The sequence below is a fragment of the Hydractinia symbiolongicarpus genome, chromosome 3 (assembly GCF_029227915.1).
Source record: "Hydractinia symbiolongicarpus strain clone_291-10 chromosome 3, HSymV2.1, whole genome shotgun sequence".
NCBI classification, from domain to species: domain Eukaryota; kingdom Metazoa; phylum Cnidaria; class Hydrozoa; order Anthoathecata; family Hydractiniidae; genus Hydractinia; species Hydractinia symbiolongicarpus.
This window is the reverse complement of record NC_079877.1, coordinates 18,390,722-18,462,810: the sequence shown is the minus strand read 5'-3', so window position 1 is coordinate 18,462,810 and position 72,089 is coordinate 18,390,722. Positions and strand designations below refer to the sequence as shown.

Sequence of the window (72,089 nt, the reverse complement as noted above, 5' to 3'; positions counted from 1 at the left end):
ATATCTTTTTGGTATGATACACACTGAGTATTTATATATTTATTTATATATTATATATTTATTCGTCTTCCTGTCAAATTCCAAGGTTCCATGCCTACCAGATTCTTAACATATAGATAAAAGGAACTGTTTGACACAAATTTCTTTGTGTCAACATTAATTGATATTTGGTGTACATGCAACAACATAAATCAGTGTTGCATATTTGTTTATTTATTGAAAGCTACATGGTGACATGATATCAGCTAATTAAACGAAAAAATTATATATTTGTAGCATAGAAATATAGGTCTACATATCTCAAAGGCAGTGGATTTTAGTGGATTTGAAACTTAATCACATAAAATTGCTCTTTTATATTGCGCAAGGGAAGTGAGTGAGGTAATTTTAAACACGTGTGATAAAAAGGATCAAGAAACCTCACACACCGTTGTAATTAATTTAATGTCATAATAAAGTTAAAAATTGTTTTCTACGATGGACCCGAGGGGTCACGATTTTCACCAATCTTTTTTTTTTTTTTTTATGATTTTTTGTACTTTTGCTTTTTTTTTTCAACTTTTCTGGATTTTTTTAAAAACTGGTGGATTTTTTTATTACTCTTCCATTTTTATTTTTTGCAACTCTTCTGAATTTTTTGAAATGTTTTTTTTTTTGAAGTTTTTTTAATATACTAGTCATGGAAAATCCACGGGTTCGGCCGTCCTTTTTATACCGCATTGCGTGCTTCTTGCTATTGCGCAGCTAAGCTACCATTTTGCGTGACAGACAGACAGACGTATACGGGCATTATAATCTAGACTAGCCGTTAACCCGTGGAAAAATCCACGGGGTCGCCTGTCCTTTATATATCGCATTTCGTGTTTCCGTAACAGGGCGCGGCTTTCGCGGACAGACAGACAAAATACGGCTATTATTAAAGAGACTAGTCGTTACCCGTGAAAAAATCCACGGGGTCGTTCGTCTTTATATTACACGCTGTTTTTGTGTGCCTGTTACACTACACTTTTCTTGCGGACAGACAGACAAAATACGGCTATTATTAAAGAGATAGCCGTTAACCCGTGGAAAAATCCACGGGGTCGCCCGTCCCTTATATATCGCATTTCGTGTTTCTGTAACGGGACGCGGTTTTCGCGGACAGACAGACAAAATACGGCTATTATTAAAGAGACTAGCCGTTAACCCGTGGAAAAATCCACGGGGTCGCCTGTCCTTTATATATCGCATTTCGTGATTCCGTTACGGGACGCGGCTCTCGCGGACAGACAGACAAAATACGGCTATTATTAATTAAAGAGAAAAGAGATAGCCGTTAACCCGTGGAAAAATCCACGGGGTCGCCCGTCCCTTATATATCGCATTTCGTGTTTCTGTAACGGGACGCGGTTTTCGCGGACAGACAGACAAAATACGGCTATTAATAAAGAGATTTTTTTTTAACTCGGCTATTTTATTTTCTCTTGACAATATAGCGAGAGGACATTAGAAATCAAGCAACATGGAGGAGCATATATTTAAGTATTTTAACTATGGATTCACTTATTTGGAGATCTTAGAGTTGCTAAAGCATCGCCATGGCTATCAATTAAGTTTGTCAACAATAAAAAGAAGGTTACGTCAAAAAGGCTGTAAAAGACGAGCTGATCACCAAGAAACGAAGTATTCAAAGCTATCCGAAAAGAACTTTAAGGCAGCGGTTCCTTAATGAGTTATCGTCGTGTACATCACGCTTTATTATCTAAAGGGATTCGACGTGACAGACGTGAAGATGTCAGAAATATGATGAAAGAAATTGACCCGGAAGGAGTTGATCTAAGAAGACGCCGTAGATTATGGAGATGCAAATATGTTACAACGGGGCCAAACTTTGTTTGGCACATTGACGGCAATGACAAACTTAAACCGTATGGTTTTTGTATTCATGGTTGTATCAATGGGTTTTCAAGAAAGCTTCTTTGGTTGGAAGTAGGACCTTCAAACAAAATGCCGGAGATTATTGCGAAGTATTATTTACAAACGGTACATAAAAAAGGAGGCGTCCCTTCTCATATCAAAGCCGATGATGGAACTGAGCACTCGCTTATAGAGCCAATACACATTTATCTAACAAGTTTTGACGGAAATCGGTCATTACTGATTCATTCCGTATTGTAACGTCCAAAGAATCGAAGCCTTTTGGTCAATCCTACAACGAGATAGAATTGGATGGTGGCGACGATTTTTTATGGAATTAACTGATTTGGATTTATTTGCGAATGACCCAATTATACTGGATTGTTTCAGGTTTTGCTTTTAGGAAATAATAAAGAAAGATCTCACTTCCATTCTCAACGACTGGAACAGTCATATAATCTCAAGCAGTCGTTACGGTGGCCCTAGAGGAAGACCTGGCATGTATTATTTGCCACATTTGTTTGATGCAGAAAACTATCTGATTTAAAGTAGAAGATGATGAAATAGAGGAATTTCTTCCGTGCGTGAGAAACGAAAATGTAGACTGTTCTGCAGAATTTAGGGAGTTTGCCGAGACAATTTTGCGAAACGATAATATTGAAATGCCTGTTGATCCTATGGCTGCTCTAAATTTGTATATACATTTGCTGTAAAAAATATCCATTTATACCTGAAATTTAATACTTATTATTATGCACACATATAAGAATTTTACGCACACAAACACTGTTATAACATTGTTCTTGCTTAATAGCATCTTTTATTTGAAAATAGTATATATATATACAAAAGATATAAAGTAGAGTATAGTACAACAAATAAAAAAATGCATAAATAAAATAGTCTTCAAAACCTTGCTTGTTGATAATAATGTAGAAGACTTATATTACTTGGTCATAGAACACAGTAAAAACAGAACTAATACTTTTGGCCGTTTAGGAAGCAAATGTAAATTGCAGTGATTTAGTAAGCTGCAGTATAATAAACATGTAGGCTCCAAAATTTTGCTAAATATTAGTCAATCTTTTAAAACAAAAATAACACAACAAAAAATGAAGTTCCAGCCTCCAACAAAACAATAAACATGTGTTAGGGAAAAATATATAAATATATATCAAGTTACTTGTTCTAAGCAATGTCCATTTGCCAGTTATTTTGTGTCAAGACGGAAACGAATTCCTCTCGCAGCTCACAAAAGTTTGCATAACAAGAAGGTACCTGTAGTATTGGTACGCAAGTATGGGCGATAGGCCGTCGTGCATAACTGCTATCAAATTTTTTAAATTTAACTTGAATCGAACTCACCAGAATTATATCAGAACCTGTAACAAATTTTAGGATTTTTTTTGAAATTTTGCTATTGAGCACTCTGACATATCGTTTTAGACATCCAAAACATTCTCTCTCAGGATCATCCTTTGGCTCAGCATTAAAAAGCTCAATAATATTTTTGGCTGTTGGTCTGGATGCCTCATATAAGTCATGAACGGTTGAAGCAGTAGAAAATGCTAACTTCTTTTTAAGGAAAAGGAAGTGCCCCTTCCAATAAATTGCCATTATATGGGGCTTCTGTAAAAGTTCCTGCCTGGCCAATCTCATAAATGACCTCTTCTGCATTTTCCTTTGTAACTTTCGATCGACATTTAAATCGATCAAGGAAATCAAGAAAATCGTCACTTGAAAAAAATTCTTCTTTAACACTTGGCTGTAACACTTTTTTTACTAACTCTCTTTCATTAAACGATAGATACAATAAAAAACAGGATACCATTGCAGGTTTTTCTACTGATCCAAATAAACAGTAAAGTAGAAATGCTTGAGATATTATGATAGGGAAAAATCCTGTTTCACTATAACCTTTTACAATGATTTTCCCAATGTTTTTCCATTCTTTTTCAAACATGTCATGTCGTACAAATGGGACACGTTGATCTTTACTGATGAAATAGGAGTCTGCCAGCTCTTGCCAAAACGTTGTATAAATGTCCTGGTCCACACCAGAACCTTGTCCAATTTCTTCTTCTCCTCTTGAATCAACATACACAAAGCGTATTTCTTGATTCAATGCCACCTATAAAAAATATTCAACAATCATCACACTGAAGGAAAAGTTTTCTTGATGCATATAAACAGGTTCATTGAGCTCAGCTACAGTAACACTATAGTGTACAATAATCATAGTTTCCATAATTTCCATAACTTATAATTTTATATAATTTGTTTCACATCTGATGCGTTGAAGAACTATTCATTATACATTGTACAAGTGTTGGCATGTCGTAAAAACAACCTGAAAAAGTCTCACCTTTTTCATTTCTTTGAGCAAATCTTCCTTCACTTTTGTTCGGTGAATTTTAATGACCTTTGGATCAGGTATAACATCCTGACTTATATAATTGTTTGGAACCTCCTCTCCATCTGTTGTTTCTACAGTACCTATATATATTCTCAAACTCGGCAAATGAGGATATAAATTCATCATCATTGAATCCTGTATAATTATTATTGTTGTGCAATACACTTTCTTTCTGATCAGGCTCCCGAATACAGATAATGCAATGTTCACCAATGAATGTAGAATTACACATCTGGCATAATCTACGTTTTATGCTTGCAAAAGCTGGTGGTAACTCTTCTTCCTCACTGACATTGTTGTCGTCTTCAAAATCACAGGATTGGGATTGAAGGATGGCAGTTGTTTTTGAAATCAATTCTCCTTTTCTTTTCAAATAGTCCCAAATATTTTTCATTTCATCAAGCTCAAGACCAGAAAAATCACATAATTTTGTAACACATTCTGTACGATCTTCCAAAAAATGATTACAACCATTCAAATCAAAATAAATAGTTTCAGCCTTTTCTTTAAGAATACCAAATTCAGTCACCAAATCACATTCAACATCAATATAACGAACACCTCCTCTTTCTTTTGGTTTTACAAGTTTAAACTCTTTGGCTAGTGGATCGTATCTTTGATATTTAACTTGTAACTTTTTAACTTTCTTCTTCGCTCCATGTTTCTGACTGTTTTCACTCCTTGATCTGATACGTTACAACAGATTACTTAAGCGCCCCTCAGTTTTCTTGTTTTTTCTAGTAGTTGAAGACGATGTTGTTGTTGATAAGCTAGCTAGCTACAAATGCATTTCTAAATTTGTCCCATTCTCATCCCTAAATAATGAAAAACTCAAACTTGTTTTTCAAGGTAAAAATAATGAGGTTGATGCTATTCTTGACAACTCTGACAATAATCTTCATCAGGACTTTCTTAAAGCAATGAATAGTTTAACAGCGGAGGGAGATGTTAGTGCATTATCTTCCTGTGACTATGTTACTCCCAGCGACCTTAACAATCTTAACCTGAGCAAATCCAACTTATCTGTTGCCCATCTCAATATTTCTTCACTTGGCTATCATTTTGATGAACTTCGTACACTTTTGGACACTTTTACTTTTGAACTGGATGTTATGAGAATATCGAAAAGTCGGCTGAGATCCAATGATAAACCACTTAATAATATTTCCCTGGAAGGATACAATATTCTTGAATGCTCCTCTGATTCTAATAAAGGAAGCACTCTTTTATATATATATCTAATAAACTAAATATGCAAGAACGTAGTGATCTAAAAATGTTCAAGTCTAAATAACTTGAGTCAGTTTTTGTCCAGCTTGAAAACCCCTCTGGTAAAAATTTCATCATTGGTTGCATTTACAAACACCCAAAAATGTACATAAACGAATTCACTGAAAACTTCCTAAGCCTTTTTCTAGAAAAACTTGAAAAAGAAAGGAAAAACATTATTCTTCTGGGTGATTTTAACATTAATCTACTGAATTATGAGTCATGCCAGGACACTAACACATTTTTGAACACAATGTGTGAAAACACTATTTCACCAGTTATCACTAAGCCAACCAGAATAACAACACATTCTAAAACACTAATTGACAACATTCTCACAAACGTGCTTGAACATTTATCTTTCTCTGGAAACCTAGCTTATTTTATCTCTGATCACCTCATGCAAATATCTTCTTTTCAAACTAATCAGCCATCAAATTCAAAAAAGTCTACTCCAAAATTCAACATCAATAAACTAAACAAGGAAGCTATTGTCAGTGAAGCAATAAGCATTGACTGGAAGGTTACACTTGAACTAGACAATCAGAATGTTAATAAATCCATGCATCTGTTAATCCACCAACTGCAAGATCTCACATATAAACATGTCCCTGTAAACAAAAATTCTAAACCCCATTCCAAGAGCTTTAGTAGTAAAAATTGGATGACTAATGAGATATTAACGTCTATCAGAAATCGAGATAATCTGCACAAAAATATCTTAAGTGCAAAAATCTCATGGAAAAAGTAAATCTATATCAGCAAATCTATATCGACTTATATATATAATTCCTATAGGAATTTAATTGTAACACTTTGCAAAAGAAGGAAGTCTTCATTTTATAAAGAACTTTCAAGAAAACAAAGCAAACTTTAAAAAGGTATGGATGGGCATTAAATTTATCATCAATTGCAAAAGTAGCAAACCGGAATCCCTAGTACTATGCACATCAACAATAAAGACACCAAAGACAGTACTGTTATCTCCAATGCCTTCAATACCTATTTTGGAAATATTGCTGAAAAAACAAAAGCCAAAATAGCAAACACAAGGAATCATTTTCGTGATTATCTTACCAATCCTTCTGAAAATTCTATCTTTCTTTCTCCCACTAACTCTGAAGAAGTTCTTCTACAAATTATAAGCTTGAAAACAAATAAGGCATACGGACCTGGTAGTGTGAATTCAACTGTTTTAAAACTATTGCACCAGTAGTCAGTGGTTATTTAGGCAGTCTCTTTAACATTTCATTAGCTACTAGTATCTTCCCGAATTGTCTGAAAGAAGCAAGAACTATCCCAGTTTATAAAAAAGGAGCATTACACTGTATTAAAAATTATCACCCTATATCATTATTGTCCAACTAGTCGATAAGGCCCGTGGAAAAATCCACTTAGGCAGGATAACAAAGAAAAACAACCGTCATTTAAGTTTTGATGACGTCAGCAGAGACTTGTCAGAACTCAAATTTTTTTTTCAGAAATGTGTATGCCTGTTGCCTTCATCGTATAGATCTTGAAACGCTGGTCAAGAAAATGTATAGGATCGTGTACTTATGACAAACGGATGCAGACATATTAGGGTTTAAAGGTTTCTTATGACGTCATTAACCTGTCCATTCCAAAACGGATTCGGTGACACAGGTTTGGAAAACTTACCCAAATTGGTCCCAGGTAGTCCCTAGTTACCCACGCACGAGATGACGTCAGTTATTTCCAACCGTTTCCAAGTTATTTAGCCTTAAATTTAAAAGTGCAATGCAATGGCTTCACTAATCAACCTCGTGCCCAGGGTAATTTTTCGCTTTTTTGATATCCGAGACGGCGCGAAGAAATGACCCTGGGCCAGGCTAGTTAAAATCAGCACGATTCATGCTGATTTTTCATTTATGCAAGATTTGGTCATTTTGTTAAGAATTGCATGTGGACCGCCGAGAACACCGTATTGCTATAAAACAATCTTGGATCGAAATCAAGGATAGAATTTTATTTTTAATCAGAAACAAGTTAGCTAAACTGTTTTGAGTTTTTGCTTCAAGAAAACATGATTGCAGTGTTGCCTTCGCTTTTTTTGGCTACAAACAAATTTTAAATATATATTTATTTTAAAGTTTTCAGCCATCTATGCTAGCTAGCTAGCAAAGGTCCAAGACGTACTTTTGTAGCTACAAAGGTTGTGCAAACCACAGTAGCTAGCTATACACTTTTTTAATTATGATTTTTAGCTATCTTTATTTCATATTATTGTTAAAAGTGAAAGTACTTTTAGCTAGCTACCAAGCCACAGAATTCTCAGAGGGTTTTGTGATTAGAATTACTGAAATTATTGAAATTATTAACCCAGGATAGCCTCTTTAGTTCCTGTTGGTATTGCTATCAACTAGGGTACTGCGAAGGAAATCCTAGCAAATTTAAAGCCATTTAAGATACGAAAGTTGTGATAGCACAGCAATCACTTAACTAGACAACTGCGTAAGATATCAATCCTATTCTCATGCTGAACGCTAAGAAGAAAGGATAGATTCACACTATTATAGTCTCTGACATGACTCGGTGGGGTTTAAAACCAAGACCTTCCGCACTGAAAGCGCACGCTCAACCACAAGGCTAGCTAGTTAAGCTTTTAGTATTTTTTTAGACACATGCAGTGTTTCTAATTCCATTTTTGTCTTGCGGGCGACTTATTGCTGACGTGAACCTCTATAAACATAAGTTGATGCTTTATCACGTCAGCATTATAGTGGCATGGTGTAGCTATATATTATACTAGTATTGAGTCATCAACGCAACCATGTGTCAGTCAGATACAGGTCAGATATATACGTTTTGACCTATATAATAACTGGCTCCTTTTGTCTGTTATTGTCGTAACGTGCATATACACCTAATAAACTCGTATTGTCTAAAAATTTTTACAATTGTTAGGTCAAAATTTATAATTGTCTTTAAAAAAAATCTTATCGCTCTGCTTTAAATGCCTAAATTCGAAAAGTATAGCTATTACAGAATCATTTTTTATGCTAATCCCATCAGACCAGCCTAAAAGCATCTCCAAACAAGTTTTAACTCAATATCTTTCTTTTTCATCCTTCTTTTTTATCATATTGCAGTTTCGGTTTTCACAAAACGGTTCCCTGGAAACTCATTTACAACTAAATGGCCACTATGGTCAAACCAATTGACTTTTTTCAATAAATTTATGTTTGTTGCTTTACTAAGAGATAAAAGTCATAAAACATAGGATGTGTCATTTCATGCAGTCAGAGAAAATTGTTATTTAATCTGTAAAATCGATTGTTATTTAATCCGTAACCGATTTAATTAAGCGTATAACTATTTAGTTAATTAAATGGTATGAACTTCTTAATCTAGTTTTTTAATCTTTTTCAACTAAATCAACAGCATATGATTTTATTTTTTTGTTTATGTGTTCTGCACCGAAAGAATATTAGCTAGAGTGTAAAAGAAGGTCTGTTCGGGAGAAATAGGATTAGTTATGTATAGCTGCATATACCTTGTGTTGTATTTAAGCTAGCTAGATAGCTGCTAAACATGTCTTCAAGAAAACCTTCATTGTGTTTTTTACTACACCCTGTGCACAAAAGCGAGCATAGCTAGCTTTAGAGTCTAGTAGCTACCTCCTCAACTGCACTGCAAAAAAAACACAAGCTTACGTTAACAGCCTCTGGGTACAACTAAATGGTATTTATTTTTAATTGCACGTTAAGCTATACTAACAATGCCAAGTATTTTATTTTTCACAAAAATAAATTCAGTTCAGCAGAACATTAACATTCCACCGTCCCGTTCGCATATAAACTTAGCCGCCATTATTGTTTTTCTGTTACTATTCAATTTTTTGCGCATAAATTAATTTATCTTCATAATTAACGGAAACTTGAGAACCCAATCAGATAGCAGAACTGACCAGTGTGACCCAGGGTAAATTCTTCCCGCCGTCCGAGATTGTCAGAAAGATAAAAATGTGCCTGGGGACAAGGTTGCTTCACTAATCCTAATATACTTTCCTTTGACGTCAATATTGCTAATTTACAGAAGAAATTTATAGACGATGAGTCACAGACAGAACTGGCGCATTATTATATAGACTAGTCAATAAAGCCCGTGGAAAAATCCATTTAGGCAGAAGAATAATATAAAAATAGGTTGTTCAAGATTTTTTGCTGACGTCAGCAGTGCAATTAAAAAAAAAGTTCGCGAAATTTGTTTATCCGTTTCCTGTACTGTGCTGAGCTTGAAACGCTGATTAGAATAATGTATAGTATCATGTGCTATTGACCAACGGTTAAGAAGATATAAAAGTTTAAAAGTTATGCTGACGTCAGCAATGGTCCGTAAAAACCTAAAAACTCTTTTTTAGAAATTTGTATACCTGTTGCCTTCATCGTATAGATCTTGAAACGCTGATCAAGAAAATGTATAGGATCATGTAATTTTAATAAACGGTTGCATTGCAGAGATATTAGGATTTGAAGGTTTTTGATGACGTCATTAACCCGTCCATTCCGAGACGCATTCGGGGACCCAGTTTTGGAAAAATTACCCAAATTGGTCCTAGGTGGTCCCTAGTTACCCACGCGGTGAAAAGTCATTGACGTCACCACCTCGTTTCCAAGTAATTTGCCCTCAAAGTTTTAGGTGCACTGTAATGGCTTCATTAATTTAAAATAGGATATTGACGTTAAAGTAGTGTTATTGACTTGGCGCCATAACGTCAGAAAATTTAACGTACGTATTAACGGCGTATTATTATATAGACTAGTCGTTGCGTACGTATTAACGGCGTATTATTATATAGACTAGTCGTTGCCCGTGGAAAAATCCACGGGTTCGCCCGTCCTTTGAATTTACCCGTGGCAACAAAGTGGATAAGAATATATCGCATTTGATATTCGTGTTTCCGTAACATAATTTTCTAACTTAGCGGGGGTCCGCGCAGAGACAAACAGACGACGGCTATTATTATAGAGACTAGTCGAAAAAGCCCTTTAATTACCTTGAAATGGAGCAAACCAACTAGTCTTTCCACTATCAAGAGGACCTACCAGCAACAATTTCTTTTCCTTGATGGAATACTGACCGGCGAGCAAAATTTGGTACCATTTTTGATAAAAACGCAACCGCACATTTCTATCTGGGAAGCTATTTTCGACACCTACAAATGTAGTTCAGTGCACCTTTTTTAGAACTACGTTACAACAAGTTACAATACGTTACAACACGTTACAACTACCACCTTGATATGTTACAACGCGTTGAAAGAAAAAGAGCCAACATTTTTTTTCACTGACAATGCGTTACAACAAGTTACAATACGTTACAACACGTTACAACTACCACCTTGATATGTTACAACGCGTTAAAAGAAACAAAAACACATTTTCTTCACTGACAATTCGTTACAACAAGTTACAATACGTTACAACACGTTACAACTACCACCTCCATATGTTACAACTCGTTAAATGATAAAAAAACACACATTTTCTTCACTGACAATGCGTTACAACAAGTTACAATACGTTACATCACGTTACAACTACCACCTTGATATGTTACAACGCGTTGAAAGAAAAAGAGCCAACATTTTTTTTCACTGACAATGCGTTACAACAAGTTACAATACGTTACAACACGTTACAACTACCACCTCGATATGTTACAACGCGTTAAAAGAAAAGTAAAAACAATTACCTTCTATAAATGGCTTTGGTTCAGGATTTTTTCCCGCACAATGAACGTACGGTACGAATGCTCGGGGAGATCCCTTAAAATTTGGCTTGACATCGAAACATTTTTTGGTGATGTTATAACAAACTCCATTTGGCAAGCATTCAATGTAATTGTAATCCAGAGTTATTTGATCAATTATTTGACACTCGCCGTCCGACAGCAAAAATACCAATTCTCGTAAATTTGGCGTAATTTCGTTGGCGATTGCTTTGTTTTTCAACGAGCGATAGAGATAGCTTTTCACCGAACAACAGTAAACGTATGTGTATCTGCTTTCTCCTATTTTTTTATATACACCTCCATTTCACAGTCCAAAGCTATTCCTCTCCATCATCCTTCGAACTATATCCACGAATTGACAAAGTTTGTTAGTTGACTTAACGGGAATAGTAACTTCTGTGCCTATGCGTGTAACAATGTAAAAACATGTTTTAACTTCTACAAAAAACTTAGTCTTATTATTGGAGAAAGTAAGTAAATTTGTTCGTGGCAACTTGCCTTCCGATTTATCAATTACTTTTAAATCAAGCGATGTAAATCTGATTTCGGATAAACCACGAATTACATCTTGATATACCTCTTTATCAATATTTTTTTTTAGAATTAGCTGACAGGGTTTCATCGAGTACTGTTCACTTTCCATAACAGCAACGTGGTCAAATTGAACACCTTCATCTCTAGCTGCACTCATAATCATTGTGCGATGGGATATCTCAACTATCCGTTTTGCTTCTTCCCTATTGTGGTCTTTCAAGAATTGGTATAACGATCCTGAGAATGCTTGCAATGCACTGGTTTTGCCTACAAATATCAAATGTGGCGTAAAATATTCGAAGAACATTGACAGTATTTCAAGTACTAAAAGGTTCAAGTATTTACCTCTTGTCTGTATAGCATTGCACGTTGTTAAATTCAATCCGGCTTGCATAAAAGACTTCGACAAATTTGTTTCAAATTGACTTAAGGTACAGTTTGGCAAGTCGCACGCGATCCAGAAAGAAATGCCAGGAAATGTTTCAGGCGCATTTGCGCCGTTTCTGTTATCACCTTCACTGCTAGAGTCGGCTCCTAGTTCTTCCTCCCCTTCATTCCTCATCGACTTTCTCTTACGAGGTCTGGCCATATAGGTAATACAAGAAAAAAAACAGGATACTTGTTCGTTGCTAAGCAATATGTTCTCCATCTGCATTCTCTTGCCCCAAATGACCTCGCGGGCATCAACATCACTTCCCCACATCGCACGGACGGCTACTACCTGATATTTTCTTATTACCGGTTGGACGATGCATGCCTTCAGGGCGCGTTTCAAAACTTCACTTCGCAGTTGCCTGTTAGCCATGTTCTGCTAAGTAATACAAACGAATGCTGCAGCGGAACAAAAATAATCTCCTATGGTTATTATTATTATTATTATTATTATTATTATTATTATTATTATTATTATTATTATTATTATTATTATTATTATTATTATTATTATTATTATTATTATTATTATTATTATTATTATTATTATTATTATTATTATTATTATTATTATTATTATTATTATTATTATTATTATTACTATTATTATTATTATTATTATTATTATTATTATTATTATTTTATTATTATTATTATTACTTTATTATTATTATTATTATTATTATTATTATTATTATTATTATTATTATTATTATTATTATTATTATTATTATTATTATTATTATTATTATTATTATTATTATTATTATTATTATTATTTGGCTAGGCTGGTATCATATTGAACCTAAACAAGTTTCATAGGCTGTTCAGGTCAAATTTTTCTATGCGCCGCTCGACCTTCTAGCCGTATGCAACGTTTTCTACATTTCTATACGGTTTCAACGAGGGGTCGCGCAACTCCTAACTCCAAGCCATTCTCTAGTTATTGTTATTTTTATGATAGATAGTATAGCCCTTTTTTGTTGCGTTTTTCGGCCAATTTCGCAACAAAACACGGCACAAAGACGGGGGTCATGTATAGGTTTTTTTTCACAATTTCTATCTTTAAAAATCAATAACTCCAGATTGAGACATGGTAAGAACTTAAAATTTTTACAGTAGATAGTATATTTGTAAAAGAAAAAATATATTAATTTTTGATGGTTTATTTTTAGAAATGACGTAATGATGACGTCATAGCTCAAATATTACTACAAATTGCTCTAAAAGCGCAAGAAAGTATACAACAACCAGTAAACAATTTTATAAACTGTAATCTTAACGTTAAACAAAGTTCATTAGAGTGTACGAAATTTCGGACAAGGGTGTAAATTTGCAGACCAGATAGAAAAAATGACGTCATAGTTGAAAAAATCTTTCCAAATTGATGAAAATGCAAAAAAGTTCACAGGAACATAATAAAACACCACAAATTAGTAACTATTCAAAAATTATACAAACACTCTTAAGGAGTACAAATATCTGACAAGAGTGTAATTTGCAGACCAGATAGAAAAAATGACGTCATAGTTGAAAAAATCTTTCCAAATTGATGAAAATGCGAAAAAAATTCACAGGAACATAATAAAACACCACAAATTAGTAACTATTCAAAAATTTTACAAACACTCTTGAAGAGTACAAAATATTTGACAAGAGTGTAATTTGCAGACCAGATAGTAAAAATGATGCTGTAGCTCAAAAATAACATAAAATCAATGTATAAAAGCAAAACAATTATACAATAACCGGCAAAAATGTTTATAAACTGTAATCTTAACATTGAGAGACTTCATAGAAATGTACGAAATTTATATTTTTGCAGACCAGCCAGAGAAAATAACGTAATAGCTGAAAAGATATTTCAAATTTAAGGAAATGTAAAAAGAAAGTCCACAGGAACCACTGTAAAACACTAAGTTGGTAACTATAAAACTTTGACAAACACTCTTAAAGCTTGCAAAATATTTGACAGAGTATAAATATGCAGACCAGATGAAAATGGAACAACTGCACCTTTTAGCACCTAAATAAAAAAAAGAACGCAAAATATTAAGCTACCATAAGTGCTAAATGTTTTAATAGAACAATATATACCACATGTCACAAGTTGACAAAACAATGATCCTCAAAGGAAGAAGTTTTTGCCATAAAAAAGTTCCACGGTTTGAACGAAATACATTACCACAAAAATTTCTTCCCTCAAATATATAACTATACTATAACTAACTATATTCTAAGATAACATAATAACGTCTCCCTTCTCAAAATCTAAAATTATTGGAAAACTCCAAACTGTCTCAGGTTCTGACTCATATACTACATTAAACAACGTGCGTTTAGGATTGGAATGTCGTTTTGCTACACTTAGAATTTCCCCTTTACACCAATATGCATCCTCTTCATCTTCTTCCTTTAAATGATGCCGTATGTGTAAACCAACTAAACAATCAGGGTCTTTGATGAAGGAAGGGAGTTTGTTGCTTTTTTGTTGTTCAGACAGTTTTTTCATCCTTTCTTTCTTGATCTTTTCCATCAGTTCCTTTTTTTGGGTTGCAACTACTTCATCTCTATCTTCCTTCGACTTCAGGTTATCCTTTGTTACCTTTTCTGCAGATGATGAAAATGTTACATGCATGATTTTAACAAAGTTTTCAAGAAGCTCTTCCCAAGACAAATCAACTCTTTTGTTTCCACTCTGTTTTGTTTTGTTAAACAATTTGGAATTGCATTTGAAAGGCATAACATGCCTGTAAAAATTCATTTGCGCTAGCAAAACTTCTGCACGTTTTTGTGATGATATATCCATGATGTTTTTTTTCAGTTCATCAACAGATATCCAAGCCTGGACATTTAGCTCAAGCAATTTGTTAAAAGCTTCCACTTTCTTCAATGCTATTTTCTCTTCAGCTTTCTTTTTCATATCTTGTTTAGCAAGCAATTTCCTTTTCCTCTCCTCCAACAGTTCTTTTCTCCTTGATTTATACTTCGCCTTCATTTTTTCCACATTATGTCTGGCTGATTCCATCATACTTTTTTTCTCATCATAAGACTTCTGTTCAAACCAATCAAGTGTTTTGTTACGCGACCACATGGTTAAAGCCTGCAATGTTTCAACATTGGCACTTGGCTTCGTTTTCACTAACAAATCCAAAATTGCAAAGTCACTTTCAGAAGCCTTATTGGTTACTGGTACAATTGATGACGTCTCCTTTATTATCTGACTGGGGCTCCAGTACTTTCCTCCAGGCAGTTGATCCTTACATTGACGCTCTAAGATGATGAGAATTGCATGGCAAATAATTTCAAGGGCTTGCTGTGTTAGAATATCCAATTCATCATCACCTGTATCCTCAAATAGCTTGATAAATAATTCATCTTTGTTGTGTACAATAATACCATCCTCTTGGAAAATATGACTGCCAGATAGAAGTGATGAACAATTGTTGCAGAGTGCAGATAGTTTGACTTTAAGTTGTAACAGGTATGGATTTATTTCGAGGATACTTTCACAAGACTCTATTAATCGCCACAATGGACCAGTCAATAATTTATCAATAATGCCAAGTGCTCTGACTTCACTAAGAAACAACTTATTTGATACGTCTTCATTTACAGCTTTCAGTAAATTATTAGGATCAGGCCATGATGAAAGAAAAGATACGACTGCATCACGATGGTAATATAATGCAGCAGCGTTATAAAACAATATGTTAAAACGATTTCCAATAAATGGTACAAAGTAAGATTTCTGATTGCGACCAGCTAAAAACGAGTTAAAATACGATGCTACTCCACATTCGTCACTTCCACGCACATGAAAAGCTTTACAAGCTGTACGCACTAATCTAGAAGCAGAAGATTCTTTTGCACTATTGAAGGCAAATACTGTTTCATAGTCATCACAGAGGACCATTCTCTCAAATGAATGCAGAACTTTATCTGCCTCTGAGGCAAAATTTGCCAGAAGATGTAATTTGCAAAAGAAATTTCCCATATCGGTCATGTCCGTTTTTTGTGTTTCGCTTAAATAATTCCAGTTTTCTACAACATTTGGTAATAATTTTTCCCTTAAAGATTTCAGTTGTGAGTTAAATAAAGGATTAATAGGGCCAAGATCCGACATTGTAGATTTGATTGATGTGACAAGCCGGGAAAAATTTGCATCCTTGTCACATTCTTTCAGAATGTCACACATGTCATCAATTGTGTCAGTAAAATTTTTCATTACTATTGCCGCATCGCCACCTGCAACTTCTGATAATCCAAATGTTAAAGTTTTTCCTTTCGATGTTGTAATCTGAAAATTTTGATAATGTTTATGGTATTTTGATGTACCATCTCCATGTAAACAATTACCAAACGCCTCCTTGTCATTATCAATCATTGCTTCTGCAACCTGTAATTGTGCTAAAATTAATGCTTCTTGCATTAAATGACTTTTTAAACCTTGTGAAGGCAACCTGTCAACCCTTTTTTTTGCAAGTTTTTCAAGTACAACCTTGATCACATCATTTACCTTTCCCATGCTGACATTCAAGGAAAGTAATTCCATAACAACTTCTCTTATTTCGTCTGAATAACGACCACCTTCAAATGTTACAATTTCATTGTCGTTTAATAACGAAACGAGCATTTGCAAATCACGATTTTCTTCAGTAAGTTGCTTCATGTTTGTACAGAGTTTGTCATAATCACTTTTTAAACACTTCATATCATTCACTTCTTTGTGGTCAATCAATTTTTTCTGGTTTTCAATTTTTAACAACAAACTGTGCGTCTTTCTTTTCAGTTTTGCTTTCTCATTCCGCAGATCATCAACTATAGTTTCACTGTTTTCTAATTTATCATTGAGTCTGTTCAAGTTTACTTTCATGTCATCCAACTCATCACTTTTATTCTCAGTACCAGATATCAATTCAGCTATTTCTGATTCCATTTTATTAATTTTATCATCTCTGTTTTTAATTTTCTTTGATAAATTTCTCAATTTATCTGCCCTCGCTTTGCTATTATCTTTAAATTTCAATTCCACATTTCTAAGTTTTTCCTCTACTTCAAGATAATTGTTCTTTATACGACGATATTCTGCTGTCAACTTATTTTCATCCTTCATTGCTACAAATAACTCGTTACTAAGTTTCTTAACCTCTTTGACTTGTGTGTTGTATTGAATTTCTAATTCTTGAAAATTTTCGCACTTTCTTTTTAAACTTTTGTTTTCCTCCTTTAATTGTTTCATTTTCTCTTTAAACAAAACTTCATTTCTAGAACTAGCCGCATCAATAGATCGCTGATGTGGGGTAATTTGCACTGGAACACTAAACTCAGCTTCCAACAAAGTTTCTATAGCAGAATTAGCTTTCCTTTTTTTCAGACCATTTACTTTCTCTACTAGTCTTTTAACTTTTGTATATAACGCTTTTTCTGGACATGTTATTTCAACACCAAGTAAAACAAATCCATCACTTACTTCTTTAATGCTTTTTTCATTCAATGAAGAAAAAAGATCATAAACTTGTTTATTTTTAATACTCATTTTTAAAGCTGAAAATATATCAAGCGAAACTGCACTAATAATTTTATTGTCTAACATAAGCTGCAAAACTTTTAACCAATGCATATTATTTTTAAAATACCATTCCTACCTAGACTGTGTATTATCTGCCTTTCTAGTTTACGTCAGCAATTATGATATAGCTATACATACTAAACAATGGAATATTTACAAAAATAACATTATATAATCATTATCTCTTCAATTATTATCTAAATCTTGCTTTTTAAAACAGTATAAGCTAGCTATAAAGTAACCTACTCTGACTCTTAGCTAACTTTAGGCCTGGAAAGTTGGAAGAGAGGCGTTTTTGTAAAAAAGAATAATGGTAAACAGTAAACAGTTTGCAAGAACTGAGTGGGTAACAAATTGGTATCTGGAATCAACAAATTTCCAAGCCTAATACTTTAAGTGTTTAAAAACCAAATCACACTAGTAGTAAGCAAAATATACCTTTATCTATTAACCACACAGTGGTATGGAATAATTAAACACAACATCACACACTCCATCTTCTGGTCCACTACTTCGGCTAATATATATATAGCTAGGTAGCTAGCTAGCTTTGGTGCTTTAGTTTAGTAGCTGTGTCTAATGTTAACTGGAATATCTAGCACATAGCCATGATTAATAGCCATCATTCCAAGACTATAAATTATATAATAAAATAAAATAAATAAAAAGTCGAAATTCGTTGTTGCACTGCAGCAAGTCACATAGAACTTTAAGACGGGGGTTCGATATAAACAAAAAATGCTTTTTCTCCAGATTTGTCATGCAGGAAAGTTAGGAATAAGAATAGAAATTGAAAGTATATTTTTAATATAAACTAATTTCAAGTGAGACTACCTGATACGTCATGCACTTTCCTCTGTTTGCGCCAAGTTTACATTTCCCTCGTCGAAATCTGAATACACTGTTGGTCGTTTAAACAAGTCTCATTCAAAAAAACAAATTTAAGGTACTTAACAATCACTATCTGCCCATACACCATCTGTCTTAAGCGAAATAGGTGCCGAATTCGACGATTTAAAATAAGTGCCATCACGCGCAATAACAAAATACGCGTTGCCGTGTGCGAGCTTGTTTTAAGCTGAATTTCCGAACACGGCAAAAAGTCACGTGACTGAACAGCCTAGTTTCAGTTCTCCGAACGAGTTTTCGAATTTGCAGGCTTTCGAATATCTGATACCAATATTGAGCCCTTACCTAAATACACGGATGCGATTCGTAACTTCCCAACATCAACATTCATCACAGACATACGCAGCTGGTTCGGCCTCGTCAACAAGTTTCTAACTATGATTAACTGCGAGACTTGATGGCACCGTTCAAGCTATTCCTTAATCCGAAATACTCTTCTCAATGGACCCTAGAACTTGATGAGAAATTTCGCTTGTCGAAGCAACTAATTATTGACTCCATTGTTCATTGGGTAAAAATCTTTGACTAATCGAGACGAACATGCTTGCGACCTGACTAGTCTCGTCAAAGTATCGGCTATTTTCTACTGCAAAAACATTGCAACTGGGGTCAAATTAATACGGAACAACGTTACGCACCAATTGAGGGCGAATGCCTTGCTGTTGCCTGGGCCCTCGAGCAAACGGAATATTTCACCCTGGGTTGCCCTAACCTCATTGTTGTCACCGTACACAAGCCCCTCGAAAAAATTCTTGGAGATCGCACTCTAGATGAGATATCCAATACACGTATATTCCGATTCGAACAGCGTACACTACTATGAAGCTTTGGCATCTACCACCTCCCCGGAAGAACCAACGCAGCTGCTGATGCCACCTCCCGTTACTCCTCCGCAGAGTTAAATGCTGTAACTGTCGCAGATGGACTCGAGCATGCTATGAACTCTTCCATTCACAGTGAGACGTGCAGTGTATTCAACCTCTCGTGGGAGCTGATCTCAGATGAAACCTCTAGCGACCCCACCTTATCGTCACTGGGAAGTGCTATCAAAGGAGGCCTGCTGGACAATCCCCCCTTACCAAATTTAAGACAATCTGACTATTGGCAATACCGAGATTCCCTCCATGTCCTTGATGGTGTTATTTTGTGATCGTGTTGTTATTCCTCCCAAGCTACGTCCCGCAGTCCTAGTTATCCTGCATTCAGCTAACCAAGGCGTTACTCCAATAGAATCCTGTGCTCGAACCATCGTTTTCTGGCCAGGTATGACAAAGGACATTGATTCAAAACGAATGGATTGATAGCAGCACTGCGATCCCTTTTTGCCAATTTTGGTGTACCGCGGGAACTTTCGAGTGACGGTGGTCCTGAATTCGTATGTCATCAGTGTACTTTCTTCAGTCGAACGGAAGGGCTGAGGTGGCAGTAAAAAATGCAAACGTCTACTTAAGGGGAGCATTTCACCCCGGGTCACTCGATAACGACCGTTTCTTACGAGCCATGTTGCAAGTCCGAAAACACACCTGATTCAGATGTTTTACCAGCTGAGATTATCCTTGTGCGGCCACTTCGGGATGCATTCTCCTTTGTCAATAGACTTCCGAAGTTTTTCAACCCCTCAGTTCAGTGGCGTGATGCGTGGAAAAAGAGGGAGGAGTCGATGCGCATTAGATTTCAACGATCTGCTGAACGTCTAACAGAGCATTCCTAGGCTCTTGCTTGCCTACATTTTAATCATCAGGTATTCATTCAAAATCAGACTGGGCGTTTTCCTACGAAATGGGATAAGTCAGGAACCATTGTCTATGTTATAAACCATGACCAGTACGGCGTTGAAGTACATGGATCTGGCCGAGTTTCCTTACGAAATAGACGTTTGCATCGCAATAGGTTTGACCCACCGTCATCTGTTATAGAAGACCAGGCTCCACTACCTATTGCCCGACAGACTGAACCCTCCATTGACGTTTCACAGATTCCGCATCTGTTCATCTCGGTTCACCCCTTTCAACTGTGCCTCTTGTGCCTGCGAGTGTCACACATAATGACCATGTAATACCTTTAGATGAACCTGTTACCATCCATACCAGTATACTAGGGAGTGATCACACTATCGATATGCCAAGACAGGATCCAACGAGACCAGACCGCCCTCGTCGTGCAGTTCGCCCCCCATCTCGATATGTTCTAGAGACAGAAAAAATGGACATAATTTGATTGGTTGGTAATGTTGATTGGTTATTGGTTATTGATATTATTGTGATTGGTAATGTTGTGGTTGGTTTCAACTTTGAAAATTTTGTTTGGACTTAGAAGACTGAGACATTATGTTACGAACAGTATGGCTAACATACAATTTTTTTTGGCCTTTTTTTGTGGACTCGCAAAATACGGAGGGGATGTAGGATTATAGTTATTGATTTCCGCCGGCGAAGGTGGAATCCTTAAAATCGCCTAAGGAGATCTTAACTTTAGCTTACTCATTTTTTTTTTTTAATCGCAACACTTTTACAAAACTTTTAGGTTTTCTTGTTGCAAATTTATTAAAAAATATAAAATAACCTTTGGCAGCCCTTCAAACATCACGCGCGGTTTTATAATATGACTTGTCTTTGTGGTAGAAAACGTAACCTATTTACCTATACAGATAGATAGATTGATAGATAGATAGATAGATAGATAGATAGATAGATAGATAGATAGATAGATAGATAGATAGATAGATAGATAGATAGATAGATAGATAGATAGATAGATAGATAGATAGATAGATAGATAGATAGATAGATAGATAGATAGATAGATAGATAGATAGATAGATAGATAGATAGATAGATAGATAGATAAATAGATAGATAGTAGATAGATAGATAGATAGATAGATAGATAGATAGATAGATAGATAGATAGATAGATAGATAGATAGATAGATAGATAGATAGATAGATAGATAGATAGATAGATAGATAGATAGATAGATAGATAGATAGATAGATAGATAGATAGATAGATAGATAGATAGATAGATAGATAGATAGATAGATAGATAGATAGATAGATAGATAGATAGATAGATAGATAGATAGATAGATAGATAGATAGATAGATAGATAGATAGATAGATAGATAGATAGATAGATAGATAGATAGATAGATAGATAGATAGATAGATAGATAGATAGATAGATAGATAGATAGATAGATAGATAGATAGATAGATAGATAGATAGATAGATAGATAGATAGATAGATAGATAGATAGATAGATAGATAGATAGATAGATAGATAGATAGATAGATAGATAGATAGATAGATAGATAGATAGATAGATAGATAGATAGATAGATAGATAGATAGATAGATAGATAGATAGATAGATAGATAGATAGATAGATAGATAGATAGATAGATAGATAGATAGATAGATAGATAGATAGATAGATAGATAGATAGATAGATAGATAGATAGATAGATAGATAGATAGATAGATAGATAGATAGATAGATAGATAGATAGATAGATAGATAGATAGATAGATAGATAGATAGATAGATAGATAGATAGATAGATAGATAGATAGATAGATAGATAGATAGATAGATAGATAGATAGATAGATAGATAGATAGATAGATAGATAGATAGATAGATAGATAGATAGATAGATAGATAGATAGATAGATAGATAGATAGATAGATAGATAGATAGATAGATAGATAGATAGATAGATAGATAGATAGATAGATAGATAGATAGATAGATAGATAGATAGATAGATAGATAGATAGATAGATAGATAGATAGATAGATTTTTAGTTAAAAAAAAATTTACTAAGAAATTGCACACAGACCTCATAAATAGTTATAACATTTACTATAGCTATGTTTTAAATATAAATATAAATATAACTCTTTCGCTTTTTAGGTAATGAATACAGTTAAAAAAATTGTTTACAGTTCAGGAATGTTATGTGATCAAATAAACTTCAGTGGAGGTTCACTAGTGAGGGTTGTGGAAGTTGTTATAAGGTCGACACAGGAAAACGATAGAATTAGCAGAGCTAGAAAGCCTATGGAAACCGATGGGATTTTCAATAAATCAACAGGAACCAACGATTCAGCAGGAGATTGACACAGTGCAAGGAAGGGTTGGTGATAGCAATACTTAACCTTAGCAGTCATGGTATTGATAGTAATAGAGCGGTATTTCAAAGTTGGATGCAGAAAAAAGTAGAATTATACATAGTAGCTGGGTTAGGGGGTCATGATATACAGTTTTTCAAAAAACCACGGTCACACTCTCATAAAAATTATTATACAGAAATTTGTTTGTGACGTCACAACTTTTTTTCACGCTCCATTACACAAAAATCTATTGATCTGCATGAAAAATCCCCATCATGCGGTGTTGAGTCATGCATATCAAGGTTAAGTCCTTATCATACAAAAAATGAGTCAAAGGGGGAATTCCCTAGTGATACTAATAATCATCAACAATCAACGCATGCGCTGTAAAAAGGGAATTCCAAACTTGTTATACAATCTTCGGACTTTGTTGAAAGTATATAATAAAGATGAGTTGGTTTCACAGTATTCTGGACCATGCCAAGACACAGGACATGTGTAACAAAGCTGTTGAAAATAATCCCCATCTACTCAAATATGTCCCGGACCGGTTCAAGATGCAAGACATGTGCAGCATGCCCGTTGAAAAGTATCCCTACCTATTCAAGTATGTCCCCAAAAGGTTCAGGACGCGAGATATGCGCGACAACATGCGTCCAATATGTAGCTTCGAGACTTGTAGAACGTATATAAAATGGTACTCTGTTACATATCTTACAACGTGGTTGTAAGATATAATAAATTGTGCGTCAACTGTCAATCAAAATTTGATATTTTCGGGACCGCAACACTGAGTGCATTTATGCCTGGAGTAGGTATTTCCTCACCTCTTATGGCCCTTGCATTGCTACAAGAATCAGAGAAAGAGGGGTCCAATGAGCGGAGGATTAAAGACCTGTTATCACCAATATATAACATATAACGGGGTGGTTGCGTATGTACCATGACATGTAATTCTCTGCAGTTGTTCAAAATAAATAAAGAAGATGCTGAAATTTGAAATTGAACTTGTCAATCCAAAACTATTCTACAACTTTGCCGCTACGTTTACAAATATCAACGATATTAATGTAGGATACCTGACTGTTTCAAATGCCAGACCTGCTAACGGAGGTAAGGGCAAACAATATGTGGTGGGGTATCATACACAGGACCTCGTGGTAGCTCTTAGGGTGAAAACACCAAAAATCTGGTCCCCAAATGGGGTGACCAAGTATAACGCTAATGCATCACCGGCAATGAGCCTAGATTTCGAGAAGTATCCACATTGGGTTGCAAAATATCGTCAAATATGGTCAAAAGTCTAAGAGTTGATATCTGAGTAACTGATGACGGAGCCCGTAAAAAAGGATCGTTATGTGAATGCTAAAGTCCAATATTACAAGGACACAATTACCACCAAATTTTATGGTATGTCCGTACCGTATAATGAGCCCTGCCAACCCAGTGCAATCCTTGCCATTTCATCGGTGTATTATTATAGGCCCAAAATGCCTATAAAATATATATTTAAGGCTCATACTCAGGCGGGACTCTAAGTACCGCTTACATACTGTGCAGGTCGAACGTTTTTTAAAATCTCATCCTGCATCTCTTTTCTCCCCTCATCCCTGCCCCTGGCAACCAGCTGGGCACGCTCTTGTTCGTTTATGCTGTTAACGACACGGTTAAACCGCTGCCACATTTGTTCTTTTAGTAGCATATACCTCTCCTTTTCTCTACTGATCAGACTGTATTCATAGTCACTAATCACACCGTTCCCCATTGCCTTTGAAATAAGATCGATAATAGAATTTAATGTAGCCTCCTCGAGCAGCCTGATACCCTCATGCTTTTTGCTCTTAACCCCAAGTCTTTTTGAGACATTTCTAAGGCCTGCTTGACCTATCCCGGCCGCAATAGTGAGCCCCCTCATGGCAATAGCCCAGGGTACCCCTAGTCCTGAGGCTATAGCGCCGATGCCAAGTCCCGACGTAATCACGCTCACACCAAGCAAGCCATGGTCACAGAATCGTACTCAGGTCCCATGCATTTTAAATTTCTTTGCAAGCTTGTCCCGCTCCTTTATATCATTTCGAAGGTATTTTTCAATATCATCGATTTTTTTTCAGCCTGTATACTCTCCTCCTGCATATCCGCGCCTTCCGCGGGCGCACTCGGTAAATTTGGCTATATCGCTATATCGCTCATTTATTTTATCAGGATTTGCATCGTAAGGCCGGTGAACGTCACATTTTTTTCACGGTAGAATACGTCTGTTAAAAGTTAAAACTCCAAACGGTCTGTGGAGCCTTTTAGTTGAAGGTACGTTGGGTTATCAAAACTCCAGGTCAGCATGTCCCCCCAGGCGTTTAATTCTTTGGTGGGAAGCAGGGCCAGAATTTTGAACTTTTTGCCATCAAGGAGGCAATTATCCTCATCCAACTGTGGACAAACAAGTCTCAGCCTATGGTGAATGTCGGTCATATGCCTGCTAGGTAGTTGAGAAAATTTCCAAGCCTTTCCAGTTGTTTCTGCACAAACCCTTTTTCACTACCACCTGCGGCACCTGCTGCGACACCTCCCCCTCCTGTAACAGAGAGCACAATGGTGCTTATCAATAGACCAATAGCGGAGACAATACTCGCTATGGTTATCCCTTGTTCCCTGAAGAGTATACGAAGCTTTTCAAGCAGAGTTGTGTTATCTCCAGCAATTTTCAAGAGCGTGTCCTTAATGTGCCTCAGTTGGGGGTATATGTCAGTGGATAGTATACCATGTGCTTCCCCTATGGCCCTCTTTTTATCATTCAGATCCTTAATCTATTTCTTCGCCTTTTCTATCTCCTTCTCAAGAAGAGCCTTCTGTCCTTCGTCTGCCCCGATCTTCTGCTTCTCAAGTTCTTTCACCCTACCCTCTGCCTTGTTAATCTCACTGTCTTATAAGATCATAGTTACCCCTTAACGTCTTAAGCTCGAGGTCAAGTCCCCTTCTTTCACGTGGGGTGATGCCACCTTCATAAGGCCCGACAAACGAAGTGTCTTGTATAAGGCTCTCCGTTGCATCTACAAATTCATCCATCTCCTCCAACGATTTCACCTCAATATGTTCGGCCTCCTCCTCTATTTTATTATACCTTTTCAGGAGGTTCTGGGCCCTACATTTACCACCTTTATTGGGTAAAACATAGTCTACAAACCCTAGGGTTTGCAGGCGATTACTACCCAGGAGCGTTTGTATCTGACCAACGGTTTTCAGCCTATCATCTTGATTTGTAACCACTGTTTCCTTGAATGTTCTCATACCTTTCACTATTTCCTTTATAATAAGTTGATTACCCTTGTCTTCCCTGAACATATCATAATACCACGCATTAGGCTGTAACCCCAATTTTTTCGTAAGATGATCGTAAAGGCCATCGATCTTTGATTTTAGTAACTTTTGCCTCTGTCCCGTCAGCGTATCCCCCTGTTGTTGTGTCCTTGAAGGCCCCGATGTTCCGGGGAGTTTTGGCGTTCCGGGGAGTTTTGGCGTTCCGGGGAGTTTTGACGTAGTATCATCTGGTTTATCCGGATGACCTCCATCCTCCTCATCATCATCAATATCAATGTCAGGTACAATTACTGGATTGGTTGGCATTCTTTTATTTAAAGATTTCCCTTATGTAATAAATATGAGTGCATTTGGAACGACGCTAGACCCCTACGCAGAGATGAAGCAACTCTTTGGGATAAAAGTCCAAAAAAAGGGTTCAGATAAGTCACATACCTTCAACCATCAACCAGAACTAGGACCTGCGTGTGGATATGCTTAATATGTCCGGGAATGATGTCATCTTTCCAGGTAGTCTCAAGTTTCTATTTGACCTGACGCTGACGGGGACCAACACGACACGTACGATCGTGTCAAACATTGGTAAAAGCCTAGTAAAGAACCTTCGTATCACTTTGAATGGCAACGAAATTCAAAACATATCGGATTAAAATATCCTAGCCGTATGTAGAGACCTGTGGCTGCCAAAATTTGATAGGGACAACAACCTTGTTCTAGAGGGGACAAATCCTAACGACGGGACCATCAGGGCCCTGCAGGTCAAGGCAACTGGTCATGTGGGAACGGATGAGGAGAAGGCAATCGTGGCAGCAAATGGCAACACTTTCTGCATACCACTAGGCAAGATGTTTGAACTGACGAGGGACCTACCCTTTTATACAGCGGGCCTGTACGACAGGCTACAATTCGTAATACATTTTGCAGGACATACTGACGTCATCAAGGATGGAGGTACGGGGTCCGGGGCAGCGGCGAAGGCAGCCGATGCCACCTATGGGATAAACAACATTAGGCTTGAATTTGACAAGCTCAGTCATGAAGCTCTTGCGAGCACTATGATGTCGAGGTATGAAAGATTGTCCCTCCCATACGAAAGGATACTCCGTAGCAAGGTGCTTACCATAAAAAAGTATACACAAGTTATAACATCCAAATTGACACCCCTTCAAAATCGTTTAAGGGCGTCTTGCTACTCTTCATAGACCCTGGAAAAGTGAATGCCTACGCCGGCGCTAACGAAACGTTTTATAACCCCGGGATTGAGAAGGTTAGCGTGACGGTGGAAGGAGAGCCAAATGATTTGTACTTTCACGCAATGTTACCCAAGGACCACCTTGTTAACCTCTTTGGTAGCCATGGCTCGAACGTGACCATCGGGCAATTTTTTAACGAAGGGTATGCCCTCTTCATCGTCTTTCGGGCGTCTCCCGATCACCACCTAGATGGTAGCGGAAGGTCCCTACAACGATTAAGTGATGGGATTACCCTGCATATCACAAAGAAGGCGGACGGAATCGGAGATTTCATGACCTTTAACAACCACAATTTGTATTTGTCCCCAGAGGCAAATACAAATCAATTTTGAAGAAAACAAGAGATGCTAGAATTGTAAAAAAGTGTTGGCCTTGGATGCATTTAGGGTGTTGAAAAATGGAAAACCGACAATAGGTTGCATGTGCTGCCTGGATAAGGCGAAACAGCAGCGTACCAAAAACAAGTGCCCCCATCAAAGGGTGAGATCCACCTGTAAAGAGTGCGGGGGTAATAGTATTTGCAAGAATGGTAGGCGAAGAACAGAGTGCAAAGAGTGCAGGGGAAGTCAAATATGCCCTCATCAAAGGATAAGGTATCGATGCAAAGAGTGCAACGGCACTTAGATTTGTCCCCATCAATAGCAGAGAGCCTATTGTAAAGACTGCAGGGGCAGTCAGATTTGTCCCCATCAAAAGGTGAGATCCCAATGTAAGGAGTTTAAGGGAAGTCAAATATGTAAACATGAAAGGATAAGATCCAAGTGTAAAGACTGCAGGGGTGGAAGCATTTGCCCTCATCAAAGGGTGAGATCCACCTGCAAAGAGTGTAAGGGAAGTCAAATATGCCAGCATGAAAGGAGGAGATCCATCTGCAAAGAGTGCAGGGGAAGTCAAATATGCCCTCATCAAAGGATAAGGTATCGATGCAAAGATTGCAAGAAGAGTAAACAATAAATGGCAGCGATCACTGTTGCAGGCGCATGATAGGTATAGACCACAATTTGTATTTGTCCTCAGAGGCAAATACAAATCAATATGGAAGAGACTAGGAAATTCTCGAGATGTAAACACCTTTAACCTTCGGACAATTTTAGGATCAAGGGAAATGATCAACTAACAAAAATGTGCATAGAATGCCTCGATAAAAAAAGGGTGTCAATGGAGCGTAATAGGTGCCGCATGAAAAAAGGAGATCAATATGTAAGGAATGTAAAGGCAGTCAGATTTTTCCCCATGAAAACAGAGGGCTTGCTGCAAGTACTGCAAGGGGAGTCAAATATGCCCCCATCAAAGGGTGAGATCTCGCTGCAGGGACTGTGGGGGAGTTGAAATCTGTGGACATGAAAGGTTTGACTAGTACCGTAAGAAACCAAACCCGCTAAACTCTAAAGGAAAACAAGGAGCTCCGCTCCCGGGAGTATATCGGTTGCGATATCGCTACCCTGCGAGACCATATTGAAGCCAACTTTGTTGGGGGTATGACCTGCGACAACCATGGGGAGTGGCACATTGATCACAAGATACCGATTAAGTATCGGGAAAATGGGGTTGTTCCATCGCTTGCCGAGGTGGCGAAAAGGCTTTATTACACCAATACCCAACCTATGTGGGCAAGCGAAAACATGTCTCAGAATAAAGAGACGGCGATAATAGCTATTATTGTTGCAGGTGCAGCGATCAACGCCCTAGCCTTCTCCGGAACTAATTATCTATTTTCTAGGCTATCGGGGCAAGAGCCGGCCGTACGTAAACGGCACGACAAGGCCGTTGAAAAGCTCAATACGGTCCAGGCCCAATGGATACGGGATAGACAGAAAAAACTCGACTGGTTTGCGAAAGAACGAGAGAAACAACTTAAGGCGGGCAAGAGTTTGAGGGAGCTGGACAATGATATGTATCAATTTTATAATGCCTCGGAGAAGGAGGCAGCGCAATTGAAGGACTTTTACACCCTAGGGTCAAGCACCTGTATACCATCGTCAAAAGTCTTAACAATACCAAAACCACCATGATAAACATGAAACCTAACAAGGCGATCAAGCTCGAAGATGTCCCGCTTGCAAAAGGTCAGCAATATCCCGAAGAGAACCCCCTGCCCGAGAATGGGCTGTACTTGTATCTCCTACAACCCGGAGAGGAGCATGGTGACTCTAAAAGACGCGCAACTGACGCTTTTGGAGCAAACATACTTATAGGTTGGATCGTATTGTGACGGGTAGTCGTATTTTATACTACCTAAAAGACGGTTCTGATCGCAGCTTCGTGTCAGAAGAACTCATGCAGGTACCAGGGGATGTTCAGGTACCGGCAAAGGTTATCAAAGAATGGCAATATACTTTCACGAGTTCCCCTAGTTCATCCAAATCTATTTCGTCATCATCTTCACCCAAAGCTATTTTGTTATCCAAAGCATCATCTTCATTCGGATCCCTTACAATCCAAAGGATGTTGGGTGTAGAACGGGTACCCATAGACGATGCCTTTGATGACATTAGGCTCATTCTCCAAATCAATATTGACTAGACGTCTATCCGGTATTGGAAAGTTGAGTATTTTGCTTATTGTTTTTATATCGGCCAAACCCGATAGCTTCAAGTCCCTATCCTTGACGATCTGGTAGCAGAGTGCTCCATAGTTGTTCTCTTTAACCGCAACGATATGGAGTCCAAGACGTTCAATATCATCCTTGAGATCATCATCTATCTCGTTTCTCGCAAATGTTGCCCATACTTTTTCGCCTGTGTAAAAGATCATTGTCCGTAGGGTATTCAAAACCTTCGTAGTATACCCCACCTCGATACCTGAAATTTTCCAAGCAGGCAGGGTAATATCCGGTCACCAATCCCACCTTGATACAGCAATGTAGTACGGGTACCTGGATATTGTAGTTGATTGTAAAGTGATTCCTTTGTAGATATGCTTCCATCTTTTTGATATTTCACTACCTTGTAACATACAACTGAAAGGGGCAAAAAGGCTTTTTTTCGCTACCCGTAGGAGTAGTGAAAAAATTACCGTCTGCCTAATCCTCCAGTGCCGGAACACCCAAGTCGTACAGGTTATCCTGGGTAAAATCTGTAAGCCTGAAAAGGTTTCCGAAACGTTCCGTCCCTCCTCTTTGAACCGATTTAAGGCTTGTATGCCGTTGGGGTTGTCGATGACGACAATCTCCTCCGCGCCTGTGTAATTTTCACTGAACCACAATCCCTTCCTGCTAATATTGCGCCTCTGAACACGCGTGCAGTAATGGGGAAGATGATGGAATTCGTCGTCATGCTGTGCGCTGTGATTAAGGTGGATGATGATGACGTTATCAATGCCCGGGTCCCGGGCATTGGGTACATGTCTTTCCCTAAGCCTTGCTTTTTCCCGCACCTGTGCCTCGAGCTCATCCCCCAGTACCATGAGTTGGTTGTCCCAGGAGTCAAGATCGTTCTCGAGAATGGCAATGTTAACATCTCTGTCTTCGAGGACTTGGCGCTATTCCCTGAGTTCATCCTGTAATTTTTCCACCCCCTTGCCAATTAACCATTTTGTCAAGGTTACGGCCCTAGGCTTTTTTGACTTTACAACAATTTCGATAGCCCCATTTAACGTAACGAAGACGTCATGCCGATTTGACCCTCTAAAACGTATGGGGGTGCCACCCCCACCCTTTTGTCCTACAATTTCTTGCCTTGTTGTGGTTTCTTCGGCTAAATGTTGAAAATTGCGTATTATATCGGCAATCCCTAGAAACCTACTAAGATCGGCGCGTCTAAAAAAAGGTCGATTTTGTTCACTAAACAAAGTCTCGATGGCTCCCGAGGGTATTGCGTTGAATAGGGCGAGTTGCGACGATATCTTTCTCTTATTGTTATGTCGCACATGCTCTATTCGGCATAATACACCAAGAACTTTATTGTATTGACTCTAACATATTTTATTTAGTTAAGATTTACGTTATGTTAAGCAAGCACGTCTCCTTTCTTCTCTCTGCCAAATCACGCAGAATAACATTTATAAGCAACATAAGCCGGGGGATTTAACCGTGGTCATTTTAATACCCTCACGGGTATTAAAATTGTGTTTGGTTTGGTGTGCATTTCCTGTTATCCTCCACATTAACTCATTTTTGCCCCTAGAGACAAGCACGAGCTGTGCTCACCCCAAAATTTTCCAATTCCTGGGATGTTCCAATCTTACAAAGAGGCATGCATGCTTAGATTTTTTCAGCTCGGCCTTAATATGATTCAAGTCAGGTATCAGGTTCGTCTCTTCATCGATCGTCCTTATGTCACTTTCTTTATGAGGTACCATAAAAACTACTTTTTCTTCTACCTCCGAAGGTTCTTGGTCAAGGCGGTACACGATTGGGTTAAGAGCCATAAACTATGCTTTCTGTGCCTACCACTGATATCTAATTCAAGCAAGGGCTGCCTTTTTTTACCGAGATCCTCGTTAGCGATGACGTCATCAATAACAAACAACGTGTTCTCGACGCTTTGTGTTTTTCCACAAGATGTCGGACCTGTAAGGATCGACGTATGTGGATCTCTTACGACATACATTTACTAATAGTTGCTCCACTTTTGATCATGTATCCCCGGGTACAGGGCTGCACAGCCTGAGCATATTGAAACACCTCTATGCCTGTTTTCCAGGGACCCCCGGCAGGCAGGGCAGGGCTTGGTATTCCGGGTCTGATATTCGAGGGGTGGTGGAGTATATATTAATTTACCCTGCAGTCACCGCAATGCGTTGCGATATCTCTCAATGAGACTTGTCTTCTCGGGGCTCTCTCCGATAAGATCGATGTATCGGGGTATAATGCCGTATATGAGTAGATCATACAGGGTGAGGTAGTTTTCATCCTGTTGAACACCCTTAATGTCCCTATCAATAGCAAGAGGATCCATTTCAACATCCTCATTATGTCTATTTGCTACAGCCCGCCTCTCCCTGCATTTAGCTAGGCAGGCCATGCAACTTTTCCATTAAGTATTGCGCCCCCGGGCACTTGACTCCTTCCATAACTCGTGTTTGTCCGCTCTATTTTTGTTTGGGCACGATGCTTGCGGGTAGCCATCCTTTGGATATGGCCATTTCACGACTTGCTCTCCCTGCGGCGAAGTACGAAACCATTTTGAGGACGTCTTCAGTGTCCATTTTTGCAGAGGGCCTTGTTATAATCAAAAAATTTTTGCCCGCCATGGCATAGGCAAAGGTGAAACCAAGGTCTACAATTGTCTCATAGACCATATCTGAAATTTCCTTTTCTTTTGGGGTAACGTTGCTTGCACTCATTTGTCTACTGCATTTTAAAAAAGTCGATATTTGGTTGGGTTTTGTCCTGTTTTCCCTGTTGGGGCTCTGGTGCGGTGTTGTGGGGTTTGTTTTTACCCTTGCTAAGCATATACCAGGCCCCGACGCCTATGGGAAGCACGGCTATCGCTCCTACACTCCTGTAGACACCGTCCATGGAGTTGCTGGAACCTGCGATAGGTTCCTTATCATCCTGTGAAGGTTCTTTACCCACGTTCTTGTTTAAGTCAGCTTTGTTCTTCCTATTCCATTCAGCAAGTCTCTTGCCAGCTGCTACACGACCCTCGTTTTTCAGCGGTTTTATTATAACCCTCTCATCTTATTGTTTCTGAACCTCTTCACTCATTTATCTTATAGTGCCGTCTCCGTCGTATCCGCCTTCTTCACCTCCGCCCCATCCTTCTTTTTGTGACTGATATGTCGGGCCGTATGCCCAACAATAAGAATAGGTGCCAGAAACTTTCCGAAGGTATAATATACCAGTTTTCCCAAGTCCGCGAAGGAGTCTTTAATAATAGGGTCAATATTGATATTATTTTTCAGGACCTCAACGCAATCCAAATTTACAAAATTGTTAACCAAGTTGGCATATAGGGAGACATCATGGGTAGCCAGCACCCTTGACGTCTTCTCCCCTTTCTCTTGACGCTCACGTTGTACGTACTCGGCATGTACCTTTTCTACCACCTCATCAGGGGCCTTGTCAATGAACCCTTCTGTACATTTCCTGGGTAGGAGATGTCCTTTGCCTTTACGCAGGGCTTCTTTCAAAGCTTGGCGTTGATCCGCGGGCTTTTCGATATTTTCAAAAGATTCCGCAGAGGCTGTGTCGAATACCTGTGCGATATCAGACATCTTCTTTATTATACGTCTATATCGAAAGAAGCAAAATGCGATCAGAGCATACGGTAGAATTACAACGATATACAAACACACTTCCATTTTTATTCCCTTAAACCACAAAGGGAGAGGTATGTACACCATCGTCATGTAAAATTCTTTTGTCGTGGAAGGTCGAGAGCTCGATCTTGTTTTGTTCGTACGTGATCATACCCTGCTCATGTACCCGAAAACCCACGTTTTTGGCCATATCTAAACCACCCATGCTGAGCGCGTGACAGGAGAGTGCCTTGGCCGTCTTCTCCCCCTTGTCCTAGATCTCACGTTGGACGAACACAGCGTATATTTTTTCAACTGCTTCATCTGGTGCCTTGTCAACGAAACCTTCAGTATACTTTTTCCGTAAGAGATGCTGTTTATTTTTGTGTATTGCATCTTTCAAAACCTGACGTTTGTCGATAGGTTTTTGGCGGTGTTCAAAGGCTTCTACTGGTGTATCAACTTCATCGAAAATAGCGGCTAGATTAGACGTCTTTATTAATAGCTTTCTATACATATAAAAGCAGAACACGATCAAGACGTACGAAAGAATTATTGCTAGAAATAGGCATATCTCGCATAGCATGTTTTTTTTTTCAAAACAAAACCCTCTTAAGGGAACCCTCTGGGTGTTTGTTGTTTTGTTGTTGTTGCTTGAACCCAGAGGGTTTTTGATTCTGCGAGTATACCCCTCAGAGCCTTTGGTTTTCCATATCCGAGGTGTTTTTCAGTGCTGTCCTGCTTTGCAGGCTTAGCGTACTTGCTCTTTATACTCTATACAAAATGTCGTGCTTGTACTACGCATTAACGAAAACCACCCTTTTTAAGTGAGCACTTTCAGAGGCCGTTCCTAGTACTGATATTTAACCGGCATTTTGGCACAATTCTTCCCGACTGGCACAGTGTGTGGTAGAAACCGGGGCGAGACGGCCGCCTCAAGGTAAAGCATGGTCTCGCCCATCCGTAACCTTCAGCCAGGTCTAAGCCTGCTACCACAATGTTACTATATATCGAGCTTTGTATATAGCTATTCAGTATCACCTTGAGTATTACCTGTGTGAAAGTTCACGCAGCACCGGTTAGGTCGTTTACGCATCATACAGAAAACCTCTTGATTATTCAGAAATGTTTATCATTTCTGAATGGATGAGGCAAATGAGTTTGTTCTTGTTTTTACCGACTCATACTGAAGAGGATATCTACAGCCTTTCTTTTGATTCTCCGCGATCCACATTGGTTGCATGTTGGTGTAATGGAGTCTTGCGAGTTGAACTTCTTCGCTTGGATATTCACAATTATCTCGATACTTGAGTGGTACCTTGTGATCTAGTTTCCACTGTCCCCGGTTGCTCCAGCTAATCCCATCTCTGAATTGATCTTGGATATGGCCAATGAAATTGCAGATATTGCATCTAAGGTACTCCTGGGAGGCTATTTCGGTATCATGTTTTAGAGCAGCGCGAATCCTGGCCAGAATGCGGTGATACTGATACCCAGGAAAATCACAATCTTTGCATTGGGATCTCTCTTTTTTATGCGGGCATTTGGTACGTTCCCGTGACGTGTTCTTACTATTGAGGCATTTGATACAACTTTTTGTCCATTGTCCGTCCGCCTTAATCCTAAAATTGTCTAAAGATAAAGGGTGTTTACATTTCGAACATTGCTTAAACTCCATTTTGTTGTTGTTTTTGTGAAGTAGTGCTTCACAAAACTTCGGACAAACCCCCACCATTCTTACATAAGTGGAGAGGTGTGCACGTTATCCTCATGTACACCTCTCTTATCATAGAACGCCGATAGCCCCAGCTTGTTTTGCTCATACGTGATCATGCCTTGTTTGTGAACCCGGAAGCCTACATTTTTAGCGGTATCTAGCTCGCCTCTCAGTGCTCCCATATACCTTGACCAAGTTACTTCATTCTGCCTTTTCGACATTCCTTTACAGGAGAATTTCGTGCCTACTTTCCCTTCGACAAAATAACACTTGGCTGTCAATGCAATCATCCTAGACCCGATGAATTCAGGTTTGAACAACCCTCCCGTTCAACTCGAGTGCTTGTCAGTAACAAGCCAATTTTCTACGTCTTTATCGTACTGCTCGAGTAGTTCAGGACGAACGACCTTTCGCAGCTCTTCTCTGGAGATGGCAAAATACGCGCTATCGGTATCCATGTACACATATTCAAAATCTCGGCGATCTACGTACTTATTCAGAAAATCATAATAGAACTCCAGCATGCGCAACTTGCCTAATTGGTAAACATATATCCCACATTAATAGGCTCGATCGATGGATATCCCTTGCTTCCCTCTTCTCATCTCGTACGCGTCTCCAATCTCTTCCAAATCCTCCAGGTATGGACTCCTCATTGCCGCATCTACCACCTTCTCATCCCTGGTAAAGGTGGTGTTGGCATGCCTTGCTGGATCTTTGATCATTTTTCCATAGAAGCTGTTGCCTTTCAACTTTGCTGTATCGCCCGCGATGCGCTTGTCGGGGTCTTTATCTGCTTCGCGCCGCGCATCCGCAATCTCTTCCGGGAACCACGCAAATGGTTTACCCCTTGAGTACTTGAGTTGCTGGTAGCAGGCCGTGACTACTAATCCACGCACCAGATACCACTTGAGCAGGTCTGTACAAAGCAAAATCTTAGAGGCTCTCATCACTCCCAACAGCTTCCTAGTACCCGGAATACGTTTTCGCCCGGTCTTGATCAAATAATCGTGCATATGCTGAGAGATTTAGCGATCAGCGATCTCCCTGACTACAAATAACGGTGACATCTCACTGAACTTGTCGTACAACTCGGTAGGGACTTCTATATCAACTTGGGCAAACCCGAAAAAATCTCCGTCTATAATGTTCTGCACCAGATTATCTAATTCTCCAGCAAGGTCAGCCATTTTTATAAGCTTCTCTTTCCCACACGGGAAATCTTGGAGTAGGGTGCTCGGGTAGAGCATATTGGCGTCATACCCGAGTAGAGTCTTGCACTTATTTGGCTCGGTATAAATATGTGAGCGAATACCTGTCACATTCCTCTCGTGGTACCTGCAAAATACGATCGCTTGGCCACCTACCATCCCCGTTTGCAGGAGCTCATACGCGTCGTTCTTTGTACAATATTTACAATCTTTTTGAACCTGTTTACAATACTCGCATCGTGCTTTGGTGCAACGAGCCTCGCATTTATGCTTACAGGGATCACCCGGGACATAAGGCTTTATATCCGGGTTCAACAGCAATGATTTGTTGAGTAAATACCGCATTGACACACCCGGGATGCTAACAGCATCTTTCAAAATGTAAATTTCATCCTCATAATAAGTGTTGCGGGTCTTGTCTACAGCCTCGATAAATTGGACAACGTCAGCCATGGTGTATTGTGCTAACCAATCAAGCATCGTGACGCATCCTCTTCTAAAAAAACTGAACGCATGGTAATCTTCAAGTGATAGTGTATTTTTAACACTGAGTGTGCTATAAAACTGATCGACTGGACCCACATGGTTCAACTTTTCATAGCATGTTAGCCATTCGTACGGAAACATTAATTTTTTGAGATCACAATCCAATAATTTGCACCATCTTTCATAACTTAACACATCTTTTCAACTTCTTTAACAATCCGGATCTGTCTCTGCTCTAATAGCTCAACGAATTTTTGCACAAGCACCTTTGGATCTTCATTCATGATGAAGGTAGTATGTTCTTGGAGCGAATCGTGAATGGCTACGCTGACGGGGATATGCTCTGAAGTATATGTCAAATCAGACGTTCGCTGCTGGTTCAATGGTTCCAGGAGAGCCTCGAAATCAAATGTTATAAAATGGGAATATGGTCGAAACTCTTTCTTGAATACCCTCTTAACCTTTGTAGGGTTTTCACACTCCCATGCAGTGACAAGATTGTACCCCAGTTTCCGAATGTAGTCTTCTTTAAATTTGGTACGATTGAAATTATTTTTATCGGTGTTGGTTCGCTGTGGTTGACATGGGCATCCATGCCATTTGCAACCGTGGTATTTATATACTGTTTTTGTCTTAGGATCATACCCATCTACCCTATAGACTTCTTTAATACCGTCGCGTATCACACGCTCTCCTCCATGCCCACAGAACGCGTGGTGAATGTGTCCACCTGTTTGCTCTGGTATGGCTTCAATCCATTGGCAAGTGGCGTAACTGAAACCGTTATCGGGTTAAAATACCCGCTCGGAGCTACTCTGCATCCGCTCGATCTTTTCACCTCTGCAAATGATCTTGGTCTTAATACCTTCACAGTCATTTTGTTTGTGTCGTGTGAGGTTCTCCGATATGTTGAATCTTTGTGTACAAACGTCGCATTCCTAATGCTGCGTCAATACCTCCATTTTCTTGATATAGAAACAATGACCCTGCAGCATACCAATATTGATTGTATCTAAGTCTTTTTTGTACTGGCCTTGTCCATAGACGAGACGCCATGGGGCCTTGTCGGTGTTTGTTTTTGGTTCAAAGTCTCTGATATTAATTTCGATTTTTTTAGCAATGCCCTCTAAGTCCACGAGCCTTGTGGCACGTACATTATCTCTCTTTAGATTATGGTCCTCGTAGTACTCGCGGGCTAATTTGAGGGCCTCTTGCGTAATATGTTTTTCACGTTGATTTTGATTCTCGCGGTAATGAACGGCCAAGCATCTCCAAAAGCATAGGCTGTCCGTTCTTTCGTCTGTCTTGTCAAAACTATGAATACACCTCTTGATGCGCAACCAGTCTGGCAAAGTTCCACATCCAAGTAGGGGCTCTCTAGTAGATATTATCTTGACTTGTGCGTGCTTGAATACTATTTTGCCATCATATGCTCCTGGGGTCTCGATGGTTCTGTCGGGTGGTAAATAAGTCTTGACCCAAAATTCTGCATCTTCCAGATCCAGGCGCTTCATCTCGCATTCATCCATAAAAGCCTCGATTTCAGCCATGCTTGAGAGTGACCCGGAGCTTTGTTTTGTGGTAATTGGCCACATCTCCACCGCCTCTGTAAATATCACAGCTAAAGCTGTATACCACCTTCACACGCATGTCTATGTGTGGTGTGATTTTTCGCATAATGTTATCTGTCAATGGCTGGTTAAGGTTTTTGTTGAACCTCCATGTTTTGATGCGGTTTCCGTTTTCTATCATTTCCGCGTCAACATTAAAAATATTATGGATATCCTCAATTACATCAGTATTGGTGGCATGCTTAGATTCTTTCCCGAACATGTGTTTGAGGTACTCAATTCCTTAGTATTCATCTTCGATGGTGACCCGTTGAACCTCATCGTGAAGAGTTGGTGTTCCTGAAAATTTATCCCTGACCCTGTTATAATAGTAACTAACGGTATCCTTCACGCTCCTTATATTTGGTTAGCGAGAGCTTCGCGAGTTGCCGCTACTGGTGCTGATACTGTATCATATAGTTTACTGATTGCCTTTTTGAAAAAATTCATCCCTTTATTATAGGTACATTTTATTCAAACCAGAAAAAATTTTGATTTGGTCAAGGATTGAATAATTGGGGAATTTCCTTATTCTGTATACTATTGTGAAATAGCATATATAGTATATATGCCTTTGCGCATGCGTTGATGACGTCATGTATCTTACATTTAATATTATTATGTGTTGATATTTAATACTATTTTTGTTGATATCAGCATATGGTTTCGTTTTTTTACTTGTTTTTTGGATGAGGTGGTGGTGAAAGCGGGGTTTTTGGAGGTAAAGGTGTGGAAGGAGGTCGGTGTACTTAAATTCACTTCTTACTAATTCTAACCCGTCCATTCCGAAACGGATTTTGGGCCCCAGGTTTGGGAAACTTACCCAAGTTGGTCCTAGGTGGTCCCTAGTTACCCACCCGGTGAAAAATCATTGACGTCACCACCTCGTTTCCAAGTTATTTGGCCTCAAAGTTTTAAGTGTACTGTAGTGGCTTCATTAATTTAATATACCATATTGACGTTAAAGTGGTGTCATTGACGTCGCGCCATAACGTCAGAAAATTTAACATATTAGACATAAGTTTTTCGGCGACATCAAAGGAAAATGACGATATCCACTTTGCCTGTTACAAACAGACACAGTCTCTGTATTATTATAAGAGATATTGGCAAAATCTTTGAAAAATTATATTATGATCGTCTCTATAAATTTTTAACACATAATTTTCTCTTATATAAAAACCGGTTTGGATTTAGGAACAACCACAGCACCAATCATGCCCTCATTCAAATAACTGAAAAAATCAGAAATGCTATTGACAAAGGTGAATTTGCTGTTGGAGTTTTTGTTGATTTTCAGGAAGCTTTTGACACCGTGGAACACAAAATACTTCTTGATAAACATTCTTACTATGGTATCAGAGGAATTGCACATAATTGGATTAAATCTTATCTAACAGGTATAACCCAACATGTTGAAATTTTGGGCACCTCCTCCGATAAATGCTTAATCAAACACGGTGTTCCACAAGTCCCCTAATTTATATAAACGGTCTACACTCTTTAATTTTCCACTCAGATGTTTTTATTTTGCAGATGACACAAGTCTTCTTCAAGTAAACAAATCCTTGAAGAAACTCAATGCTCGTACCAACCAGGATTTAAATTTGCTGTGCAACTGGTTAAAATCTAATAAAATTTCTCTTAATGCTAATAAAACTGAGCTCATTATATTTAAATCACCCAAGAGAACCATCAGTAAACACCTCAATTTTAAAATAAGTGGACAGAAAATTCTTCCAAGTAGTTATACAAAATACTTAGGTGTCATCCTAGATGAGCATTTACAGTATGAGTAACATATGAATACACTCACTTCAAAGCTTAGTCCTGCCGTCGGTATGTTAGCAAAAATGAGGTACTTTGTCTCGCAAGAAATTCTCATAAATATCTATTATGCAATCTTCCAATCGCATCTAACTTACGGACTTCAAGTTTGGGCACAGAGTAACATCATGCTCAAACAAAAAATATATGTTCCCCAAAATAAAGCCCTAAGAATAACATATTTTAAAAATCAACGTGAATCATCCAATCCACTGTACAAAAAATCAAACATCTTAAAAGTATCTGACTCTTTAATTACTCTAAACTGCTTGCTTATACATGACCTTTTCAGTAACAAGCTTCCTATTGTATTTAAGGATTTTGCACAACCCATCTCCAGTTTTCATTCCTATAGCACCAGATCTGCCCTCACAAATCAACCTCGTCCCCAGGCCCATTTTTCTCTTTTTGACGATCTCGGACGGCGAGAAGAAATGACCCTGGGCTACACTGGTCAGTTCTGAGATCTGATTGGTTTCTCAAGTTTCCGTTAATTATGAAGATAAATTAATTTATGCGTAAAAAATTGATATGTGCACAGGGTGTTGTAAAAAACACAATGAAGGTTTCCTTGAAGACATGTTTAGCAGCTATCTAGCTAGCTTAAATACAACACAAGGTATATATAGGTATACATAACTAATCCTATTTCTCCCGAACAGACCTTCTTTTACACTCTAGCTAATATTCTTTCGGTGCAGAACACATAAACAAAAAAATGAAATCATATGCTGTTGATTTGGTTGAAAAAGATTAAAAAACTAGATTAAGAAGTTCATACCATTTAATTAACTAAATAGTTATACGCTTAATTAAATCGGTTACGGATTAAATAACAATCGATTTTACAGATTAAATAACAATTTTCTCTGACTGCATGAAATGCTACATCCTATGTTTTATGACTTTAATCTCTTAGTAAAGCAACAAACATAAATTTATTGAAAAAAGTCAATTGGTTTGACCATAGTGGCAATTTAGTTGTAAATGAGTTTCCAGGAACCGTTTCGTGAAAACCGAAACTGTAATATGATAAAAAAGAAGGATGAAAAAGAAAGATATTGAGTTAAAACTTGTTAGGAGATGCTTTTAGGCTGGTCTGATGGGATTAGCTAACATAAAAAGTGATTCTGTAATAGCCATACTTTCCGAATTTAGGCATTTAAAGCAGGGCGATAAGACAATTATAAATTTTGACCTAACAATTGTAAAACTTTTTAGACAATACGATTTTACTTAGGTGCATATGGACGTTACGTCAATAACAGACAAAAGGAGCCAGTTATTATATAGGTCAAAACGTATATATCTGATCTGTATCTGACTGACACATGGTTACGTTGATGACTCAATACTAGTATAATATATAGCTACACCATGCCACTATAATGCCGGCGTGATAAAGTCTTAACTTAGGTTTATAAAGGTTCACATCAGCAATAAGTCGCCCGCAAGACAAAAATGGAATTAGAAAGACCGCATGTATCTAAAAAAATACTAAAAACTTAACTAGCTAGCCTTGTGGTTGAGCGTGCGCTTTCAGTGCGGAAGGTCTTGGTTTCAAACCCCACCGAGTCATGTCAGATACTATAAAAGTGTGAATCTATCCTTTCTACTTAGCGTTCAGCATGAGAATAGGATTGATATCGTAGTCGGTTGTCTAGTTGAGTGATTGCTGTGCTTGCACAACTTTTGTAGCTCAAATGGCTTTAAATGTACCAGGACTTCCTTCGCATGTCCTGAATTTCCAGATAAATTCGGATACAAATAAAACTTTATTTTAAAACGTGACTATATTTTTAAAGAACGAAATCTAAACTAACATGTGCGAGAATATAAATGCATAATAAGAGCAGCTAGAGGGCTGGGGAAGACATAAACAAATATGGTAACCACATCCTCCCCCTAGCTGCCTAAATATCCTATATATAACAAATACGTGATAAACTATAAAAGTGTCAACAAATGTATAACATAATGTCTTCAATGTTTCTTATTTACATGTCCGTTATGATATCATTTTCGTCAATGAATGTAATATTTACTTCTTCTTTCTTTTCAGCTTCGTTTTTCGCGAATTCAACAGGATAAAGTTTGTTTATCGGTCCTATTGTATGTGTGTTTCCATTGAGAACATATCTAACGACAGCTCCCCGTTTCTCACCGTCACGTGATGGTACGAACTCTTCAACGACTCCCATTTTCCAATTTTGTCTCGGTTGCTTGGCTTCCTCAATTAAAATAACATCGTTGATTCGAATAGAAGTTTCACCACGTGATTTGCCAACTCTGTGATATTCGCGTAACTCTGTCAAATATTCGCATTTCCATCGATTCCAATAGTGGTTTATGATACGTTGCAAATGATCTTAACGTTGACATAAATCTTTTTCATTTTCATTGCTATCAATATGCAAGGCTTCCAAATTAATTTTTCTCCCAAATAGTAAATGGTTAGGTGTTAATGGTTGCTCACCTATGTTTTCACACAAAAATGTCAGCGGTCTGTTAATAATAACTGCTTGAATTTCAGCTAGAACAGTCAGTAGTTCATCATACGATAATCTGGTATTGTGTAAAATCTTCTTTAAGCAACGTTTAACGGATAAGTCTTTCAAACATCCCTCCCCACCAAGGAGCTTCTAAATTAAAATGCCATTTAATTCCTCGATTTGACGAAAATCGTTGCGTATCTTCGGCAATGAATTGACTACCATTGTCAGAAATAATTTCAGAGGTAATACCTCGTTCAATGAAGAATCGGCGAAAACTACGAATACAACCCGAAGACGAAGCATCAGAAACTAAATCCAAATGTAAAGCTCTGGTACTGGTACAAGTAAATAAGAACACCCAAGCTTTATACATACTTCCACCATGATAAACATTTTGAACATGTAAAGGTCCGGCATAGTCGAGACCAGTATGTTTAAACGGATGATGATTGGATAGTCGTGATTTCGGTAATGCTGGTGAAACAGGATACGAAACAGGATTTCCCTTCATAATAACGACATAAATAGCACTGTCGGATTAACTGCTTTATGTAATTTGGTGCTTTTGGAATCCAAATTTCGATCTGATGGCATTACGTGTTTCTTTCAAACCATTATGCAAAACTTTAACATGATAATGCAAAGTTACTAGCTTTGTTAAAGGATTGTAAAAATATCGGAAACTTAGTATCAAAGTCTAAAGGAGCGTTTTCTAAGCGTCCCTTACAACGAATATTTTGAAATCGTAAATCTTTTTGTAACTGTTTGTAACTCGGAAGTTGAATTATATCTTTTTGCGCATATTTAATCCACAGTTTTTCTACATGCAATTGCTCGTCCTTTGTAACAAATATATGTAAAACCAATTCTTCCTTACGACGCTTTTTTCTGAGGTTTCCAACAAATCGTAAAACCAATGCGGTAATTCGTAATGTGTAATGTGTAATTAGAATATCGTGCAATGTTCATAAATTTTAAATCAATTTCTTCTTCGGTGCTCTCCGCTGATTCGTCGTTACCAACAATTAAACAAGTCGCATCATCAACCTTGAAATTACTGAAATTAAAACTCGAAGCTGAGATGTTAATGTCGCGCAAGGTCCTGAAAACCATAAGTTATTGTTCACGAACTCAGATACCAAACAACATGTCGACAAAATATCCGCAGGATTTGCCTTTGACTCCACATGAAACCAACTGTCCAGTGAAACTAAATCACGAATGATACCAACTCGCCGTTCGACAACCACCTCATACTTCTTATTAACATTTTTAATCCAATATAGAACAATAGACGAATCAATGCAACACCATGTCACAGAAATATCATAAACCAAACTCAACTCATCACGAACATACTTCACCAGCTTCGCTAACATCACTGCACCATACACCTCCAATCGAGGTATCGTGACCGGTTCGTAGAAAAACTACTATCAGCATGTTCGAACCTCAAATAAACACACGCACCGTAACCTTTCAAAGAAGCATCAGAAAAACCATGCAATTGTGCATCAACAATATTCCCGCCATCGTAACATCGTGGTACATTCAAATGTCAAACACTTTTAAAATCATTGTACGTAACTAGCCACTCGTTCAAAACCTGTCCACTCAAGTCGATGTCCCAACCAATTTTACCTACATAGTTTTTTTGAAACAATGTTTTTAATCGCACAACAATAGGGTTAATAAGAACAAGAGGGTCATAAATGGAAGCGGTAAATTTAATCAATTGTCGTTTTGTCGGTATGTCCTTCGCTAACGATAAAATGTCGTCGAATGTGAATAAGAGCGAATCTTTCTTTTTATCCCACAAAACACCAAGAACTTTGGTAACATGTCCGGTATGAGCAGCATGGGGTTTGGTAACTAATTGTTCCAACTCTTCGGAATTCGAATAGAATTTATGCAGATTGAAATTTGCTTCAACGAGATGTTGTTTACATTTCTGGTAAAAATCATGTGCTGCATTAACAGTAACGCCACCGGAAGTTAGATCATCAACGTGAAGTGAACTCAATAACTTCTGTACAAACAAAGGATCAACATGATTAAATGATTCAGCATGCTTAATAAGAGTGGCACTAAGGAGGAATGACGACGGACTTACGCCATACAATACTCTACTCAATCTATAAATACCAATTTCTGCAGTTTCAATGTTTTGTTCTGATAAATTAGGTAAATCTTTAAACCAAATAAAGCGAACAAAATCACGATCGGTTGAATGTAAACTAATTTCTAAAAATGCCTTCTCGATATCAGTAATGAAGGCTACTTTGTGAGATCGAAAGCGCAATAAAACGTTATAAAAAGGCTCGGTTAAAGATGGTCCAGCATACAAACATCTTTTAATGAAGACAGTCCCACCGATTGTGAGCTTGCATCGAATACCATGCGTACTTTGGTGCTTGGTTTATCCTCACGAATGACGGGTCGGTGTGGTAAATAGTGAACTTGTCTTTTGACACAATCGTTGTTGGTAACTCTTTCAATGACACCTTCTTCAAGCTGTTCTTTGAGGATACTGTTATAATTACGCAATAATTTGGGATTATTTTTCAATTCATGCCTCAATGATCCAAGTCTCTTTAAAGAAACACAATATTTATAAGGGAGCACATCGTGATCATCCTTAAAAGGCAGCCGCACCTCATAACGTTTAGTCTGCGCGCTGAATTTAACATTTTCACAAAAATTTTCAGCAGCTGGTTGATTCTCGATACCAGCGTTTTCGAAGGACCAAAACTTTCCCAACTGATTATCCAACTTATCTTGGACAAACTCAGCACCAATCTTCAATACATTTGCTACCAAGACGGCACTTCTACTACCTTCACCTGACCCTATGCGCCCACTTACAAAATATCCAACCTTTGAATTTAAAGCAACTGGCCCATCCTCACCCCGAACTATACCACCATAAAAAATTTTCAATTATTATCAGCACCCAACAAGACATCCACCTTCAAATCTCTATTATTGCAGTTACTGTCAGCTAAACGTAAGTCTTTCAAGTGTTTATACTTCACACAATCGTTAAAATTCTGTCCTGTTAAAGGATGACAAATATTTCTCACATAACAATCAACGTTGATTTTTTCTCCATCTAAACCGATCACTGAAAACTGCACCCTATCTAAAGTTTCTTTGAACGAATGTTTACCAAAAATACGGATGCAAATCTCACGCTTACCAACAACCTTTAATTGCAATTTTTCACATAACTCTGGCGATATGTAACTTAATTGGGAACAGTTATCGAACAAAATTCTCGTGTTCTCAATTTTTGAAGGATCAGTAGTATTAACAACTTTACCTTTAGCGGTTTGCAACATAACGGAACTCGGGATGTCGAGCGAATTTGAAGATGTTGGTGTTGATGCGAAGATGTTGGAGGATGGAAATAGGATCAAGGCATGGCGTTTCAACAAGCATCTAAATCAACCTCTAAAGGACGCGATTATCTAAAAAATTACACCACACATGGACATGCGCATTAAGGTTGTGTACAGCTTTAGCTGTCATATTTACAAAGGTGGGGGCGATGTGTCTGATTACCACAAAACTAGGAGCTCTGGGTCATTGTCAAGTAAAGCGGAAATCGAAGCGTTCTTAGAAGAGTGCGAAATGAAGCGCCCCGATCTGAAGGATCACGAGTTCTGGAATAAGGCTTATTTACCCCCCCCCCCCCCCCCCCCCCCACTAGAACCACCAAGACCCCCGGAGCATATGAGGGCAAAATTGTCGTTAGCCTCTTTTGGGATTGCCTCCGTATGAATGGTTGACGAGCCACGAGAAGCTGAACCATGTTGGGCCTGTGGCTCACGAGGAATTTTATGGCCGTCTAGGTGGGAGAAACGCACTATCCGGCGAGGAGTACGAGACATTCCGCTCCGACTTTTACAGGCGATGCGGTGTCACCATGATGGACTGGTTGCGTGAGTACAACTTAGCCGATGTGTAACCGTTCATTAAAGCCGTGAACAAGACGAGGTTCCAGTATTACGATGATGAAATCGATATTTTGAAGGACGCAGTCAGTATTCTGGGCGTGTCGATGCGCTACGTATTAAACATGTCTCTACGGCTGAACCCAAAGCTAGAGCTATACGCTCCGGGAGGCCCGTGCAGGCATAGGTGTAAGGACTCTTGCTATAGCAATACTTGTAAGGCCTGCAAGGAGGTACGAAAAACATGTGAAAAATGTACAAAAAATCAGGCCTACGACCTTTTGCGGACGGTGACGGTGGGTGGTGATGCAAACATGCTGTAACCAAGTACCCTTATGCAGGACTTTCCTTGTGGGAAGGAACAGTAGGTCAAGGTAGCCACACCGAAATTGGCACATGACTTAGAGTTACTGGCGCGGGGTGTGATGGATGGATCGCTCTTTGGCTTTGCACAGGTCGATATCGAGGTACCCGAGTATCTGCGTGACAAATTCAGCGAAATTGCTCCCCTGTTTGTCGTCAAGGAATTACCCGATGATCAAACTCCGGGGCACATGCATGAATACTTAAAAACTACGGGCCGCAAGCGTTTTCCGGATACACGTAAGCTTTTGGGTTTGATGAGAGCTGAAAAAATCCTACTGTATACCCCTGTGCTAAAATGGTACCTTAACCATGGGCTAAAGGTTACTTCCTTTCACCAGTTCCTCAAGTACGCTAGAGGTAAGCCCTTTGCTTGGTTTCCTGAGGAAATTGCCGATGCACGACGACAGGCTGATAAAGACTCCGACAAACGTATTGCGGACGATACGGCAAAGTTAAAAGGCAACTCGTTCTACGGGAAGATGATGGAATATTTGGTAAGGCATGCAGATACTACATTTACAAGGGATGAAAAGGAGGTTCATGCCGCCCTGCGGAGCCCGTACCGTGAGGACCTTGAAGAAGTTGGGAATGCGTATGAGGTAAGAAGGGGCAAGCACAAATGTACTATCGATAGAGCCTACCAGTGCGGCATTGCGGTATATTGACTCGCGAAGTTGCGCATGCTTGAATTTTACTATGATTTTCTTGACAAGTACGCGGATCGTTGAGACTTTGAGTATATTTACATGGATACCGACAGTGCATATTTTGCCATTTCTGGAGAAAAGTTACGGGATGTCGTTCGTCCCGAACTGCTTGACGAGTAAGACATAGACGTACAAAACTCGAGTCGAACAGGAGGGTTATTTAAGGCAGAATTTATTGGGTTTCGGATGATTGCCCAGACAGCCAAGTGCTACTTTGTTGAGGGTAAGGAGGGTACTAAATTTTTATGTAAGGACATGTCAAAGAGACAAAATGCTGTGACCTGGGGTAGATATCTAAGTGCGCTAAAGGGTGGTTTAGATATGGCCAAAAACGTGGGTTTTCGGGTACATGAGCAGGGTATGATCACGTATGAACAAAACAAGATCGAGCTCTCGGCCTTCCACGACAAAAGAATTGTACATGACGATGGTGTACATACCTCTCCCCATGTGGTTTAAGGGAATAAAAATGGAAGTGTGTTTGTATATCGTTGTAATTCTACCGTATTCTCTGATCGCATTTTGCTTCTTCCAATATAGACGTATAATAAAGAAGATGTCTGATATCGCACAGGTATTCGAGACAGCCTCTGCGGAATCTTTTGAAAATATCAAAAAGCCCGCGGATCAACGCCAAGCTTTGAAAGAAGCCCTGCGTAAAGGCAAAGGACATCTTCTACCCAGGAAATGTACAGAAGGGTTCATTGACAAGGCCCCTGATGAGGTGGTAGAAAAGGTACATGCCGAGTACGTACAACGTGAGCGTCAAGAGAAAGGGGAGAAGACGTCAAGGGTGCAGGCTACCCATGCTGTCTCCCTATATGCCAACTTGGTTAACAATTTTGTAAATTTGGATTGCGTTGAGGTCCTGAAAAATGATATCAATAATGACCCTATTATTAAAGACTCCTTCGCGGACTTGGAAAAACTGGTATATTATACCTTCGGAAAGTTTCTGGCACCTATTCTTATTGCTGGGCATACGGCCCGACATACCAGTACCGAAAAGAAGGATGGGGCGGAGGTGAAGAAGGCGGAGACGACGGAGACGGCACTATAAGATAAATGAGTGAAGAGGTTCAGAAACAATAAGATGAGAGGGTTATAATAAAACCGCTGAAGAACGAGGGTCGTGTAGCAGCCGGCAAGAGACTTGCTGAATGGAATAGGAAGAAGGCCGACTTAAACAAAAACGTGGGTAAAGAACCTTCACAGGATGATAAGGAACCTATCGCAGGTTCCAGCAACTCCATGGACGGTGTCTACAGGAGTGTAGGAGCGATAGCCGTGCTTCCCATAGGCTTCGGGGCCTGGTATATGTTTAGCAAGGGTAAAAACAAACCCCAAAACACCGCACCAGAGCCCCAACAGGGGAAACAGGACAAAACCCAACCAAATATCGATTTTTTTAAAATGCAGTAAACAAATGAGTGCAAGCAACGTTACCCCAAAAGAAAAGGAAATTTTAGATATGCTCTATGAGACAATTGTAGACCTAGGTTTCACTTTTGCCTATGCCATGGCGGGCAAAAATTTTTTGATTATAACAAGGCCCTCTGCAAAAATGGACACTGAAGACGTCCTCAAAATGGTTTCGTACTTCGCCGCAGGCAGAGCAAGTCGTGAAATGGCCGTATCCAAAGGATGGCTACCCGCAAGCATCGTGCCCAAACAAAAATAGAGCGGACAAACACGAGTTATGAAAGGAGTCAAGTGCCCGGGGGCGCAATACTTAATGGAAAAGTTGCATGGCCTGCCTAGCTAAATCCAGGGAGAGGCGGGCTGTAGCAAATAGACATAATGAGGATGTTGAAATGGATCCTCTTGCTATTGATAGGGACATTAAGGGTGCTCAACAGGATGAAAACTACCTCACCCTGTATGATCTACTCATATACGGCATTATACCCCGATACATCGATCTTATCGGAGAGAGCCCCGAGAAGACAAGTCTCATTGAGAGATATCGCAACGCATTGCGGTGACTGCAGGGTAAATTAATATATACTCCACCACCCCTCGAATATCAGACCCGGAATACCAAGCCCTGCCCTGCCTGCCGGGGTTCCCTGGAAAACAGGCATAGAGGTGTTTCAATATGCTCAGGCTGTGCAGCCCTGTACCCGAGGATACATGATCGAAAGTGGAGCAACTATTAGTAAATGTATGTCGTAAGAGATCCACATACGTCGATCCTTACAGGTTCGACGTCTTGTGGTAAAACACAACGCGTCCTGGACCTCCTCGAGAATAAGTACGGGGGACACTTCAACAATATCATAATTCTATGTCCGCCATTGCGGTGGAACGGTACTTACTTGGGGAGAGCCTCATTATGGAGGGATGATTACGTGTTCCTGATAGACCCCGGAGACCAACTTTTCGAATGGATTCAGAAATTGTCGTTGTTGCTGGCGTGCGAGAACACGTTGTTTGTTATTGATGACGTCATCGCTAACGAGGATCTCGGTAAAAAAAGGCAGCCCTTGCTTGAATTAGATATCAGTGGTAGGCACAGAAAGCATAGTTTATGGCTCTTAACCCAATCCATTTATGGCTCTTAACCCAAGTGACATAAGGACGATCGATGAAGAGACGAACCTGATACCTGACTTGAATCATATTAAGGCCGAGCTGAAAAATTCTAAACATGCATGCCTCTTTGTAAGATTGGAACATCCCAGGAATTGGAAAATTTTGGGGTGAGCACAGCTCGTGCTTGTCTCTAGGGGCAAAAACGAGTTAATGTGAAGGATAACAGGAAATGCACACCAAACCAAACACAATTTTAATACCCGTGAGGGTATTAAAATGACCACGGTTAAATCCCCCGGCTTATGTTGCTTATAAATGTTATTCTGCGTGGGTTGGCAGAGAGAAGAAAAGAGACGTGCTTGCTTAACATAACGTAAATCTTAACTAAATAAAATATGTTAGAGTCAATACAATAAAGTTCTTGGTGTATTATGCCGAATAGAGCATGTGCGACATAACAATAAGAGAAAGATATCGTCGCAACTCGCCCTATTCAACGCAATACCCTCGGGAGCCATCGAGACTTTGTTTAGTGAACAAAATTGACCTTTTTTTAGACGCGCTGATCTTAGTAGGTTTCTAGGGATTGCCGATATAATACGCAATTTTCAACATTTAGCCGAAGAAACCACAACAGGGCAAGAAGTTGTAGGACAGAAGGGTGGGGGTGGCACCCCCATACGTTTTAGAGGGTCAAATCGGCATGACGTCTTCGTTACGTTAAATGGGGCCATCGAAATTGTTGTAAAGTCAAAAATTTCTAGGGCCCTAACCTTGACAAAATGGTTAATTGGCAAGGGGGTTGAAAAATTGCAGGATGAACTCAGGGAATAGCGCCAGGTCCTCGAAAACAGAGATGTTAACATTGCCATTCTCGAGAACGATCTTGAATCCTGGGACAACCAACTCATGGTACTGGGGGATGAGCTCGAGGCACAGGTGCGGGAAAATGCAAGGCTTAGGGAAAGACATGTACCCAATGCCGGGACCCGGGCATTGATAACGTCATCATCATCCACCGTAATCACAGCGCACAGCATGACGACGAATACCATCATCTTCCCCATTACTGCACGCGTGTTCAGAGGCGCAATATTAGCAGGAAGAGATTGTGGTTCAGTGAAAGTTACACAGGCGCGGAGGAGATTGTCGTCATCGACAACCCCAACGGCATACAAGCCTTAAATCGGTTTGAAGAGGAGGGACGGAACGTTTCGGAAATATTTTCAGGCTTATAGATTTTACCCAGGATAACCTGTACGACTTGGTTGTTCCGGCACTGGAGGATTAGGCAGACGGTAATTTTTTCACTACTCCTACGGGTATTGAAAAAAAACCTTTTTGCCCCTTTCAGCTGTATGTTACAAGGTAGTGAAATATCAAAAAGATGGAAGCATATCTACAAAGGAATCAATTACAATATCCAGGTACCCGTACTACATTGCTGTATCAAGGTGGGATTGGTGACCGGATATTACCCTGCCTGCATGATAAATTTCAGGTATCGAGGTGGGGTATACTACGAAGGTTTTGAATACCCTACGGACAATGATCTTTCACACAGGCGAAAACGTATGGGCAACATTTGCGAAAAACGAGATAGATGATGATCTCAAGGATGATATTGAACGTCTTGGACTCCATATCGTTGCGGTTAAAGATAACAACTACGGAGCACTCTGCTACCAGATCGTCAAGGATAGGGACTTGAAGCTATCGGGTTTGGCCGATATAAAAACAATAAGCAAAATACTCAACTTTCCAATACCGGATAGACGTCTAGTCAATATTGATATGGAGAATGAGCCTAATGTCATCAAAGGCATCGTCTATGGGTACCCGTTCTACACCCAACATCCTTTGGATTATGTAAGGGATCCGAATGAAGATGATGCTTTGGATGACAAAATAGCTTTGGGTGAAGATGATGACGAAATAGATTTGGATGAACTAGGGGAACTCGTGAAAGCATATTGCCATTCTTTGATAACCTTTGCCGGTACCTGAACATCCCCTGGTACCTGCATGAGTTCTTCCGACACGAAGCTGCGATCAGAACCGTCTTTTAGGTAGTATAAAATACGACTACCCGTCACAATACGATCCAACCTATAAGTAGGTTTGCTCCAAAAGGCGTCAGTTGCGCGTTTTCTAGAGTCACCATGCTCCTCTCCGGGTTGTAGGAGGTACAAGTACAGTCCATCCTCGGGCAGGGGGTTCTCTTCGGGATATTGCTGACCTTTTGCAAGTGGGACATCTTCGATCTTGATCGCCTTGTTAGGTTTCATGTTTATCATGGTGGTTTAGGTATTGTTAAGACTTTTGACGATGGTATACAGGTGCTTGACCCTAGGGTGTAAAAGTCCTTCAATTGCGCTGCCTCCTTCTCCGAGGCATTATAAAATTGATACATATCATTGTCCAGCTCCCTCAATCTCTTGCCCGCCTTAAGTTGCTTCTCTCGTTCTTTCGCAAACCAGTCGAGTTTTTTCTGTCTATCCCGTATCCACTGAGCCTGGGCTGTATTAAGCTTTTCAACGGCCTCGTCGTGCCGTTTACGTTCGGCCGGCCCTTGCCCCGATAGCCTAGAAAATAGATAATCAGTTCCGGAGAAGGCTAGGGCGTTGATCGCTGCACCTGCAACAATAATAGCTATTATCGCCGTCTCTTTATTCTGAGACATGTTTTCGCTTGCCCACATAGGTTGGGTATTGGTGTAATAAAGCCTTTTCGCCACCTCGGCAAGCGATGGAACAACCCCATTTTCCCGATACTTAATCGGTATCTTGTGATCAATGTGCCACTCCCCATGGTTGTCGCAGGTCATACCCCCAACAAAGTTGGCTTCAATATGGTCCCGAAGGGTAGCGATATCGCCACCGATATACTCCCGGGAGCGGAGCTCCTTGTTTTCCTTTAAAGTTTAGCGGGTTTGGTTTCTTACGGTACTAGTCAGATGCCCGGAGAGGTCACAAATGACACAATTTCTCTTTTGTTTTTCATGGCGGCAAAACTGACTGCCCTCGCATTCCTTGCAGTAGGCCCTCTGTTTTTCATGGTGATAAATCTGACTGCATTTACACTCTTTACAGGAGGACCTCAAACTTTCATGTCCACAGATTTCAACTCCCCCACAGTCCCTGCAGCGAGATCTCACCCTTTGATGGGGGCATATTTGACTCCCCTTGCAGTCTTTACAATAGGCTCTCTGCTATTGATGGGGACAAATCTGAGTGCCCTTGAACTCTTTGCATCGATACCTTATCCTTTGATGAGGGCATATTTGACTTCCCCCGCACTCTTTGCACTCTGTTCTTCGCCTACCATTCTTGCAAATACTATTACCCCCGCACTCTTTACAGGTGGATCTCACCCTTTGATGGGGGCACTTGTTTTTGGTACGCTGCTGTTTCGCCTTATCCAGGCAGCACATGCAACCTTTTGTCGGTTTTCCATTTTTCAACACCCTAAATGCATCCAAGGCCAACACTTTTTTACAATTCGAGCATCTCTTGTTTTCTTCAAAATTGATTTGTATTTGCCTCTGGGGACAAATACAAATTGTGGTTGTTTAATACTCCACGGAGTGGAGGCGGCCATCGAGTATAGCTGAATAAGCTGGCCGTCTTGAAGCAAATACACGTAGGTCATGAAATCTCCGATTCCGTCCGCCTTCTTTGTGATATGCAGGGTAATCCCATCACTTAATCGTTGTAGGGACCTTCCGCTACCATCTAGGTGGTGATCGGGAGACGCCCGAAAGACGATGAAGAGGGCATACCCTTCGTTAAAAAATTGCCCGATGGTCACGTTCGAGCCATGGCTACCAAAGAGGTTAACAAGGTGGTCCTTGGGTAACATTGCGTGAAAGTACAAATCATTTGGCTCTCCTTCCACCGTAACGCTAACCTTCTCAATCCCGGGGTTATAAAACGTTTCGTTAGCGCCGGCGTAGGCCTTCACTTTTCCAGGGTCTATGAAGAGTAGCAAGACGCCCTTAAACGATTTTGAAGGGGTGTCAATTTGGATGTTATAACTTGTGTATACTTTTTTATGGCAAGCACCTTGCTACGGAGTATCCTTTCGTATGGGAGGAACAATCTTTCATACCTCGACATCATAGTGCTCGCAAGAGCTTCATGACTGAGCTTGTCAAATTCAAGCCTAATGTTGTTTATCCCATAGGTGGTATCGGCTGCCTTCGCCGCTGCCCCGGACCCCGTACCTCCATCCTTGATGACGTCAGTATGTCCTGCAAAATGTATTACGAATTGTAGCCTGTCGTACAGGCCCGCTGTATAAAAGGGTAGGTCCCTCGTCAGTTCAAACATCTTGCCTAGTGGTATGCAGAAAGTGTTGCCATTTGCCGCCACGATTGCCTTCTCCTCATCCGTTCCCACATGACCAGTTGCCTTGACCTGCAGGGCCGTGATGGTCCCGTCGTTAGGATTTGTCCCCTCTAGAACAAGGTTGTTGTCCCTATCAAATTTTGGCAGCCACAGGTCTCTACATACGGGCAGGATATTGTAATCCGATATGTTTTGAATTTCGTTGCCATTCAAAGTGATACGTAGGTTCTTTACTAGGCTTTTACCAATGTTTGACACGATCGTACGTGTCGTGTTGGTCCCCGTCAGCGTCAGGTCAAATAGAAACTTGAGACTACCTGGAAAGATGACATCATTCCCGGACATATTAAGCATATCCACACGCAGGTCCTCGTTCTGGTTGATGGTTGAAGGTATGTGACTTATCTGAACCCTTTTTTTGGACTTTTATCCCAAAGAGTTGCTTCATCTCTGCGTAGGGGTCTAGCGTCGTTCCAAATGCACTCATATTTATTACATAAGGGAAATCTTTAAATAAAAGAATGCCAACCAATCCAGTAATTGTACCTGACATCGATATTGATGATGATGAGGAGGATGGAGGTCATCCGGATAAACCAGATGATACTACGTCAAAACTCCCCGGAACGCCAAAACTCCCCGGAACGCCAAAACTCCCCGGAACGCCAAAACTCCCCGGAACATCGGGGCCTTCAAGGACACAACAACAGGGGGATACGCTGACGGGACAGAGGCAAAAGTTACTAAAATCAAAGATCGATGGCCTTTACGATCATCTTACGAAAAAATTGGGGTTACAGCCTAATGCGTGGTATTATGATATGTTCAGGGAAGACAAGGGTAATCAACTTATTATAAAGGAAATAGTGAAAGGTATGAGAACATTCAAGGAAACAGTGGTTACAAATCAAGATGATAGGCTGAAAACCGTTGGTCAGATACAAACGCTCCTGGGTAGTAATCGCCTGCAAACCCTAGGGTTTGTAGACTATGTTTTACCCAATAAAGGTGGTAAATGTAGGGCCCAGAACCTCCTGAAAAGGTATAATAAAATAGAGGAGGAGGCCGAACATATTGAAGTGAAATCGTTGGAGGAGATGGATGAATTTGTAGATGCAACGGAGAGCCTTATACAAGACACTTCGTTTGTCGGGCCTTATGAAGGTGGCATCACCCCACATGAAAGAAGGGGACTTGACCTCGAGCTTAAGATGTTAAGGGGTAACTTGCAAAGCCTGAAAAATGAGATGATCTTATAAGACAGTGAGATTAACAAGGCAGAGGGTAGGGTGAAAGAAAGAAGCAGAAGATCGGGGCAGACGAAGGACAGAAGGCTCTTCTTGAGAAGGAGATAGAAAAGGCGAAGAAATAGATTAAGGATCTGAATGATAAAAAGAGGGCCATAGGGGAAGCACATGGTATACTATCCACTGACATATACCCCCAACTGAGGCACATTAAGGACACGCTCTTGAAAATTGCTGGAGATAACACAACTCTGCTTGAAAAGCTTCGTATACTCTTCAGGGAACAAGGGATAACCATAGCGAGTATTGTCTCCGCTATTGGTCTATTGATAAGCACCATTGTGCTCTCTGTTACAGGAGGGGGAGGTGTCGCAGCAGGTGCCGCAGGTGGTAGTGAAAAAGGGTTTGTGCAGAAACAACTGGAAAGGCTTGGAAATTTTCTCAACTACCTAGCAGGCATATGACCGACATTCACCATAGGCTGAGACTTGTTTGTCCACAGTTGGATGAGGATAATTGCCTCCTTGATGGCAAAAAGTTCAAAATTCTGGCCCTGCTTCCCACCAAAGAATTAAACGCCTGGGGGGACATGCTGACCTGGAGTTTTGATAACCCAACGTACCTTCCACTAAAAGGCTCCACAGACCGTTTGGAGTTTTAACTTTTAACAGACGCATTCTACCGTGAAAAAAAATGTGACGTTCACCGGCCTTACGATGCAAATCCTGATAAAATAAATGAGCGATATAGCGATATAGCCAAATTTACCGAGTGCGCCCGCGGAAGGCGCGGATATGCAGGAGGAGAGTATACAGGCTGAAAAAAAATCGATGATATTGAAAAATACCTTCGAAATAAAATAAAGGAGCGGGACAAGCTTGCAAAGAAATTTAAAATGCATGGGACCTGAGTACGATTCTGTGACCATGGCTTGCTTGGTGTGAGCGTGATTACGTCGGGACTTGGCATCGGCGCTATAGTCTCAGGACTAGGGGTACCCTTGGCTATTGCCATGAGGGGGCTCACTATTGCGGCCGGGATAGGTCAAGCAGGCCTTAGAAATGTCTCAAAAAGACTTGGGGTTAAGAGCAAAAAGCATGAGGGTATCAGGCTGCTCGAGGAGGCTACATTAAATTCTATTATCGATCTTATTTCAAAGGCAATGGGGAACGGTGTGATTAGTGACTATGAATACAGTCTGATCAGTAGAGAAAAAGAGAGGTATATACTAAAAGAACAAATGTGGCAGCGGTTTAACCGTGTCGTTAACAGCATCAACGAGCAAGAGCGTGCCCAGCTGGTTGCCAGGGGCAGGGATGAGGGGAGAAAAGAGATGCAGGATGAGATTTTAAAAAACGTTCGACCTGCACAGTATGTAAGCGGTACTTAGAGTCCCGCCTGAGTATGAGCCTTAAATATATATTCTTGGGATTTCAAGCATATATTTTGTAAATATACATTATAGATTCAATTTTTACTGCAATACAACGGGTCTTATAGCTTGCTTAACATACATACCCAATATAGGCCCTAATTGCTTAAAAGAAGTTTCACCTTTACCTTTGGTTTAAAAACGTAGCTCCGCCATATTTAAATTTTGCATAATAATTTGCAGACTTGTTGCATTTGTGAAACTTGTGAAACGATGGGCAATGTATGGTGCATGGTTCCCACATCTTGTAGTATAATACAACTAATTTTGCATGGCTAAAGGTTTGACTGTACGGTGAAACTCTTATACAGCTATAGCCTCATCTCCATTTTATTTGACTATTTTTAAAGACAACATCATAAGAAGAATATTTGACGTTAGTACCACGCCAAGGAAAGTCCCCTTTCCAAGTTATTTATATTTGAAGATAGGGGTTAGCCTCATTTTCATGTTATTTAGTTGTTGACAAGAGCGCATCTGGAAATGTTACTGCTAAAAGCATGCAAAAATATCGAATATAGTTTTTTTTCTAAATTTTTGTGGGCAACGGCTTGTTGTCAGTATTTTTTTCAATTTTAACAATAGTTGTTTTGTTTAAATTTTTATATTTTTGGCCCCCTTTTTATGCGACAGGCTTTCATGAAATTTATTGACAACGTCTTTGCATATACGTGCTGTTCGTACTTCTGCATTTGGTTTGAAATCCATTAGGCATCAAAGTGTCCTATCATGGTCTAGTTGTCAGAATACCTTACCTGAAATAAGACTTTTAGATCTCCCTTTGCATAGACTTAAATCTCTAATAAAGCATACATTGTTGTCTAATTATGTTTAATTTATATATACCTAAAATTACTATTGTTCACAATCACTTTCACACCACTTTTTTCTTGGGATTTGCAATTGCAATATTTTTCACATTTTTTCGCTTGTCTGTCTTGTTTTGTAGTGTTGTCTGTGTAAGTTGTGTGTTTTGTATTGTCCACGGTGGCTGTCATACTTCGAGCTCTGCTAACTTTGGCAGTTTCCGGGGTTTACTAGGGCAAAAGTTTTAATTAATAATGTATATTTATCTCCTAGTAAACTGAAATATATGTTTATTTCATTCATTCATTCATTCATTCATTCATTCATTCATATACTTCCCATTCTTGTTTTGTGAAGTCCCTGTTTACATTTCAAAATTATTGCTAATAGATACCGCTCAGTGCAAACCTTATGGTCTGTGGAAAAGGAGAGCACATAAATATCTGATCTGTAGAATAAAACTACAGTCTCAACACTACCTCAAAAACTACTTCGTGTACAATTAACCCCATAAGGAGTGGTCGAGATGTATTAGTATGATTATTAGTCTAAGATATGAACATACTTACCCACAAATGCAGATAGTAGTAACCGGGCTCCTAACTTGTTTGTTAAGAACAGGTTTCTCCCATTCGGATTTCCAATGGCATGTATTCAGCCCCTTTGTGATACCAATATGGTCACTCAATTCCATGTACTAGTAGTTGTTGTTAAAATGACTATATAATTTGTTAACAAATGTTTCAAGTTACTTATAAGCATTATAACTTTAGTAAAATTAAGTATTCATGGGTAAAGGTGGAAAAAGTGGTGGGGGTGGTGCAAAAGGTGGAAAGGGTGCAGCAAAAAGTGATGGAGCTAGTAGCTCAGGTATATATTTTAAAGTATTATTTATATACCTAGTTTATTCATGGTGGTCATTCATGTGCTACTTCTTTTTTGTCAATCTTTGGATAATGAAAAACTTGTTTACGAAACTTTTTTTATGAAATCATATTTCTTTGTGTATAATATTTGAAATTTTATTTCAGATACCAAAGCAAGTGGAAAAAAATCTAATGCAGGAACAGCTGTAAAGGTAAATGTTTATAACCTATGAATTAGAAACAGTGTTGGGGTTGTGATAATCCTTTGCATATTACGTTTTTCCTGACTATACGATGCAATGATTGTACTTTTGCAAATATTTGCGTTTAAGTTGATATTCGCTATGATGAAACTTTGCAATGAAGTTTAGCATCAATTTTATAGTTATGAACATTTCATATGATAATCATGTGTCCGGTGGTATACGTCATGCTTTCAAGTTAAAAAGCATTCTCATGCAGTTGCATGTTTGAAATATTGTTTATGTAACTCACTGTTTTTTTGTTTCTTGCTTGTTATTTGAATGCTAGATAATTGCATATACTATAAGAATGATGAAGTTTGCTGTTAAAAAATAAAAATAATTAAAAACATGTTTTTTAAATTAGCTTCCAGCTCTGACTAGAGCCATAATCACATTCATACTCACATTCATACATTTTGTATCCAGAAAAAAAATTATGTAAAATACTTTTTACAATTCCTAAGAGAATAAGTTAATCAATTGAATGAATACAAAGGTGCTGATGTTATATTCCTATTGAGACGCGGTTTCCTTTCTGTATCAAAAAAGTTGTTTAGACGCAAAAACTACAAAATTGTAAAGGGACGCAGTGTGGTTGGACTGCAGCAAGTGATTCCCAGCTGCACTATTATGACAATTAACAGCCCTCTTGCCAGTAAGGTGTGAAACTCAAAGATGTTCAGAAGCCCTTACATTTAGGTTATGCATAGTCTTACTAATATAGGCATTGCAGCAACCACAAGAGTATTTGTACACGACACTGGAAAACAAAGACTTGGGGAGTTTATGATTAAATCTAAACAAAAAACCTAATTGTACAGAAGATCTGAAAATAATGACATTAATTTTATACCCATTACTAATTTATATTCTTTTCTGGTGTTTAGCTGGCTAAATTGAGTGATTTGGATTTTATATTTTAGCTACACTAGCATTGCAGTTGGAGCTTTAACCAATGTTGTTGGCATACACACTTTATTCTTTGTAATTGGATATCTTTTATTTTTTAAAACATTTGTAAATAACATGACTTGGCTATACTGAACATGTGGGGTTAGCGGTATTAGGCTGAATATTGGTTTTCATCATGTTATATATTCAACAAAATGTAATAAAAGCAATGCAATCATGTTTACTCATAAGTTCTTTTGAGCCTTAATATTTTAAAAAAGTATTGCCTGTGAGAAAGTTACAGTTGCAGCTACAGATAATTGTTGTTGTTTTTTAAATTCATAAAATGTTCTGTCAATAAGTATATAACATTGTTTAAGTATTGCAAGATTGTTATCTCACGTCGGGTATTATTGTGTGTATTGTCATTTATTTGTACTTAAAACCAAAGTTCAACAACTTGTACTTGTATTATACTTGAGTTTACGAATTTAAGCATTCTAGTGTAAGAGGGCAATATGGTTTTTTATAAAGAAAACTATGTGTTTTAATGAAATAATAATAAATAGGAATGCTTTATTGGAAACTGATTCCTTTAAAAGCTAAGACAATTGTAGATAAATAAACCAGTCATGATTTGTTCCAACCCACATGTTGTTTCAATGCAACATATTTGGCCAGTTAAACTGAACAGCACTCCCTAACATATGTATAATACACGATCGATTTACAACAATACCTTAACATGATGGTCACATGCGCACTTAGTTTTTAGTCAGTGGAAAATGCAATCAAATGGAAAAGAGCCTTTATTGACACTATTTATGTAGATGTTTGCTCTTTGCAACATTTGATCTATATTTGAAATCAGCCCAGAAATTATAACATTAGTTTTTTCAGATAAGGGGTTACAACTAAATTACGTCCAGATTACGACCAGATATGTGTCTTGACGAAGTCGTTTGTGCCACAATGGAGTATTATCAAGTTTTGCAATTTATTTTTTTGTCGGTATTATGTAGTTTTTCATGCACTCTATAATATTGATTCCGAACAGGATTTCACATAAACCTTGTCATTATTGTCATTATTTCTTAGTTTTCATCCTTTAATTTCTTTAATTCTGCACCAATAACAGGTTAGATGTAAGGTCGATACAAGTTAACAAATTTTCTGAAGAAAAACACTTTTACACTTTGATATATGCATTTGTAGAGAACACATTATGCTATTATACGTTTTTTTCGATCAGCTTTTCAACAAGTTTTTTTGGATGTTGGTGAGTCATTAATGATGTCATGGAAATATAACCCGTAACTGTTACCTTTCCTGGCCAAGTGGATTTTTCCATGGAGCATTTAGGTAGTAGAAAATGTTACTGCTACTATTCATTATGAAATTATTTATGACAGGTTAGACATATTTTGTGTGAAAAACATTCCAAATGCATGGAAGCCATGGAACAACTGAAAGCAGGAAAGAAATTCAGTGATGTTGCTACACAGCTTAGTGAGGATAAAGCAAGACAAGGGGTACGTTTGTTATTTACGTTAATACATCGTAGCACAGAATTGCACCAAGTGATTCGTTCTTGTTTTACTAAGTTTTTGTTTTTGTAGCTATTAGTTTGTATTCTTAGTTTGCCTAAAGCTTTGGCTTTAACTTTGTGCCAAATTTATTTGTGCCCCTTATAATAAAAAGCATACAATCTGTTTGTTTTAAACCACTATATCGTCACATGAGTTAAGAGTTATGCTCGATCCATTAGCGAGGGAGAAGGCCATTGCAAACTCGCCTCAGATTGATAGCGCAGTTGGAAGTGAAGTAAGGGAGTTGAACCAATGGCTGCTTGTTTGATTCCTGCTCAGTTCAAGTCTTCGTTTTCACCAAAAGATACTTCCTCCACTGCTGAAGTTTGTACATTTGATTCACATGTATTTTAGGGTGATTTGGGGTGGAAGACCAGAGGTGCCATGGTATGTTTCTTTAAAACTATTATAGCTTCAATAAAATGATATGATTGATTAACAAAGTTTCGCGTACAAAAACCTTCTGAGATTTTTCTGTTTATTTTTATGGAATTTTTATCTTCCTATTTATAAAATTATTTTTGCAATTATTATATTCCCTAGAAGCTGAAAAGCAGGGAACAAATGTTTTAACTGTTCTTACCCACTTACCCACCACTTACCCACCACTTACCCAGAAATTTTAAGAGCACCTGTGACAAGCTGTTAATAATTATTATAGGTTTATCGTTCAAGTCATTTTTGTAACCATAGAAAACTGTTACATTTTCACTGCAATCGTGGAAGAAGTGTGATGAAACATCCTAAAAATAAAATGCGTTGTAATAATTTTGTCCGCGATTGTGGTACAGTCAATAATTTTGGACCTTGTAGGAGAGTTAACACCTGATTTTATTAACAAAATTTGAGGAACGTTTTGAAATATAATAAAATATGCATAGGATATCAATATGGATGAAAAATATCAGAGTTTTGTTATTTTTAAATTATTTCTGAAATGACTCTAATCAGTAATGCAATCAGTAATCTAAGGAGTACTGATGATAGATTGCTAAAAATGAAAAAAGATTGTGTACATTTACACTCTTTAGTGTACTTAATCATAACGAATTCAATTACTTTTGATATTTGACTTAAACCTTTCTTTTTTTTATATTCCTGACTTTTACACTTGAAATTGACATATAAGAAGTATGGTAAAAATATCACATTGTGAATTTTTTAATTTTTTCCAAAATATTAGTGCAGATCATATCAGTAACATATTAAGGATCGTCTCAAAATGTTCGTATGTTTTTTTCGTATAATTATACGAACGCTACGAAGTACTTCGTTTCGTGAAACGATTGTCATACGAAGTGCTTCGTTTAAAATAAAAAATATAAACGAAGTTTATACGAACTTTTTTAATACCTGATACGAACTTAAACGAAGTTTTTTTATCGTACAAAATGAAATGATACGAACTTTGAACAAATTAAATTGCTAAACGATCTTGAAACGAACTTCAAAAGTACCGGCGTAATTGTGCATAATAATTTCAAAACGAAACGAGAAACAAAAGAATTAAACGGTTTTTTTTAAAAAGACGAAAAGAAACGAACTTTAAACGAAACCAGAAATAAAAAAATAAAATATACGAGGTTGACTTTTTTGAAAAGACTAGTAAAATTGCATATTCATGTGTAGATTCATCAATCTACACAATCTACGGTGATCTTTTCGTTTTCTACGATCCCGTTTTCATGATTTTTAAACGATCTATGGCGATCTTTTCGTTTTCTACGATCCCGTTTTCATGATTTTCAAACGATCTCGGCGATCTTTTCGTTTTCTACAATCCCGTTTTCATGATTTTGAAACGATCTATGGCGATATTTTCGTTTTCTACGATCCCGTTTTCATGAATTTTAAACGATCTACGGTGATCTTTTCGTTTTCTACGATCCCGTTTTCATGATTTTTAAACGATCTATGGCGATCTTTTCGTTTTCTACAATCCCGTTTTCATGATTTTTAAACGATCTACAGCGATCTTTTCGTTTTCTACGATTCCGTTTTCATGATTTTTAAACGATCTATGGCGATCTTTTCGTTTTCTACGATTCCGTTTCATGATTTTTAAACGATCTACGGCTATATTTCCATTTTCTAGGATCTCGTTTTCAGGATTTTCAAACGATCTACGGCGATCTTTTCGTTTTCTACGATCCCGTTTTCATGATTTTGAAACGATCTACGGCGATATTTTCGTTTTCTACGATCCCGTTTTCATGATTTTTAAACGATCTACAGAGATGTTTTTGCTTTCTACGATGGAAGACCTTAGACAATAAATCCAATTAAAATAAACGAAGTTCGTTTAACGAAACGAACTTTATAATTGTTGAAAAAATTTCAATATAAAACTATAGATAATAGTCCAATTATAATAAACGAACTACGTATAAGCAAATTTTTATACGAACTTCTTTAAAAATGATACAAACTACATACGAACTTTATTTTAAATGATGCAAACTTTATACGAACTTGTAATTTTGATGATACGAAAAAGTTCGTATTAAAAGTAAAATGATACGAAAGGTTAAATAAATCGATACGAAGTTTTTTATACAAATTATACGAACTACGTACGGACATTTTGAGACGGTCCCAGTAATAGAAAATTTTTTTCAGGGCAGTAAAGTTCACATACTTCGCAACAAAATAATGTTTATACCAATAAGTCCATTATAAATCCATATAACAAAAACTTAATGGTTTTAATACTTACATTGTGTACAGTAAATATGTTTTTAGTTAAAATTGATAATTAGTTTTCAAAACCAAAAAAAAGGGTAAATTTTAACCTTTTTCGTTCATTTTTGATTAAAGGGGCTACGGAACGGCTGTTGGTTTTCAACTTTAGTGACTTACACAAAAGTCGAGCTGATCGCGGCGGAAAACAAAAATGGCTATTTTTCCGGAATGTATGTAATTTACAGACTCGAACATATAGATATATCTAGAATTTTGATCTTCACCAGCCCTGGTTATGTTTTCTTGCTGAAATATTTCTTTGTAATATACTTTTCGGAAAAAAATATTGAACCAGCGAGCAATGTGCGCTGGTCTGTTCATTGCGCAAAACGCGTTTGCCGGATTTTTAATATGTGCGCGGAATTAACGGAATGTGAGCATTTTAACCGGTTCGTAGCCCCTTTAAGGCGTGAGTATAGGAAAAAAATCGTTTTTTTTTCTTTTGAAGTTTTTCTACAACATTTTCCATAAGAATATACTTTTCAAAGTTCTCAGGTTTTTTGTGATTTCTGTTTCTACAATTTGTTTTTGTTCTACCCATACTCGACTGTGTGTGATTGCGAATAATGTGAGCAAACACGTGCGGAATAAAAAGATATTAAAAAAACCTGTTATCTAATAGTCGTTACCATAGTGACCAATTATTTATGCAGAAGTATAGGAATTCTGTAAAAAACTTTAAACCTCTTTTTCACAGCGTTCATTTTTTAAGAGAGGACTTCGTACGTTCAAAACCTCTTTTACGAAACTATAAAGGCTCTGGGTTGGAGAGCACCTCTAGCGTGGAAAGGAATGTCTGATCTAAAAACGATTGTTTTTTATTTCGTGAGTTTGAGCAGAAGGCGAGTTATGATGAGTTTTCCGACGATCAGAGGTTAAAAATTGTGGAAAAAAATGTAATAATAAATATCTCCAAAAGTAAAAATTGTTAAGAAAAAATTTAAACACCGTTTTTAGAATAATGTTTTGTGATCCCAAAAAAGCAAACAGAACCTAGTAGTTTTGTAAATGGGATCTCATTTGTAGGAGAGGAGTCGTTTTTTATTCGTGTCTGTAATCCCTATTCATACCGGCAGTGTGCACAACGTGCACATGTAAAATTTAAAAAAAAAAATTAAAATCCAAAATTTCTCTAATCTGTGAGGTCCTCCTCACTAATAATACAAAATTGTTTTTTCAACATATAAGTGGTTGGGAAGCAAGACTAACCAATCTAACAAAAGGAAAAAACATGGCATACAATGTTTTACCCGTTGATTTTCGCTGTTTATTGCAGTCCATTTTACTCAAAAAAGGCCGACAACGCGATTTGTACCCCTGTGTGTGACCGCCCAGAAAGTTTTTTTTTACAAAATATTTTTTTTTAGTGGTACATTAATGTTAAAATGTTATCCAGTCAAAATTTCAGAGCCATGGGACTAACTGAACAATTTCAAAGGACCATGAGCCCTATGTGCACACTGCCGGTTTTAAGCGGTCCCAAAAAAGCCGGTATGAACAGGGTTAAACCTTCAACCTTTATTTTTTCTTAAAAATTTTTATACCATTATATAGGAAACCATACAAGCTTTCTAAAAATATATACATTGATGTATCGAAATAAAGTTTTGGTGAATTAATAGCATTTTAAAATATCACACCTTTTTTGTATACTCACGCCTTAATTTCTCAAGTTTGTGACAATTTAACCCTTTTTCTTCCCTTGAGTGCTGTTTTCTCACTAAAATTCAGTTACCTTGAGGAATTAATGTTTCTAAACCCATCTTGAACATGTCCATAATTTGTATAACATGACATTTAACGTGAAGAGAACTACATATTAAATACCCCTAAAAAATCTTTAATATTGTGTGTTGTTATCACTGATAATTTTTATATTCAGTTTGTATAAGCGAAAATTTGCTCCCTGCACTCTATACTATAATTTATATACTGTAATTTCTGCAGCTAATTATTTCCCTTACATGCAGTCGACGCTCGAACTCCCCGCGGACCGACGAAAAAAAGGATGATCGAGATATCGAGTGTCGAAAGCCTTTAAAGTTTGAGAGAGCGAAATACCCGTACTTGTTCATGAAAGTTTACGTTTTTGATTTGATTGTTTAGTCAAATATGTGGAACAGAAAAAGGTAGCCATTTTTAAAATAAGGAGGATTTTAAAAAACCCCAAATTGTAAACATTTGACAGTCCTATGTATCAATCGAACTTTTTATAAAATCGGATGTTTATTCGAAATATAAGGGAAAAGTTCGAGATAAATTGATAAACTTAGCTGAAGGGACCGGGGAAATAGTTCGAAAAAGCAAAAGTTGAGATAACGGGTATTCGAGATATCGTGCGTGGACTGTATATATGATATAGGATATAGATTAATTTTTGCGGCAAACTCGTTTTTTTTCACTTGAATTGTGCAAGATACGTAAAACCGTGCTTGGTTTCTTTTAACTATTTGCGACAAAAACCACTGTTTCAACTTCCTTGAAGGTGACAGTATACGTTTATTGTATCAAGAAATCGTTATTTTTTATTAGCCATATTAAAGAAACAACGATCTTTCCAATGGTGAAACTATTTATTTTTCGAAGGGGAATATTGACTTTATCCAAATAACTAACTTTTTTTCTAATCGGTATTTCACACCTCAAATTGAATAAGAGTTAAGAGTGAATGTTTTTATCATCGTCTCGAGTATAACTTTTAAAATGAAATTATATTTCCTTTCCGAAAAGAAACACTTTCAGTTCTAAAGGTGTATGCCATCCTGTTCTGTTTCTGCAAGTCACAGAAAAATGTTAAACGACAAGTTCTATTTCTAGGGTATTCTCAGTCACGTATTTGCGAATAATAAAATTTAAAAGGACAACTTTCTAAATAATCATCGCCTCGGAAGTGTGAAAGTATCACCATCATTATGAGTATGCTTGAAAGGTGTGATATTTTAAAAAATCTTTAGAAAACGTCAGAAGATCTACAAAGGAGTGTGCTACTGTGATGAAGCCAACGTGTTTATCTAAAAGCGATTTTTTTTTTAAAATCAACAATTCTCTAGATATTACATCTTAAAGACGAAAGTTTAAGTTAAAAAATGGCTTTTTTAGAAAAAGTAGAATAAATCAAAAACAGGGACTTTGTGGAAAATAATTAAAAAATCGTTTTTACATACGTCTATCTCGATTCTAAAGAACATCGAATAAGATTTGGAAACGAAGTAGTTTTGTAAATGAAGTCACTTTTTTGAAGGCAGGGTGTGTTTCAAATATGTTTCTGTATTTTCTAGTGTTAAAAAGTTTCAAATTATTTTTATACCATTTGATAGATGTTTAAAAATGCTTTTTGGTGATGTATGAATGAATAAACTTTAATTAACTATCGCTGAAAAAATCGCGATTTAAAAAACCATTCTCAAAAGGTATACCGTCACCTTGAAAAAGAAAAAATTTGAGAGGCTCAAATAAAAAAATCTGTGGCATATTTTTTTCGATTAAAAGGTTTTTGATGCAAAATGAAGAATTTAATTTTGCCATCGGAAGCTCTTATTAAGAAAATGTTTTTTATGAAAGTTTGCATTTTGAATATGTTCCATGAAAAATGATAACAAGAAAGTATGGACAAGCATCAGATCTAATGTGAAGTAAATACATTCTTTGACCAGCATCGTTTGACTCATTGTCTGAAAAAATTTCAAATAATTTTGTGATTCGGTAGTTTTAAAAAAAAATTGCGGGACTTAATTTGACAATTAAAATTGCAAAAATGTCTGTCTGTCTGTCTTGTTTTGTTTAAATTTTAGGTTGGACCATTTCAAGAAGCTGCATTTGCATTGCAGCCAAGTACTGTGGACAATCCTAAGTATACAGACCCACCTGTGCGAACAAATTTTGGATATCATATAATTATGATTGAAGGCAAAAAATAACAACGCTATGAATTTAACACAGTTGAGATTGCTCGGGATATGAAAAATTAATTCAAATTAATTATTGTGCCAACTCAGACATCGCCATGAACTGACATGATTCTTTATGTAAATTTTAAAATGCTTAAATATGTTGTCTATTAAATAGTCACCACCCTAGTTTTGACAATGTGTTCCTGTACCATTGTGTAGATTAATTTATTACCTACTCGGAAGGAAAATTGATCTCGTAGAAAGGTTTAAACTCCTGGGTGTATCCCTGTAATCCAAGCATGCAATAAGAGGGGCACCTTAAAAGGCAAGGGTTCATCATGTATTTTTTTATCCTCTTCAAGATCTATCCAGTGTTACAACTGTTTTTTAATTCTATTGCATAGGTACCTAAAGCTAAATCTTTCAAGGTGTGTACTCTATTATATGCTTCGGTGGTTGCGTCTCCGTATATTATATGCTAGGGGTAGTGCTTATTAGTGTGGCTTTAATAAGCACTGCCCCTAACATGACAATAAAAAAATCCTCATAATACTGTACATTTTTACAGAATTGTGGTAACTTAATTCGGTTGTATTTTTATTTTCGTTACCTTCATTCGTAGAAGTCGTGAAGAAATTTTTATGACTTTCTGATATGTGCGTGGGAGCGAGAAGTAACATCCTTATCTAATAGCGTTTTTCTTACTGGAGTAGAGGACCTTACATTTTTTCGCTTTCTAGACACCTGCTTACCCATCAGAGTACTCAGAAAACAATATGATATTTAGCTGAGGAATATTTTTGTGTGGTGAATGCCTAGACAAAAAATAAATTTAAAAAAATATGGTGTGGTGGCGATATATGTAGCAAAAATTTGGTTGATGTTACCATTTTAAAGAAGTTAGAATCTTTATTGACTTGGCAGCGAATTCATGTCGTTACTGCCAGTAAACTACAACCCTGGAAATAATATTTCGAAAATAGTCCGTTTTCAGGGTTTTTTCAAAATGAGCAAACATCACTTGGTGAGTTCGCTGCAACCGCTAGGCTGCGAAGTTTCTCTTTAGGAAGCGGTGTAGGCCGAGTAACCAACGTCGAAAATGCGTTGGTAGAAAAATGTCCGTATTATGGAATAGTCCACTCCACCCGGAAAGGTCCGAAATATGGTGGGATTGGGACATGCCGAGGTCCGCAAATATTAGCACCCTTAAAAATTTGAACCTAACAAATAACCTTATTGACATGTGACGTGTAAATAAGACCTTACTGACATGTGAACTTCGACAAGTTTGCAGTAGAAACGACGTACTTCTTTGCTTTTGGTTTCGATCTGTGAAATTGCACCCTTTTTCCAAGTATATTATGTCTGGGGTTGTACGTCATTCCTACAATATGTAGAGCTTATTAAATCACTTTCAGTTTATGTAGTCATAGAAAATGTGCTGATTACAAAGTGACGCCAAATGGCTGATATTGGTCCACAGCTACCGCCACATCTTCAAAAAAAAAAAGAAAGACAGAATAACGTGGAGAAAAAACAATGTTATGGTCCTGTTTTGCCCAATGGTTTTCAAAAAGTGAAGAAAAGCGAGGAACGAGTTATTGAACCAGCGTTACCAACGTCTTTCTCGCAACATGAAGGTAGTTGCCTTTTCTAAATTATTTTCTCACCTTTCCTAGTCAAATTTTTTCCGGACAAGGTAATTTAAAGAAGCTCTCGAAAACAATTTCCCCTTTTGCTTTCAATATCAGTTGTCGCTTTCAGGGTTCCCTTTGGTCCTAATTTTATTTTCGCCAAAAGATCCTGTTCCTAAATTTTCACTGTTTATGTGCCACTATTTTGGAACTTTTTATCAGTTAATATTTTTCATGTGTGCAGATATCTTCAGTACTGTTTTGTTTGAATATGTTGTATGTGTACTTAGTTTTCTTTGGCCCTCATTGATTCACAAATGTATGAAACCTTAGCTACGGTATCTGATAATCTGTCTTATGTTTGAGATAGTTTAGTTGCTCAGAAGTTTTCTTCTTGTTTTAGGATAACATAGTTTTAAAATATGAGCAAAAAAGCTAAAAAAATTTCTAACCGTTCTTGTTGGGAAACTAGTTTTTCTTGGATTAAAAAATATAGAGAATGAGAACAGTTTCTGTGCATATTGTAGTGTGTACAAGACGAATTTCAGGATAGATAATTCTGGTTTATCACAAGTTAAAGCTTATGTCCGCAGTGCTGGAAGTATTGAATGGAAAAACCAATCAAAAATTATTCAATATTAAAGGAGGCCCGACCATGGCTGGGGCCGACGGGCTAAGAAAATGCTTTAAACATTCGGCCCCCTAGATTGGCTAAAACATACTTCAAATTCCGAAATATTGCGCTCGAAAGTTTTTACAAAATGCAGGAGATTATTTATAGAAATATAGAAACGCCATATTTTATGTAAGATATATTTGAAGATATCGAAGCAAAATAAAGATAATGCAGAGAAAGGCTATAGTATATGACAACTCCCAGACCTTCTCCGTAAGTTTTCCAAATACTCACTGTCTGTTGTCGTTCGATTGAACAAGTTCGTTGGCAATTTTGATCAGGTGTAGTTTGTCAGTCCTATCTTTTTGGAAATTGAGAATCGATATGGAGTTGAAACGAGCTGGAAGCATTGTTGATCTTACACAGAGCATATATATGTATTGATCAATTAATAATTGATTAAAACACATAACCTTATAAAAAACATCACTTCTTGGCAAAGAAGTGGGCGGGCTTAAGCTTGAGTTTGGCATTGCACCATATTTTAAAAAGAACATGCTAGAAGACTTTGTGAATCATCATTTACATTTAAATTCGATGAAACCACTACAAGTCAAATTAAAAAGCAGTACGATAGTTATGTTCAATTTTGGTCTCCAAATATTCGTCAAATTGTCAATCAATTTTATGGTTCTCTTTTTGTTGGTCATTGTACCAGTGAACAGCTGCTGCCCCAATTTGATTTCAGTGAAGAGATGGTTGGGACCATGCTCTTCTTATGTATCACGGTATGGATAGTCCTAATGTAAATGTGAAATTTCAAAAAGATCTGAAAAAAATTTTTGAAGAAACAACTGGTGGAAAATTCTTGCTACCTCCATTTCTGCGCGCACAGGAAAAACACAGCACTATGATTCAATGTATTATCTCATTTTGCGGAGAATGTGTATGAATAGAAAATATGCCATAAGAATCATTTAAAGCTAGTTACATAGCTAATGTTATGCTGGCCAAGTAGCCAGTTTTATGTCAGATAAGTAGCTAGTGTTATGCTAGTGAAAAAACAACTGGTGGAAAATTGTTATATGTGGACACTTGTACCTTACATAAGGTACATACGTCCTTCAAAAAAGGAGTTTCCGTACTTCCAATTGACATCGACCAGTTTGCTGTGGACTTTTTAAATTATCTGCTGTACGTCGTAAAAATTTTTA

The 72,089-nt window shown here is 38.1% G+C and overlaps 3 protein-coding genes and 2 long non-coding RNA genes across 6 annotated transcripts in view; 2 read left to right on the top strand and 3 right to left on the bottom strand.

Annotated features, from left to right (window-relative positions):
• Positions 1-13,451: 13,451 nt before the first annotated feature.
• Positions 13,452-18,941, bottom strand: LOC130636088 (uncharacterized). The gene is made up of 3 exons (XR_008982212.1): positions 18,708-18,941; positions 18,312-18,506; positions 13,452-14,327 (listed from the first exon to the last, which is right to left on the bottom strand). It is a non-coding gene; the product is annotated as an uncharacterized LOC130636088 (long non-coding RNA).
• A 23,080-nt stretch (positions 18,942-42,021) lies between these two features.
• LOC130636910 (uncharacterized) lies at positions 42,022-43,514 on the bottom strand. The gene is made up of 6 exons (XM_057446761.1): positions 43,129-43,514; positions 42,985-43,073; positions 42,510-42,876; positions 42,332-42,430; positions 42,228-42,247; positions 42,022-42,095 (listed from the first exon to the last, which is right to left on the bottom strand). The coding sequence occupies exons 1-6, from the start codon at positions 43,512-43,514 to the stop codon at positions 42,022-42,024; spliced, it is 1,035 nt and encodes a 344-aa protein (XP_057302744.1).
• A 36-nt stretch (positions 43,515-43,550) lies between these two features.
• Positions 43,551-46,344, bottom strand: LOC130636909 (uncharacterized). The gene is made up of 6 exons (XM_057446760.1): positions 45,999-46,344; positions 45,349-45,918; positions 44,568-45,283; positions 44,143-44,433; positions 43,906-44,050; positions 43,551-43,627 (listed from the first exon to the last, which is right to left on the bottom strand). Exons 1-6 carry the CDS (start codon positions 46,342-46,344, stop codon positions 43,551-43,553), a joined length of 2,145 nt encoding a protein of 714 aa, XP_057302743.1.
• Positions 46,345-59,176: 12,832 nt separating this feature from the next.
• LOC130636089 (uncharacterized) lies at positions 59,177-61,482 on the top strand. Its single transcript, XR_008982213.1, has 3 exons — positions 59,177-59,272; positions 59,434-59,480; positions 60,437-61,482. It is a non-coding gene; the product is annotated as an uncharacterized LOC130636089 (long non-coding RNA).
• Positions 61,483-62,347: 865 nt separating this feature from the next.
• Positions 62,348-72,089, top strand: part of LOC130636085 (GPALPP motifs-containing protein 1-like) — a 15,908-nt gene continuing 6,166 nt past the window's right edge. The window contains exons 1-2 of one of the 2 annotated variants that reach the window (XM_057445688.1): positions 62,348-62,380; positions 70,053-70,265. In XM_057445688.1, the coding sequence (XP_057301671.1) occupies positions 70,088-70,265 (178 nt within the window). In that variant the 5' untranslated portion in view covers positions 62,348-62,380; positions 70,053-70,087. The remainder of the gene's footprint in view (positions 62,381-70,052; positions 70,266-72,089) is intronic. The other variant, XM_057445687.1, reaches the window with a different exon arrangement.

Coding starts and splice junctions, on each gene's coding strand:
- LOC130636910 (XM_057446761.1), bottom strand. CDS start 43,514: ATGAAGGGAAATCCTGTTTCGTATCCTGTTTCACCAGCATTACCGAAA. Junction 42,877..42,984: donor ATTTTTGTGTGAAAACATAG/GTGAGCAACCAT, acceptor GTCAACGTTAAG/ATCATTTGCAACGTATCATA. Junction 42,248..42,331: donor GCATTTATATTCTCGCACAT/GTTAGTTTAGAT, acceptor CTGGAAATTCAG/GACATGCGAAGGAAGTCCTG.
- LOC130636909 (XM_057446760.1), bottom strand. CDS start 46,344: ATGTTGCAAACCGCTAAAGGTAAAGTTGTTAATACTACTGATCCTTCA. Junction 45,284..45,348: donor GTCTTCATTAAAAGATGTTT/GTATGCTGGACC, acceptor GATCTCACAAAG/TAGCCTTCATTACTGATATC. Junction 44,051..44,142: donor TTTTGTCGACATGTTGTTTG/GTATCTGAGTTC, acceptor AGTAATTTCAAG/GTTGATGATGCGACTTGTTT.